A 63355-nucleotide genomic window follows, 5' to 3' on the forward strand; every position below is an offset into this window, starting at 1 on the left:
TTTCCCTACTTGTATTTGCTTGGATTATTAATCTATTAATGCAATATTTAATGTTTTATATTTTAATCAAGGGACAAGTGAGGAAACGTGGGGTCTCATTGAGTGGCGGGCAGAAAATGAGAGCCTTTTTACAGGAAAGAGAAATTCCTGCAAGACTGGATGGGAGTAAGTACTGACTGCTTTTGCTGCTCCCTGTCTTCTAGGGAAGGATTAGAGGAACACATCTTATGATAACTAGCTATTGAAGTGACAGTGCCACATTCTTTTCCCTCAGGGACTTTGTTAGCTCTTCAGGCCTGGCCATAACAGCCAAGCAAGCACAAAAGAAATGGAATAATCTGAAGGCCAAATACAAGGTAATGTACCTGTTCCTATCTGATTCCTTAGATTGGTCTAAAAAAAATACTTGTTTACCATTCCTGAAACGTAAGGCCCTGTTTTTTTTGTTTGTTTGTTTGTTTTTTGGTAATAAAATGTACTTTGCCATCTAATAATAGAGTAATTGTACCTGTGATAATATAGCAATTAATACATATTTTCAGGAGCTTAGAGACCCACCCACGGACAAGGGGGTAGAGGAAGGTAGCCCGACTGCCGCCACCTGGCAGTGGTACAAAATGATGGATGCTGTGCTCCAGGGGCAGCACTCAATAAGTCCACCCCTGGTAGTTGCAGCAAACCTCACATCCACTGCAGGTGGTGCAGTCAGCACTCCAGCCTCGTCCCCTTCGACCGAAGGGTCGAGGAAGAGCCAGAGGAAGAGGCCCAGGAGCAGCCAGACTGTACTTCAGTTTCTAAAAGACCAGGCGGAAAGAGAGGAAAAGAGAGAAACACAGGCTCTGACTAGGGAGGAAGAGAGGGAGAGGGCTGCTACTGAAAGGCCAGAGCAATATCTATCACTATTTGAAAAACTTGTCGAAAAATTTTAAATAAAACAATTAAAATATCAAAAATGAAGTGAGGTTTGTGCTGCATGTGTAACAGGGAAATCTCTTTAGTCAAAGTAAAACATCATTTAAACAAGTGTAACACTTACAATAACATTTAACATTGGATTCAACCTATACAACCGTGAGCACACTAGCAAATATACAAAAAAGAACACTAATGCACACTATTTACAAGCTTAACAAATAAAGATGTATTTTAACTATTTAACTTAAGTAATAACTAACACTAATTAGGAAAAATATGATTTGAATTTATATTTTTTTTAACCAACAGGAGGCTTTTTCTTTTGGCCTTAGCTGCCTACATATCTGTTTGAGCATGACTACATCTTACTAATGAAACCTTTACCCTAGATGTAGTCATGTTCAAACAGACACCCAGGCAGCTGTTCAGGAGCAGACAGTTGTGCAGCAAGCCTGGCTCGGATACAAGTTCCTGAAAGCTCCCTGTCTATGCCTGTGCCTTCTGTTTCGGCTTCTGGTCCTGCTTGTGCCGCCTCCTCCTCGTCTCCTTCTTCTTGGCAGACGTCATCTGTTGTCACACAGATATTGTGGAGGATGCAGCAGGCCCCCACAACTTTAGGAGCAAACAGAGGCCGGATCTCAAGGGCTCGCAAGAAGATGGATCTGGCCTTTGCGTGGTGCCGATTAAACCTTTCTTCAACTTGAGCTTTGAAAGAAATACAGTACATACTTTTATTCAGTGCTTAGTAAACTTTGCATTAGTGTAAAAGGTAGAATTATAATATTGCATTTGTTCTGTTAAAGCTCTGCATGCTTCACAGTAACAGATGTAGCACTACATGTGTTTGTAGGTGTAAAGAAAAGGGGAATTATTTTCTTACCGGTCACAGGCTTGCCACTGGGTGCTTAAGGCAAGGGTATCCTCCATCTCCCAAGAGGAAGTAGCCTGCTGGTGGATACAGGGCCTGTTTGTACATTGGGGATCTTCGCAGTACAAGTGCATCATGCACAGATCCGCAATTACCAATGTACACATCTACGAACGCACCTCTGAAGTCACAGATGCCCTGCATCACGATGGAGGGGAACAGTTTCCTGTTGATGTATGACCTCTTATGTGGTTCCCCAGGAGGCAGAATGCAGATGTGGCATCCATCAATTGCACCAGCTGAATGCCTGCAAAGCCTGTCCCAACCTCCTCCATCTCCTCTGCCTTTGGGAAATGAATCATGCGATGCAGAATGTTCATCATTTCCTCTATGACATTGTGGATAATCCTGCACACTGTTGCCACCGGCATGCCAAAGATGTCTGCTGTCACTCGGTATGAGGCTCCACAGGCCAGTCAGTAAATGGTCACTAGCACCTCAATTTCGTGGTTCCAGCCGTGTTGTTTTTCCCAGGGGAGCATTTGCACAAGCATGTTGATGCTTGGTCTTGACAGTCTGAAGGCTGGTTTGAGGTCAGCTCCAGCAAAAAATATTGAAAGGATGGGGATGCTGTAATTTATTTGTGTGTATATTTTTACTGGGCTTTTTTCCTGTTTAAAAAAAAAAGACACTTAAAGTATTTAAACAGATATGAATCAGGTTTTTTATATATTTATTGAACAGTTACTGAAATATTTATTGTTATTTTTAGTATATGTCATGTAATGTTCACTTAAATTTGTGATTAAAAGACAATATGAACTTTGATGGCTTTCTTAAGTGTGTATTTCTGACCATTTGCATGACATACAAATGTCCTGTTTGTATAATTAAGTTACTTGACAATACGCTTGTTTTTGGAGAGTAAAGCTTGTTTCAGTACTCCACAGTGATACTTTTGTTAAACTGTATAGGCTTTATATAGTATTGATCTACCACCGTATGATATTATATACAGCAAATGCGACCTTTTCTCTAGCTTTGGGAGTACATGCATGCATAGAAACACCAGGCTATTAATTTTTTTTTTTTAAATGTCCAGAGTCAAGAAGGCACTTCAGCCTGAAGGTACAAAATGCCGGCAGCAACTGCGACAACCACCCAATTCATTTTCCTTTTCTTCTCCTTTTCTTTCCTTATCTTTTTACTGAGCAGATCAACCACCGATTCCACAACTATTCCCGCAATTATTTCCCACCGGTGGCTCTTTATATAGGCGCACATCTTGCTATAGTGCAGGTAAAGTAATTAATAAAATATTTTTCATGTATTATTTTTACAATGAAAACACACAGGTTAACGTTTAGATATAATTTTATTGTATTCTTTATTGATAGTGGAGCGGCTGATCCAGCCTGGTCATGTAAGCCGGACCTGTGACATCATCAAGTACGCTGGTGTTACAATTGTACAAATCGCGAGTCCGTACTCGCGTTCTCGGCAAGTCCGTACTCCCGTGCGTTCTCGGCGAGTCCGGACTTGCCAAGAACGCAAGTACAGACTCGCGTACTTAAGAATTGAGAAAGGGCCTCTGTCTCTTGTGTCAAGCTTGCATGTCCCAGTTCATGTCTTTCCATGTTTCCTCCTTTATTTTGAAAGGTCTGCTGTTTCCATGCTATGTTTAGTTTTACTTTTCCCTGTGGTGTCATGATCATTTGTGTCAGCTGTGTCTCCCCAGGTGTTTCCACTTCCTTCATTACCCTCCTGTGTATTTAAGTCCTCCGTCTCCTTCTGTTTTTTGTTGGGTCATCTGTTTGTCTTCATGTTGCGTCACTTAAAGTCACAGAGTTTTTGCTACTGCTCAGGTTTGTGTCCATGCTCATGTTTAGACTTTTTTGAGTTTGTTTTGCATGTTCCTGGTCATTTTTATGTTCTTGTCTCTCGTCATTGTTTTCATAGTTTTTTAGTTCTTTCCCAGTTTAGGTTTTAGTTTAGTTTCGCCCTTGTTCTACCTTGCCTTGTTTTTTTGTTTTTGAACATCAGCCTGTGTCTACTGTGTATCCGTGTGTCTGCTTTTGGGCCCACTGAATAAACACACCGGCGTTCCCCACCGTGACAGGTTGTGCACATTTATCATTCACGCTGTTTATATATGAAATTATTATTCATTCAATTAAATTCAATTCAATTTTATTTATATAGCGCCAAATCACAACAACAGTCGCCTCAAGGCACTTTATATTGCATAGTAGATCATACAATAATAGATACAGAGAAAAAAAAAACAACAAAAAACCCAACAATCATATGAATAAAAACTATGTTGTGTTATTCAGAAAAAAAAAGAGGGCCACTTGAATCAAAATGAAACAGGATTTGTGGAGGTAAGAAATGATAATTGAAAGAGTGTTGGGGCATATACTGAGATTATGAACATAGTGCTGGCATGCCCTCTGAAAATGTGCACACTGAGTAAGTCATAGTCTTGTGGGCTTTGGTGAAATTTTGCACTCTTCCTATATAGAGACTTAGCATTTGTCTGCTGTGGTCTGCTCTGAGTGAGAGCTTCATCACATTTTTTTCTTTCTATTTTTTGCAAGTTAATATTCTCTGTGTTGACATTACATTAATTGTCTTATTTGTCATTATAGTTATTTAATTTGAACACTAAAACCAAAGGACTGAAATATCAAGCTTTGATGGGAAACATGTAGAAGGTGTAGGAGTTAAAAAAATGACACTTGGAAAGAGTTACAAACAATGAAAGAAAGAGCTTTATTGTAAAGTAGAATCTTTATAAAAATGTCTTATGAGGGGTTTTAAGCAGCGATAGATGGAATGAAAAATCAACAAAAAAGAGCATGCTCAAAAAAAAATTTGTCATGGATAACAAAGAATTTCATCAAGCTAACAGAAACTGAAATATCAGAAAATATAATATGAATATGAAATGATAAAATGGCTAATAGTCATGTAAGCAGTCTACATTAAAGGCATGGACAGTTATTATCAAAGAAAAGATTCCCTTCTTGCTCAGCTTGTACGGATTGACACCTGTGGGTTCATAACATTTCTGAGGATTGCATTGTTTTTTTGATCCACTTGAGTTGTTTCTCTGAGAGAAACGAGTAGACTCCAGGTTTTTTAATGATACCACAACCTCGTCCAAAAGAAGTGACTCCAACCAGCACTCCATTGCACACGAGTGGTCCTCCTGAATCCCCCTGACAAAAGAACAAATATATGAGTCTTTCTTTGACTAACTTACAGGTGTCACAATGTCAAAAGGGTGTTGAGTTGGATGGATATTTACTTCCAACAAGAAAAAAAAACATACTTTCTATATACTTACTTGACAGGTATCAGCCTTTTTTTCACCATTTGAACCAGCACATATCATGTCACTGGTGATAACGGGGTTGTGGTTGTAATAATCACGAGAGTTGCATGTCTGTCTACTGACCACAGTCACATTAACAGACAGGAGAACATCTGATGTGTTGTTGTTTTCAGTTTTTCCCCATCCAGCAACCAGACACTTGCTTCCAGCTGGAGGGTCCTTGACAGTTTTGGCTAACTGGAGACATTGTACTGTCTTGGTTAGCTTTACTGGTTTCTTCAACTGAAAAAAAATGTATATTAAAAGAAAGATTACATATTGATAATGACTACATTACTTATAGAGAGCTGGCCTTAAATTTTAGTATTTACTCTATATGCAGCACGTGCTAAAGTCTTGAAACACCACTCATTTATTTGTATTTTGCTTGGAAAATCCAAAATAGGCACAGTGATTTATTCAAATATGTCCATACATGCACAGAAATAAATCATATAAGATTACAAACAAACTTGTTCACATTAATGCATCTCTCTTTCACTTGCTTTTGGACAATGAATTATCACTTTACCTTGAGCAACATGAGGTCATTGCCCTTGATTGCCTTGTAATAGTCAGGATGAGGAAAACGTTTATCAACCGTTTGGACCTGCTTAGAATCTTTTTCTTTTTTCCTGATTGAGTGTGCTCCCAGGGTCACCTGAGTCATACTGTAGAAGAAAAAAATATTAGTGAAATTTCACTTATATAAAAGGTTAATAGGTCAGATTAACCTTTTTAAATAAAACAATTATCAAAATATAACTGCATAGTTACTTCAGTACATGTGTGTTATTATATATATTTGGGTTATGGCTATTATAGAGACTGCATGGAGTTTTCCTCCAGCTGAATTTTAACAATATAAATGTTGCAGTTATGAAAATTTCATAGTGCAATTTCTCTTTCAGTGACAGTGATTACCACACATTTCTTGTTTGTAACATGATTATTCTGGTTTAAATAAACATTTAATCTTTTCTCATTTCTTGAATTATGAGCAACATCAATATTTGCAGACAATGCACACAAATCTACTTGTGTCTTACAGGCTTACAGGCCTTTTTATAAAAACAACAGACAGTATGTTTGATGCCAATTTGATTTCTATAATTCTATCTATGGTAAGAAAATAAAGAATTTGTGATATGTATATATATAGAACCATATACTTCTTTGTGTGTGTGTGTGTAAGTCCTCATGTTCCTACTTGGTGCAGTGTGCAGCTGTCAGGACCCATTGTGGATGGATTAACGTCCCTCCACAGAAAGATTTTTTGCTTTCCACATGGGCCATGAAAGGCAATGAGTGTGGCTTGACTTCTTTCCCTTCAATAATTTCGGACCCATGACCTAGAAAAAAAGGAAATATCCATCACATAAAGTCAGCAGACGATGAAGCTGAAAACAGATTCATGTAACAAACATCCTTCACCAGCTGCTTTTCTAATGCTGAAAGATATCAATAATGTGACTATGCATTCTGCTTGTTTAAATGCATGAGAAAATGATCTACAAGTAAATTAAAGTTCATTAGAAATCATTAATCACCTGGCTGGATGATCAAGAGGAGCATGCATGGAATTAAAACACTGAAATTACTCAGGCAGAACATTTTGCATTTCGTCTCTCATAGATGTTGAATGCACTGAAACCCACTGTGACGCTCACCTTTATATAGAGAGCTGAAAGGATGTGGTCTGACAACTGAAATTAACAAGTCAGCAAAATGGACACCCAAACACTTGTGATTAAACATATCTTTAACAATCTTACCCCATTCACCACTAACAACAACAACAACAGCAGCACGCATGTACACTTAGACACTTTTTGATCGTGAGAAAGTTGACTAGGTGTATTTCTCATGGATGAATACTTCATTGTGCTTGTATGACGGTTAAACTAAACTTAGATTATTGTAATTTTCATTCTGTGCTTTAAAGACTTCCATATTTCATGACATATTGTCATTCAAACTTATGGGACAATCAAGAGGAATGTGTAGGCTGGTCAGCAGGATACAGCTGAGACAATGTCTCAGTTGTACTTGGAGTAGAATCCGATTGCTTTGCATAATGATTAGTTGAAATTTTTTTATGTTACTGGTCAAAAGCCATGTTTGGACAACGTGTAAAACAAACTAAAAAGTAATCTGTTTGTTATATTTGTACTGTTTACTAATAATTGATCTACACTATATTGCCAACAGTATTTCCTTGTCTAACTACACACTTATATGAACTTAAGTGACATCCTACAGCAAAAATATGATGTCAGCCATATTTTGCAGCTAGAACAGCTTCAATTCTCCGGGGAAGGCTTTCCATAAGGTTTAGTAGTGTGTTTACAGGAATTTTTGGCCATTCTTTCACAAGTGCATTTGTGAGGTCAGACAATGATGTTGGACTAGAAGGCCTGACTCGCAGTCTCTGCTCTAATTTATCCCAATGATGTTCTATTGTATTTAGGTCAGGACCTTATGCAAGTTCTTCCACACCAAACTTGCTCATGCAAGTCTTTACGGACCTTGCGTTGAGCACTGGTATGCAGTCATGTTGGAGCCATTCCCAAAACTGTTCTCACAAAGTTGGGAGCATGAAATTTCACAAATATCTTGGTATGCTGAAGCATTAAGCGTTCCTTTCACTGGAACAAAAGGGCTGAGCCCAACTCCTGAAAAACAACCCCCCACTATAATCCCCCCACTGCAAAACGTTACACTTGGCACAACTGAATCAGACATTATTCTCCTGGCAATCACCAAACCCAGACTCATCCATCGGACAGAAAAGGGTGATTTGGCACTCTAATGAACAGGTCTCCACTGCTCCAGTGATGACGTGCTTTACATCATTTTATCCGATGCTTTGCATTACACTTGATGATGTAAGGCCGCAGCTGCTCAGCCATAGAAAGCCACGTAATGAAGCTCATTATGCACTGATCTTGAGCTAATCTGAAAGCCACATGAAGTTTGGAGGTCTGTAGTGATTGAGGGTAGAACATTTGTGAAACTCTGTGCACTATGAGCCTCAGCATGTACTGACCCTGCTCTGGAGCCTACCACTTCCTGGTTGAATTGCTGCTGTTACCAATTTCTTCCACTTTGCTACAATACCACTAATAATTTACTTTGGAATATTTAGTTGACAGGAAATTGTATGAGTGGACTTGCACAAATGGTATCCAATTCATTGAGTTCCTGTGAATGAGCCATTGTTTAACAAAATGTGTGTAGAAGCAGTGTGAATGCGTAGGTGTTTGATTTTATACACCTGTTGTTACGTTTCTCGAATGGACTCAGGTGCAGACCAGGGATCCTTTGCAGAAACACAGTGGTTTATTTAACAGTAAAAACACCAGGTGCCATTAAATACAATGTTCGAAGAAGAGTCTGGGGTTCCAAGGTCCATGAAGGGGTTAGGGAAAGGTCCACACACATCTCTCTTCTCAGTATTCCACTCCTCTCTCCTCTGTGACTGCTCACGCTTCCTTACACTTCACCACTCCTCGCTCGTGGGACACTCAGGTTTATGGAGGCCAGTTCGGGGAAGACCTGTATACACAGAAAACTTAGTTAGTAATAGGTACAGAAACAGATGCTCAGATTCAGATTTCTAGTGACGGGTTGACTGACGTAGATTACTCAATGATCCAGTGACGAGTAGCAAAGGAACCATCATCTTGAATAAGGCTCAGGATTATGGAAGATCAGCGGCAGGTGCGATGATTGAAAACAGGTGCGTGGGCCAGAGGCGAGAGCCTGTGATGAGCACCGCACAGGGAGAGGAGAGAGAGAGAGCATACATAAAACAAAACACATTGCCTAGCAAGGGGCCAGCCGGCGAGACACGGGGACCATGACACTATCCACCCATTAACGGGAGCCTCCCGGCAACCCACCAGGCTTACCAGTGTGTTGGCAATGGAAATCCCACAGCATGCGTTTATCCAGAATGGCGGATCGCGGATGCCAAGCACCTTTTTCTGGGCCGTAGCCCTCCCAGTCCACCAGATATTGGTAACCACACCCCCGGCACCGGGAATCCATGATGGAGTACGCGGGCAGTCCATCCACGAGCCGAGCGGGAGTAGGGCGCCTGGAATGAGGGCACAGAGGATTAGACCGGACTGGTTTAATTTGAGAAACATGAAAAACATTGTGTATCCTCATATTGCGTGGTAATTTGAGCCTTACGGAGACCAGGTTCACCAGAGCCGAGATCTCTAACGGGCAATGAAGTTAGAGGTGAGCTTTTTGGACTCCGTCCTGATGGGAACAAAACTTATGGAGAGCCGTACCTTTTATCCTACAGCATATTTCGGAGTTGGGGTCCGGGGGCAGTCCATAATGCGCTTGTAGTGCTCCTTAGTGCGTAACAAGGCTGCCCAGGTGGCCCTCCACACCCGGCGGCACCTGCGCAGATGGGTAAGTATTGTAGTGTTACCTGCAGAAGGGGGTAAACCGGTCACAAAGTCCAAAGCCATGTGGCACCACGATCTGGAGGGCATGGGCAGAGGATGGCCTTGTCCCGCAGGAGGCTGATTCGAAGGCTTATTCCAGGAGCAGATGGTACAGGGAGAGACATACTTCCGGGTGTCAAAGAGGGCCACCAGAAGAAGCGCTGCAAAAACTTAATGGTTCGGTGCATTCCAGGGTGATAAGTGAAGCAGGCTGTGTGTGCCTGGATGGATTGGGGCACGAACAGCCCCTGGGCCAGTCCATTTCCTGGGTCTGGATTCGTCCTCTGAGCTTCTCGGATGGCTCTCACGATCTCCCAGGAAATGACTTTCACAGTGCACGTAGCTGGGAGAATAGCTGTGGGGTCCGCCTTATCCTCCTGCCAGGAGAGTGCGTCGGGCTTGACATTGCGAGACCCTGGCCTGTAAGTAAAAGAAAAGTGGAAACGGGTGAAAAACAGGGCACGGGAGAAGAAAGCACAGGGATGTAGCTTCCCATCTTTCTGCTGGGAAAGAACTGCTCCGACCCCGGAATCTGCAGCATCCACCTCAACCACGAACTGCAGCTCCCTAGAGCAGTTCAAAAGTGGAGGTGAGGAGAGGCAGAGGGTATTTATTTCTGACTGTAAGGTTATTTAACCCACAATAGTCAATGCACGGCCGGAGCGTCTTGTCTTTCTTCTCAACAAAGAAAAAACCTGCCGCTACAGGTGAAGTGGATGATGCCGGCTACAAGAGACTCAAAAATGTACTTTTCCATAGCCTCTCGTTCAGGCCGCGAAAGACTGTAGCGACGGCTTGTGGGCAATGGAGCTCCTGGGAGAAGATCAGTGGCGCAGTCATACGTCCAATGTGGGGGTAATGACTGCACCCGGTCCTTCTGAAACATCTCCGTGAGATCGTGATAAACAGGAGGCACATTAGACAAGTCGGGGGACACGGGCGGCTCAGCGGGAGAAACAGATGTGTTGGTGAGGCGGACTTAAGACAGGTCATATGACACTCCTCACCCCACCTGGAAATGCATCCCTTTTGCCAATCAATGTGCGGGTTATGCTGTTGTGTGTGTGGGGGGTGTGTGTGATGACCTCTGATGACCTGTAGAAACTTTTATTAGTATCTATAAAATGACAGCAGCACAAACTAAAATTTTTGCAGCACAAACGTAGTACAAATGTTTGATACCACTTATGTTGGATTTGAAAAAGGTGGGGGGGGGGGCAACTTCACTCACATTTGGCCCTGGGACCATAGATGGTGGGTCGTTTCCACACACTCCTTTGTGTACTGGGTGTATAGGCTGTGGTGATTTTTCCCATATGATTTTCGTTTGGTCCACGGCTGCTGGTAAGTCCCAGTTCCATGATTGTTTTGTTGTATTTCAGGACACTGTCAAAGACAACACCACATTAAGTGTTTCTATTGTTTGTTTTTTTCTTGTTTATTCTTCTGACTATAAATACAATTGTATTAATATTGATTAATAATCATAACACACAGAAATTTCAGTTAACTGTGACTTTAGTTCAACAATAACAGTTTTACAGCAAAACAACAACTAGGGCCCTTAAAATAAAAATAGAAATAAAATGCATTGTACTTAATCATTGAAATTGTCCCTTTGAAAGTATTTTTTTTAGGTTGCAACCTTATAGTTCAGTTTGTTCCTCAGAGTTTATAGAGTAGAGGGTCAGTCAAGTCAAAACACAGATCGAATGAGGGAATGATCTGCAATAATCTGTCAGTCAGCAAAAAAAGGGGTCCACTGAAGTTTCACACTTAGTGTTTTTATAGTCTAGAGTGCACTCTTTTTATCTGTTCACTGTTGCCAGTCGGGGTGACTGGTGGAATCCTACCAGAAATCAGATAAACCATTGGCCGTCGTACTTGTTGTGCAGATCTGGATCCTGGAAATCACACTGGGAGGCTCGCCATCAATTGGAATCACTGGTCTTTTCTCGTGGAGCTCAAAGCTCACTAAAAGACCTGACCTGTATTTAAAAACAGGTTTATAGTCTCTCATCTTTCACTTCTTCCAGCATTCAAATTAATCATAAATTCAACAACAATAACTGCAATTTGCAATTACTTACATCCTGAAAAAGTGTGGTACTCTTCAGTTAACAGATTAAATTGTAACTTGAGTTAGAACTTCTGTCTAACCAACATAGTTGCAATAGCCACACACGTAACACAATTATTAGACAAATAAAATACAAATGTTAAAGCTTAAATTTCTTCAAAGCATACGTTACACTAAATCCGGCACAAAAGCTATCAAATTGCATTTGTTCCCTCATAACACAAACGCTCATCATCAACATGACACATACAGTAGAAAAATATGCATTAACTACTATGATTAGCATCATCGTTACGATCATTGAACATAGAAGATAAATCAGTTAGCTTACCGAGACACGTGGAACACTTTTAACTTAGCCGCCACCTCTGCTGATTTCGGCAGCTCTGTCTAACATTCAACTCACTATTGAAATGTTAGCGGATAACTTCTGAACACTTTTTGACAACTTTTATGAAGCTTTGCTTCCGTAACCGCGGCAGTTTCTGCTGCTAATCAAGATAGCTTCGGATTTTTCTTCTCCTCGAATGGCTGGTATCAATACGCCATGTAAAAAACACAACTTCCTGTTAACCTTCAAAATAAAAGCTCCTGCTAGGCGCAGCAGGAAGTGTGGAAAAAAACACATTTTTTCCACATTATCACTTCTCATGACAATGAAATAAAACAAATAAAAGAATGATTCTGAAACTAAACAAATACCTTATAAAGCTCATCTTATTTTTACCCGTTTCTCCAGCTGGGTTACATATGTTTATATATAAATATATGCAGTGGCCCCTTGAGACAAAGCACGTACAAACTCCAAAAAGCACGTACAAATTCCAAAGCACGTACCAACTCCAAAGCACATTTCTAGCATTAACTGAACTTCCAAAACAGAGCTACCTAGATCACTTAAATTACACAATTGAAAGCATATGTGTATTGTTTGTGTATTTATACACAAGCACTCATATATATTCAAAAAATTAAAAAAAAAATGTTCATTTACCTGTTACTACCACACACCAAATCCGGTCGTTGGTACTTGCTGGCTTGTGTAGCCACTAGGTAACAAAAGCTCAACACTCCCCCTAGCATTCTGGAGCACTTCTGTTGTCTTTTGTATGTGTTTTGGAGTTTTTACGTGCTTCTGAGTTTTTACGTGTTTTGGAGTTTTTGCATGTTTTGGAGTTTTTACGTGTTTTGGAGTTTGTACGTGCTTCAGAGTTCGTCCGTGTTTTGAAGTTTGTACGTGCTTTGTCTCTAGGGGCCACCGTAAATATACTTTTATTTATTCACTCCACATAAAATGTAATAAATAAATCATATAATACAAAAACCAACTATTTACATTTCAACTTTTAACTATTTAAATTTTCAGCTTTTTCCTTTTAAACAAATTTAAAGTGAAACAACACAAAACACTGCAAACCACAACACAATTAAAATATGAAAACAAAAAGAAGATGCACATTCTCTGTCATATAGGCCTGCATGAATGAACTTTCTGAATCCTTTATCATCCGCAACTGAAAATAGTTGTGGATGATTACTATACCTTTCTAATGTGACGTTGTTGTCCCTGGCTCTCTTTCTCTCTCTCTCCCTCCCGCTCTGTTCCTGTGCTACTGCGAGTGTAAATACCGCCCCTCCCCTCTCTTCCCAGCGCAAAGCACAAGGCTTGCGTGCGGAGTGAAGCGGAAAAAAAGTGCGAGAGAGAGGGTGAGAGAAAGAAAAAAACCCCCACGGCTCGCGATAAGGAGCCGGCTCGCGTCGTTCACGTCAAAGATCCGGCTCTACGAGCTGTTTCGTTCGCGACTGACACATCACTAGTGGCTGCACACAACTTACACATGGCCCACATACCGCAAAGAATGACGGCCCTTTGGTGGCCCAGATCTGGTTTGCCAGAGGTAATCCACACATGGGCCAGCACAGGACCACCAGTGTGTCTGCAAATGGCCTGCCACGCCTCAGCCAGAGGTCTCCGCACCTGCTGGCCCTGCCACGCCTCAGCCAGAGGTCTCCGCATCTGCTGGCCCTGCCTCGCCTCAGCCAGAGGTCTCCGCACCTGCTGGCCCTGCCTCGCCTCAGCCAGAGGTCTCCGCACCTGCTGGCCCTGCCTCGCCTGGTCCTGTCGCACCAGCTGGAGGTTCAGCCGAGCCCGTCCAGCATCCTGCCACACCTGCTGCAGCGCCACCACCTGGTCCACCATCTGCGGCTTCCACGCCGTCGCCTGCAGCGCCACCACCAGTAGTTTCCATGCAGTCGCCTGCAGCGCCATTATCTGGTCCTGCCTCGCCTGGCCCTGCCACGACCCAGCCAGAGGTCGACGCCTCGCCTCTGCTCGTCTCGCCTGCCACGACCCAGCCAGAGGTCGACGCCACGCCTCTGCTCGTCTCGCCTGCCACGACCCAGCCAGAGGTCGACGCCACGCCTCTGCTCGTCTCACCTGCCAAGCCACGTCCAGCATGGCTGTTTCCGGAGCCTGTCAAAACAGCCTGTCCACGGAAACCCACCAAACCACCCGAGGGGTCACGTCCACATCCACACTACCGTCGACCACCTGCCAAGCCACCCGAGGGCCTTCGTGCAGGCCCACGCTGCCATCGACCGCCAGCCAAGCCGCCCGACAGGTCTTGTCCATGCCCACGTCACCGCCGGCCGCCAGCCAAGCCGCCTGACAGGTCTCATCCACATCGCCGCCGGCCGCCTGCCAAGCCACCCGACAGGTCTCGTCCACGTCGCCGCCGGCCACGAGCCAAGCCGCCCGAGTGTGGCCAGCCATACCTGCTTCGCCACTGCCACCTTCCACGTGGTCGGCCCCCTGAACCATTGAACTATGAACTGCTATGCTGTTGACCTCCAGGACGGCCCCCTGATCTGCCTGACTTTGGACTCTTGTGCCATCGGCCTCCAGGTCGGCCACCTGAACTACTTCACCATGAACTCCTTTTCTGCCGAGATCATGGTCGCCCTCCTGAAACAGGGTCTTGGACTCTTAAGCCCTTGTGTTTGGACTGAGTGATTCGGATTCTTTATTTTTTGTGGTTTTTATTTGCATGTTGTTTATGTTTAAGTTCATTAGATTAGCGAAGTTCATTTGGTTATTAGACTTCTTGTGTTTTCTTCCCCTGTATTTAAGTTTCCCTCACCCTTTGTGTTTCATGCTGCGTGTCTTATGTTATCAAGTTTGTATTATCATGTCTGTCTCATGTTCACTTCCCTTGTCCTGTCATTAGGCTCATGTCAGTCAGCTGTTCCTCCATGTGTTCCCACTTCCCCTAATCACCTCCTGTGTATTTAAGTCCTCTGTTTTCAGTGTGTCATTGTCAGGTCGTCTGTTGTCCACGCCATGTTTCCCATGCCATGCCATGCTTCCAAGTTTCTTGCCTAGGTTTTTCTTATTGTTTGTTTAGATTTCCCACTTTAGGTTTGTGTTAATTTTGCTTCAGTTTGCCTTGCCTTTTGTTTGTACCTTTTACCAGCCTCATTAAACGGCTCGCTTTTTGTTAACATTCAAGTTCTGTTCCCTGTTCCTTGGAGTCTGCGTTTTGGGTCCTTTTTTCAATTCATACAGTCTGCCCCCGCCAGACTGTGACATGGTCAGTGAGTCGTTTGGTACTGAGCCGTGCGAGTTGAGGCTCAAGTGTGAAATTGATGGTCTTCAGGGTTTTCATCAGTTTTTATCATTATTTTTTTTAATCGTTTTTATCGTTAGCTTGGTTTCCCTGGGTCTTTTCCCGTGTTATGAATAAATCTTTTTTATTTTTTTTATTTTGTTGTAATTATCTATCTTTATCACCCTAAAGACCGACCCATGAAAATATTGTTGGACCTAAACCGGTCCCTGGCGCAAAAAATGTTGGGGACCGCTGATCTACACCACACCAAGGCCTTTGCTGCTATTTGGACCCATCTGTATCACACCAGGGCAAGTGCTGCTAGATGAGGCAATCTGCACCACACCAAGGCGTGCGCCACTAGTTGGAACCACCTACTTTACTTTACTCCGTGTGCTGCTAGCAGAAGCTCATCTGCATCACATCGGGCCCTGTGCTGTTGACTCAAGCCCTCTACACCACATTGGTGCATGTGTTGCTAGCAGAAGCCATCTGCTTTGCACCAGCACTTGAGCTTCTGGCTGGAGCCTTACTTGCCATTCTAGGTTTGTACAGCCTTACATGGTCCACAGTCTACATGCATCATTGCTGCTGTACATCCTGTACAATCTCCAATGTATTTGGAACAGGACATGAATTTATTATTTGATCTACCCAAAGATTTAACTTGTCTACAAAACCTTCTTGCTTTGTATGATTACAAAGTTAGTTATGAAACATTCTGCTTAGTTTCAGTATTTCACAAGTCAAATTTAATAAGTAATGTTACAAAGCAGAGACTTCTGATTGTCTTACTACTGCTCTTATCTGGTAATGTGCAACCTAACCCGGGCCCTGAGCTGCAATGTACTCAGACACCATCTGAATCTAAATTCTCACCTCGGCTGAAGATTGTTCATCTTAATGTGCACAGTTTGTTACCCAACATGGATAGGTTCAAGATTTGGGTTCAATCAGGAGATGCACATATTGTTTTAATTTCTGAAACTTGTTTCTCTAAATATATATCTGATGAACATATTAGCATGGCTGGATACAATATCTATTGTACCGATAGGCTTAAGAAAGGTGGTGGTGTTGCCGCTTAAGTCAAAGTTTGGTGCCACAATAGTCCTATCAGAATCCATTTGCAAACAAATTGAATTTCGGGCTCTGAATGTGAATATTGCAAAGGGTCTTTGCAAAACAGTTGTTTTTTGTTATAGACCTCTTTCTGCCTCTACAGAAGTGCTGCATTCTTTAAAGCTTTTCCTGTCCAGACTAAATTATAGTGAGCTTGTTTTAGCTGGTGACTGGGATTAGCTCGAAACTGTTTCAGATGATTTTAAATATTTCTGTCATTCTGTCAGTCTTACCCAGCTGAATCTCAAAAGCCCTGAAAAGTCTGCCTTGTTTGACTTGATTCTGACAAATGTTCCTCATAAATTTTCATTTTTTGGTGTCTTTTGCGATGCTGATGACACAGTTATTTACAGCTGTGGTTCAGCTCTTGTCCAGGCTGTTCATTCCTTGCAGAAAGCCTTTTTTGCTGTCCAGCACTCATTACTTCAGCTTAAACTTGTTCTCAATTTAGGCAAAACACAGCTCATGTTGTTTTCTAAATCAAGGAAATGGGCCCAAACGATTCCTTCCCACTCTTGAGGGTAATAAAATAGAGTTGGTTCACATGTATAAATATCTGGGTATCTTGACTGATGACTCGCTCAACTTCAAACCACATATAGTGAATCTCATGAGAAAACTGAAGTTTAAACCGAGTTTTTATTTTCAAAAGTAAGTTGTGTTTTTCTTTTAATGCATGTTGCTGCAACATTTTTACCTGTGCTGGATTATGGAGATGTTCTATATATGAATGATTCTGCTCAATGTCTTCCAAAGATTGATACTGTGTATCATGCTTCTCTGAGGTTCATCACAAACCATAAATTTCAGATTCACCACTGTGAGTTATACTCTCAGGTAGGATGGCCTGCTTTGGCCAGTCGGAGGAACTCTCATTTATACAGTTTTATATATAAGGCAATACTTGGATTGCTGCCTTCCTGTATATGTTCCCTGCTTGCAATGAAACCTGCTGGTTGTTATTCTCTTCGTCCGCAAGGTTACTTGTTGCTTTCTGTTCCATTTGCCCGAACTGAACTTGGCAAAAGAGCTTTTGTCCATTTAGCACCCTTGGTTTGGAACGAACTGCGGAACTATTGGAAACTGACTGAATTCATTTCATTTAGTGCTTTTAAATCAAAACTAAGAATCCTTGAGGCCAAGTCCATAACATGCAACTGTTTTAATTAGTTTGTTTGTCATTTTTATTTTATTTGAATTTTATTTTTATTTTTTATTTATTTTTGCATGTGTGTTTAATTATGTAATTTTTGTAACAGTGAGACACTTGCTGCTGCCTATCTTGGCCAGATCTCCCTTGAAAAAGAGGCTTTTAATCTCAATGGGATCTTCCTGGTTAAATAAAGGTTAAATAGAAAAATAATAATAAAGTTTTACATTAATAATTATAATAAAGCGTTTTATATGATGTTTGAAAAGATTCTGGGCAAAATAAACTGACATAGTTTAGTATCTACTTTCTTGTTCCAGTTCTGAACCAAATGTAACATAAAATACCTTTAAAGAAGTTATTATTTTGTATAGAAGAATTATTTTTAGAGAAGAAATTATTTTGTGTTTGCTATTTTCATTTTTCACTAATCTGCCAAGCTGTCAGATCAAGTCATGTCTTACAGACTTTTTCCTTGTGATCTCTTGTTAAATCTCTTTATGTATTATCTTTCACACAGTCAGTTAAAGATAAATATTGCAATATTTTTGAAAATTTAAGAAACGTAAACATCCCTACTCTCTGCAGTGGGCAGCTGTCAGGACCCATTGTGGATGGATTAATATCCCGCCACACATAGATCGATCACTTCTCACACGAGCCATGAAAGGCAGTGAGTGTGGCTCGACTTCGTTCCCTCCAACAATCTCAGAACCATGACCTAAAGCAAGAAAAAAATATCCAGTCACATAACAAAATGATCACATGATGAAATCAAGAACAGATGACTGAAATGAACACCCTGTGACTGCTTCACATTACATGTGGAGTATGTGTTTTACACATCACATGCAATACATTTAATACATGTAATACAGTAGTATATGTTTTATACATTACTGATGTATCACATTCAAATTGGACAAAATATTTTTTTAATCAAATGTAAAATAAAATAGAAGAAATTACTTGCCTGGTTGAATGATGAAGAGAAGCATGCATGAGACGAAAACACTGAAATTCCTCAGGCAGAACATGTCTTCTTACCTCTTTGATCAGATGTTGAAATGTTGAAACTCACTGTGACGCTCAGTTTTATATTTGGAACTGAAAGGATGTGGTTTGACCCCAAAATTAATGACTCAGCAAAATGAACATATGCACACAAATGGTTAATAACGTGTGGTCAAGTATATTATTAATTTCTGTCCACACCACCACACGCGCGCGCACACACACACACACACACACACACACACACACACACACGAAATAACAATAATCAGTAATGATCAAAATAAAAATGACCATTTGCCCGTTTGTTAATGTGTTAGTCATATGTGCTGTTAGTGATAATTACTAATGCTCAGTTTTACCAGCATTGCTGTGAACTGTGTTAAAGCTACACATTGCTATAAAAAAACTGAACAGAGATGAACAACTACTGGCACAGCATGAAGGCTCAGTGTCACAGGGTCATAAAAGTAAAGATGTTTAAATATTTACTCCAAAATATCTTTCAGGCGGCCCTGCAACAGACTGGCGACCTGTCCAGGGTGTACAGTGACTATCACCCTAAGACAGGGATAGGTTCCAGCCCCCCCACAAGGAGATGAATAAAGGATGAGGTGGAGTGGATGGATGGATGGATGGATGGATGGATGGATGGATGGATGGATGGATGGATGGATGGATGGATGGATAGATAGATAGATAGATAGATAGATAGATAGATAGATAGATAGATAGATAGATAGATAGATAGATAGATATCTTTTAAGTCTGTACCTCAGTTACAGTGATGTCAAGATGGAATATGAGGACCAAGGCCACAACAAAACTTAAAGTTGGAAGCAAATACTACATAGAGACTAACAGTTTCATAGCAAACGAGAATCCCAGGGGTGATATCACAGGAACCCTACAGGAACCCTAGAGTCCAGATGCTGGGTGTCGTGGACAAGGAGGGTTATATGGGTTCTGAGTAACCAAGATGAAGCGTAAATGGGGAGGAAATGGGTTGTACAAATGAGCTATTTGTATTATTTTGTCATAAATACTGCTGTTCCTTCATTGTGTCAGCTGATGACAGCCAATTCGCCTCTCTGTAATATTTGACATTTACTTTAAATTTCAAATTTTGTTGTTGCACAGAGTAGTCATATTAGCCCTCACATTACATCTCAAGATCATTGTAAACGAGGGCCAGTCCTCAAAGATGTTTTGGAGTAAATTATTAAATGTCTTCACTTGTATGATCCTACACAGCAAATCCAGCATGTCCAAATTAACACTGTCAGATTTGATTTCAACTCTTTTAAAGTGTCTATATGGGTCCACACCAGAGAGAGTTAATTTAACTCTTATTGGAGAGTTGGTACGTTAACTCTGATTTAGTGTTAAGTACCAAATCTGTCTGGAGTTGATAATTTAACACTTATTAATCCTAACTAAGTGTTAAGAGTTTATATACTAACTCTCACAGAGTATTCTAGTTTAACTACATAAGAGTTATCTTCTAATTAATTCTAAAAAGTCTGAATTGTACTCTTCTGAACTTCTAGAAATTCCTTTGGAAATAAACATTTATTACAAAGAGGCAATGGTTTTTGAAAAACATTTATTTTGAACTGTGCACTACAATTTCAAAACATTTTCTGAAACATGTAACAATATGGAGCAATGTACATGTTCTCACTTTCATTAGAATATTGTTTATCAAACGGTCTGACATAGGTAAATGCAACAGCATGCTCATTGTTCTTTTCTTCAATACAATATGCATGTCCTCCATTCATCACTTCTGCTCTCCCCCATATTCCACCTTCACAAGCATATCCTGTGTGGAGATTCAATAAAAAATAGTTGTGCACAAATAATCTGGTAATCAATTGCAGCACAGTAAAAAAAAAGAAAAGAAAAAAAAAAGAATCATTTTTGAGCTATAATTTGTATTTCCCCAAAAGATTCCAGATATGAATCCAATGCCCATATTTAAAGGCAATATTCTACCCGAACATGTTTGTTAAAATGGTGCTCTCTCAAACAACTGAAGAACACAGACAACAGTTAATGTTGAACTAAATTTAAAAACTCAATCTTTTTCATTTTTACCTAAACCGTGTGTACAAAACTCTGGAGGGATCTAAACGTACAACCCAGTCAGGACATCTGCTACTGCTGTTTGCTCGTTCTTTTTGTGGGAGATCGTTTTCAGGCTTGAAGTAGCACCATTATACCAACATTTCACAATCTAGACATTGTTTTAGGTGCATTTAAGTTAACCAAAAGCTTGAATGAAAATTCATATGCAAGCTTTTTTTCAAGGCTGTACTATTTGCCCGCAGACAATACATTTCAGCTAGCTAAAACAGATTATTATGCTATCACAGAGCAACGTGGCTAATGCCTTTCACACAGCTTTGTCTCAACTCCAAAAAGCCACAGAAGTAAAAGCTAATAATAATAATTGAAACAATGTCACAAAAAATGACTTACCAAGCATGGCAAACAACTCAAATATGTAGAGCAAAATGTTCTGAAACGGCTTCACTTCAGCTTGGATCGGAATCTGTGGTGCTGGGGGTGGAGTCTGTGAATTTACTCTATTAGTGTCATAGCCCCTCTAGGAGTTCGGAGTTAAGAGGTCAAGAGTTAATGTTTCCATTGTAACACCTCCAGATTTGACATAGAAACACTAATTTTTAACACTCGATTTTAACTACTATCATTTTACACCTCAGAGTTACATTAAAAGAATGTGACTCTACTTAGAGTAAAATTAACTCTACTTTTGCAAGAAGTCTACTAACACCAAAACATTTGACACTTTTGAATTTGCTGTGTAGTTTCACTTTTCATGCTACACCATTAGATGGTGGTATTTACTATATTTTGTGGCCACGGTGTGGCTTAAACCCAGTTTACAGTTCGCAGTGATACATATTAATGAGTATTAAAAAACACACAAGATTAAGACCATTAAAACCAAAAACGTGCAAATCATGATTTTATTTTAGTGTCTATTGCTACAATATAATGTAGTCTCTCTGTGTTCCACAGGACTTAAATTTACACATAAAATCAGTTTGTAATTACTAATGACAAAAACGGAGTGTTAAATAATGCCTATAGTAATTTGCCATCTTCTGGTAAAAATACTGCATCTACAATTATTCTCAGTAACTATTAAGACATTGTGCTTTTTGCCATAATTTCTCTTCACAAATTCATTTTTTGTTCAAGCAGTCTTATAGTTTTACCCAATTCTAACAAAGCTTTTATAAACCTTAATAAAAAGGTGAAAAAAGCAGCTGGCTAAGTGAGAGCAGACAAAGCCCCAGGCCCAGAGACCCGAGACATGAGGGCCCACCACCCCAAGCAAACACCCCAAACTACACACCCGAGCACCCAGCCCCAGACACAGAGAACCACCAGTGCACCAACAGGTGCGGGCACCAGACACTCGCAGGGAGTGTGGTGGAGGGAATTTGCCCCTACACCTGGGGGAGCCTGAGATGTTCTAAGAGAGGCAGAATCTAACACCTGACCTGACACAGAGACATTGACAAACAGGCACACATAGACACAAGCACAAATGCATGCAATTCGAATTATGAGTTTCATTATACATTCAGTCATTATACATTCTCAATTGTTGCTCTTTTCTCCTGTTCTTGAAAATCAATAACAAACTCAATGGACACACGTCTTCTAAATTCCTTTGATACTCTTGCCCAACTAACCTCTGACCAATATGAAAACTGAACATGACACACACTGGATCAAATAGAGTGCCATTTTCTCTGTGTGAAAAGAAACCAGACCACAGAAAAAGCTACTTATCCACTGATTCCGATTAGAGTAAAAAAAAACTGTAGTTGCGATATTACCCTAACTTTCTCAGGCAAAACATTTCTCCTTATCTTGTATTTTTTATTTTTGTTGCCTGTATGCACAGAAACCGAATGTTGTACAGAGTTTTTTTTTAAATATTGACTTTAAATTATCTAACCACGAGTTAGCAAAACAGACTTATTGGAACTGATGCATGCTAATATAATTTCAAAGCCTGTGGTCAAATTTATCGTAAACAGTAACAATTTTATTTATCTGCTGTGTGATAGAGGTTTTCTTTACATGATAGTAGGCATATAGTAGGTATATGACAGACATGTTCAGATACACCTGTATGTGTTTCTGCTGTCACTGTATAATTTAAGAAAAATGTCTATTTTAGGATGAAACAACAAAGATCTGTGAGTACATCAGAAAGATGGCCACAATGGATCATGTGCTTAATGAAAACTTCAGGCAGCAGAAACTTAAAGAAGAAGAGAAGCAAGAACAGGAACCATCATGGAAGCACAACCACTGCACAATTTGTACAGACAGATCCCAGGCCAAGCAAACAGATAATGTGGGTGATATTGAGAAATCCCTCCAATGGTGGGACAAAGATAGATGCAAAAAACAACATAGTGGGACTAATCATGCCAGCACAGGAGCAGACTCTAAGTACACGATTGATAGAGGCTGGTGTCTACTACACTAGGCAAGAGCCCAGGTGCAGGCCATGCAAAAATGCCCCTGAGACAATCCAACACATAACAACTGGGTGCAAGATGCTAGCAGGCAGAGCATACAAGGAATGCCATAACTAAATTGTCATGATCTGGGTGAGTTGTTTGTGTTCTTCCAATACCTGCTTGTGTTTACCTGCATCTGCCTTCTGGGCGTGGAAATTAAACTACTCACCACCCTGCCCTGCTTGTCCTCTGTCACTCTTGGATTCCTGAAAACAAAAGGTTGAAACCTCACTCGATCTCACACCACTCAGACACTCCTCGTACTCCCCCCTGAGTCCCATGCTCTCGTCCTGCAAGTAAGCCTGCAAATTCAGTATTCACCTTTCCACAGTATTGGGGGGGGGGGGGGGGTGTCGTTTGGAGGGTAATTAAACCTCAATTCAGGGATTTCTTAGACACATGGATATATTGAATATTTAGAAAAATTGAAAAAAGAAACTCCTCTCAATGTGATCTCTTGCACCACACCTTCCCAGTTTATACCTTTGAAGAGTGCCTTCAAAGTTTTATAAAATCCCACTCTGAGTTTCCAAAATCCCTGTAGCCATGATGTCTGAGTAGCGGTGTGCATAATCTGAGAAATAATTTCTCTTTTCATTTATACAAATGCTGGCTCTTGCTGAAACATGCTTCTGCTTCATTCAAGTCTGTCCCGTGTTCAGCAAATGAAAATAAAATAAACAATAGAAGCAAAGGTGAACCAAATAGACCAATACGGCAAGGCTGGGATGGTCCATTTGGTAAAGTAAATCCGTTAGGCATCTTTCTTTGCCTTTAGACAACAATTCTGATGGCAAAAGAACCAAACGGGACAGGCAAAAAAAAAAAAAGAAAAAAAAAAAAAGAAAGTGTTCCAATTACTGTACGTTTCTTAAATCCTATGAAATTGAAGATAATAATCCCACATGGAAGAAACAATTATATTTTTAGCAATAGTACATAATATCTGCAAAAAAGAACCTGGAACCTGCATTGCCTTTCATTTTGAAAAGAACATCCATGTTGTCTGTCACTGTGGGAAGAAATCATCATAATAATAATTGCAGCATTTGTATTCCAGTATGTTTGTTGTCACGGTACTGGGTTGGCGACCCTTATGTGTAATTCTGGTTATATTCCTTTATTTGTTTTTCATGGTTTTGGTTGTCTTTGTTTTCTACTTATGTCATATTTATAGTTTATAGTTTCTCTCTCTCTATGCCTTCCCTGTGTTCCACATTTTGTTACTCTTGTCTCCGTGTCTCATGTTCCCCTAGTCCAGGGGTGGGACAATCTCAGTCCACGAGGGCCGGTGTCCCTGCAGGTTTTAGATGTGTCCTCGAACCAACACAGCTGATTTAAATGGCTAAATTAGCTCCTCAACATGTCCTGAAGTTCTCCAGAGGCCTGGTAACGAACTAATCATGTGATTCAGGTGTGTTGACCCAAGGTGAGATGTAAAACCTGCAGGGACACCGGCCCTCGTGGACTGAGATTGCCCAACCCTGCCCTAGTCAGTCATGCCTCCATGTCACTGTGTCAAGTCTGCGCCTTTGTAAATGTCTCATGTTTCCTGTTTTATTTTGATAGTTTTTTGTATGTTCACTGTATTCAGTTTTGCTTCCTCCTGTCTCGTTATGTTTTGATGACTCCCAGCTGTGCTCTCCTGCTGTGTCTCATTCCCTCATTACTCCCATGCGTATTTAAGCCCTGTGTTTTCCTCTGCCCGTTGTCACGTCATCCCATGTGCTGTACCTTTTTTTTCCTCATGTTTCTGGTTTTCATCGTTCCTAGTTCCATGCTCCTTGTTTCCTAATGTTTAGTTCTTAGTTTCCATGTTCTGGGTTTTGGTTTGTTTTGGGGTTTTTTGTGAGTTTGTTTTATGAAGTTTTTTTTCCAGCAAATAAAGCTGTTGCTTGAATTTAACAACTCCCGCTCTGTGCTCGTGATTTGTGACAGGTAAGCGGATCCAACACACAATTCCACAACTGCTCTGCTCCAAAACCTGGATAATCTACAAAACAGGCAGATCAGTGGGATACTCATGAGAAAACAGCATAACTGCTTAGAGCTGGCGCTTCACTAACTTGATTTGACAACTCAACAATCCAGTGTCGACTGCAGCTCAGCTACTCTGTTAAGTAGTCCTCCAGACGAGGCTGATCAGTGACAGGTGCGTGTAATTACTCCTCTTGTGACATCACAAGAAACCCCGGACACTGCCACACACACACATACACACACACACACACAAACTGTCACGGAGAAACAGGGAGAGAATACACACAAAATAATCCAGATCACCTGGGGAGGACCATCCGACCGTGACAGTACCCCCCCCTCTAACAGGAGCCTCCGGGCGACCCAGCGAACTTTTCCGGGTGCCGGCGGCGGAACTCTCTCACCATGCCATGATCGAGAATCGCGGACCGTGGCACCCACGAACGCTCTTCCGGACCGTACCCTTCCCAGTCCACCAAAAACTGAAAGCCCCTACCGCCACCTGCCCGGGTTATCGACGGCGCCCCGGCGTATTCCATTACCCGGATAATGGATGCCCGGCGCCGTCGATAACCCGGGCGGGTGGCGGCGACCCAGAAGGCGGGCACAACGAGCTGGTCCAGACGGGCCTAACTTGAGAGACATGAAAGACATTATGTACCTTCATGCTGCGAGGAAGGGCCAGCCGGACCGTCACAGGATTCAGGACGTCTTGAATGGAAAAGAGTCCCAGGAACCGGGGGGCCAGTTTCTTTGACTCCGTTCAGAGAGGGATGTTTTTGCTAGAAAGCCACACCTGCTGGCCGACCTCATAGTTTGGGGCCAGGATGCGTCGGTGGTCCGCCAACCTCTGGTTCTGTTCTGATATCCTCAAGAGCATTGCCCGGGTGGCCCGCCAAACCCGGCGACAGCGCCTCATATGGTGTTGGACGGAGGGTACCGCCAACTCCCCCCTCAGTGACCAAAAGAAGGGGTGGCTGGTACCCCAGCGACGCCTCGAAGGGCGAAACTCCCGTGGCCGAAAGGGTGCTCGAGTTATGGGCATACTCAACCCATGCCAGTTGGTCACTCCAAGATGACTGATTGGAGGAGGCGACACACCGCAGCATGGCTTCCATCTCCTGGTTCACCCGCTCAGTTTGCCCGTTCGTTTGTGGGTGAAGAACGTAGCGGTATGGGCCCAGTGGATCACTTTACTCCGTGCGGCCGAGGGGACATACAACTTCCCCTCCGGGCCCGTTCCCGGGTCGGGTTCTTGTCGTTGGGCATCCCTGACCTCCCTTTCAATGTCCCAGGTAAGTGCCCCCAAAACGCACTTGGGCGGTACAATGGGTTTCTCCTTTTCCTCCTTGTCCATGTCCAGTGCAAACTGGCGTGACAGGGCATCTGGCTTGGTGTTCCGGGATCCGGGCCTATAGGTTATTGTGAAATTGAAACGAGTAAAAAACAGAGCCCACCTGGCTTGTTGCGTGTTGAGGCGTTTGGCAGTTTGGAGGTACGCCAGGTTCTTGTGGTCAGTCCACACCACTATGGGCTGCTCGCTTAAAGCCAGTATCGCCACTCCTCTAGTGCCAGCTTGATGGCGAAGAGTCCCCGGTGCCCCCTTGCCCACCAGTCAGCTCTACAGCCTCTCTAAGCCAGAGCGCGAGGCGGTGGAACGCTATATCTCTGACTCGCTGGCTGCAGGCACCATTCGCCCGCTTGTCCGATGAGTGATAGAGGCGAGGTGGCTGCCATTAAGGGCAGAAACCTAGAGAGTCTCGGGGAGAGAAACCAGAGATAGACCTAGCTTTTGGGCTAACGTTTCATCTAAGAAATTCTGTTCGGCCCCAGAGTCAATGAGAGCTTTGCAGGTATAAGACACCGTCTGAAAAATGAGTTTTGCTGGACAACTTAAGTGGGGGAAAACGTTGGCCGTAGCACCTGTCAGGATCCCCACTCTCACTGACGGGCTAATTCTTTTGGCCGGTCAGGGCAGGAATCAACAAAATGCCCTCTCTTGCCACACAAAAAGCTCTCACCGGTTCGTTGTCTTTGCCTCGGATTTGTGGAAGAGAACCTGGCCCGGCCCAGCTGCATCGGCTGCTCCTCATCCCTGGGCAGCTCATCCTCCCCTGCACCTGCCCAGCTCCCCGTTAAATTTTTCGGGCACCAGGAGCGTATGTTCCCGCTGCGGTGGTGGAGGTGAAGGAGGAAGAGGACAGGCTGCTGCCTCATCTAATAGAGAGACAGGCTGCGGCGGAGAGAGGAGTCAACATACCTTTTAGGTCGACTACAGCCTGCAAGAGTGCAGCTTGTTCCTTAGCGACATGTCTAAGCATCTTTTCATGACGTTCCAGAACCTCCGCCTGGAGGGAGAGCTCATGTTGAACCGGAGTTGAGCCTGCAGGGTCCATGGTTTTGGTCGGATTATTCTGTCACGGTTGCAGGAGAAAAAGGACCCAAAATGCGGAGCTCTGGTTAACATGGAGAACAGTGCGTTTATTTACAGTGTCCAAAGAAGGTGTCACAAATAGTTAAAGGTGCAATCCAAAGGTGTTCCTCTTAAATCCCCAAGTGCTGCTTTGTCCGTGCTATCCCATGTGTGAGTGATGCTTCCTGATCCTCCTCTCCGAGCCAAACTCCTAGGTGAGAAGAAAGCAAACACAGAGTTAGCGGAGCTCTTAAACCAACTATCAACTTCCCCTTCAGTAACGAATGCTACCGGCATGGAATAATAATCCGACATCGACTGTTGCCGTGCATTTTCCTTAAATACCACAGCTCTAAGATGGAGGCTGATTAGAAGCAGCTGGCAGAGCGATCAAGCGCGGGTGAGTCCACAGTCGTGCGGAGGAGCTTCCGGGTGGAAGGCCGTCCAAGCTACGCCCTCCCCGGAAGCGCAAACTTCCGTAAACAAACCCCGCGGCTGGGAGGGAGGAGAAACAGGGAGAGAATACACACAAAAAAATCCAGATCACCCAGGGAGGACTGTCCGACCGTGACACATACAGACGAAAACAAGGAACCAGGAGAGAACAACAACAACATATGACAGCAAGGCATGTAAACAGACACACGGGCAGGGTGACCAGCAAGGGCTGCCAGCCCAAGACAATCCCAGAGATATAAACCAGTCTAGAAGAAACGCACGGACCCTGAGTCGCCAGACTTAGGCCCATGAAAAGATGACTCGTTCAACCTTGATATACCGCAACCTATAAAAGTTGATGTACCCTAAACCTACGTATATGGACCAGTATTTAAGGTTTGAGTCTCATCATCCACTGGAGTACAAACTGGGTTTCATCAAGAGACTACAACACAGCAAACACCATCCCTACAGACACATTGGCCAGGGAAGCAGAAGAACATCATATCAAGAAGGCCCTGAGTAAATGTGGTTATCCCAGCTGGACATTTGTCAAAGCTGGGAAGGCACCTTAAGAAATATCCAGGCGAACTGCTGCCTAAGTGAAAACCCATAGTGATCCTTTATGTGTGAGGAGTATTGCTTTTTTACTTGTCCACAGTGTTGTTGCTTGTCTGTTTGTGCAGAAATGTTCTGCTTTTTCAAGCAGAATATTTCTTCAGATCCCCCTTTAATCAGAGAAGTGCGGCCCTGAGTGCACTGAAAACCACCATAATGCACAAGCAATGCTTCTTTTTTTTTAAGTTTAAAGAATGCAGTTTAACCATGAAAATGAATGTGCAAGCTAAACAGAGAAATGGAAAATGATGCATCATTATTTCAAAGCCAAATGCTGCAATTTATCATAAATAATAACCATTTATAGCACAGTGGATGCAAATGTGTATGTATGTAACTGACACTTTTAGCTACACTTGTAACAAAAAATTGCAAAATAGATAAGAATTTGTAGAGGTAAACGGGTCAGTAGTGTTTGTCATGACTGCCAGGAGAGGAGAGAGTGTGGACCTAAGTGTAGACGATGGAGACGGAGTGAGGATACTAACAAAAAGTGAGACTTTATTTAGGGCTGCACAAAACATTACAAACCAAAGGCAGGAAGGAAACTAACAAAACCTAAACTGGGAAAGCTAAATACAAAACACTTTATGAAACATGAAACCTGGAAATGGGGAAAGAGAAGCAGACGAACTGACAAAAGACAGAGGAAAATACACAGAGTGGTAACAAGGTAATGAGGACCAGGAGGGAAACATAGCTGGGCTTAATCACAGAGCTACCATAGAGAGTCAGACAACCATTCACACTCATATTCACAAGAGAACATGTGCATAATAACATGACTTGCAACTGGTGTAAATTTTTTAAAATAGCAGTGTCAGATGTTTTAGAAAGGAGAGAAATAAAATATGCATATTACCTTACTATGAACTGTGTTTTCATCTTGATTTTTATTATCTGTATTACTTCAGATAGTCATCTGTATATTGTGAAATCATGCATGGATGCGCTGCACATGCAAAAAAAGTGTCTACATGGGCCACAGTCACTGACTGGAAGGGGAAAGCCTTCAACATGTGCAACTAAATGTTTTAAGATTTGTATCAATTAGTTGTGCAAGTAAGTGTTGTTTGATTGTTTTATTTTGTGTTTTTTCAGTGAATATTCTCTCTATATAGACATTACTGTAAATGTGTTTTGAAGAAAACTTTTAAAGTTGATACAAAGAGCAGGAAGAAAATATGTGAAAATAAGTGAAAAGTATCGTTTTTCTTAGGCCTCAAAGTCACACTGTAGTCATCACTTTCCTGCTATTATAACTATGAACTTTTGTTTTTATCCTAGCTCAGTAACCTATTTTGATAAGATCAGAGAATAATCACATCATGCTTCTGCTGGTTTGTTTTCTGAAAATACAATTACAAAAATGTTTCTTATCCATTAAAAGTTATTAAATTTGAATACTAAAAATAAAAGACTAAACAATCAGTTTTGGATCACAAACATTTTTAAAGGTTTAGGAGTTAGAGTAAAAAGACAAAATGTTGAAAGAATTGCAGTACAAACAATGAAAGAGAGAAAGAAAGAAATTTTTTTTTATTCATGCTGTTAGCTTTATTAGAAAGTAGAAAATGTAAAAGGTATATAAAAATGTTGCTGGGGGATTTTCATAAACAAGTTTTTTTATGTCAGTTTTCTAGTTAACAGTACTAAGTATTATCTTTTCACAAGTAAGACAATAAAAGATGGGTAAAGGTCAATTTCCTCTGCAAGAAGAAATTATTTTAGGAACCGTTCTTGTAGAAATTCTTTTAGAAATAATCACATTTATGTAGACTCTACAGCAACAGCAGCCAAAATGCAATTCTGGAAAATGAAATAATCCACAAACCTTTACAATGATTGTCCAAGAGAAAGGCTACAAAGAAGATTTGGTTTTATGTTTCTGCAGTGGACAGTACTAACCATGAGATGGCTGATATCATATAGGTGTAGTCTATGGTGAAAGCAGGGACAGATTTAAGCGTACAAGCGTCAAAGATTTTTATCTTGCTTAGCTCATATGTATTGATGCCTGTGGATTCATGGCATTTCATATGACTTCATTGTTTCGTTGATCCAGCTGAGTTGTTTGTTTGAGACAAATGCGTAGACTCCCGGTACGTTCTCTTTACTCTCACAATTCTTTCCAAAAGAAGTAGCTCCAACCAGCACCCCATTGCACAACAGTGGCCCTCCTGAATCCCCCTGCAGCAAGAACAAATACATGGTAGTCATTCTTTGACTACTTGTGGATGTGAAAAAGCCAAAAGAGTGTTGAGCTGAATGCCCGTTTAATTCAGAGAACTAATAAAAATACACACACACTCTATATACTTACTCGACAGGCATCAACCTTTTTTTTACCAGTTGAACCAGCACATATCATGTCACTGGTGATAACAGTATTATAATAAGAGTTGCATTTCTGTCTGTCGATCACAGTCACATCGGCAGACATGAGGACATCAGATGGTCGGTTGCTTTCAGTTCGTCCCCATCCAGCCACCATACATTTGCTGCCAGCTGGAGGCTCCTTGACGGTGTTGCCCAACCGGAGACATTTCACTGTCTTGGTTAGAATCACTGGTTTTTTAAGCTGAACAATAATTAAATGAACATGTAACATACTGATATTGACTGTTTATATTTGACCTTTACAGAGCAGGTCATAATGTAAGTATTCATGCAGCACTGTGCTAAAGTCTTGAACCCCCCACTCATTTATTTATATATTTTGTTTTGTAGATGGAAAATAGGTGTTGTAACTTACTGGAAAGTCTAATTATATATATATATATATATATATATATATATATATACATATATATACAAATACCCAGCAATTAATTTTTGTCCTCTGTAAGGGACATGAGTCTGAGACTACACTGTCAACCACCATTTATGCAATCTATAATTTATGCCAAAGGGGAGGTTAAGTGATACTTTTTTTTTTTTAACAGATATTATAATTCTGCTAGTTAAACTTAATCTTTTTTCTTCAATTTGAGAGCCTCAACTTTGATTTAGTAGGATTTCAGCAATGCACAGTAATTTTACCCCTTCCAAAACAAAACTTATTCATTGTCCTTTGTAGTGGACAGCAGGATTTACCTCACATTTTCAACCAATGTCCATACTTCAGGAAATCAGAGATTAGGGAGAAAAGGAGAAAGAAACTACAATAGGGGAGTCAGTCTTCCTACTGTCAGGGGTTGAGGTGAAGGGAGACCAGACATCAGAGCAGGGAGGTGAAAGCTCAGAGGACATATCAGCTTTTGAGGAGCCTCTTCTCTTCACAGGCTTGTCTCCTGTATGGTGGTTGATAAACCAAATTCCAGAACCTCAAAGCCCTAGCTCATACAATTTTTATCCACAATGGACACTGTCTGTCCTCATGTTGCCCCTTCTCAGGGTCCTCAAAAGCTGGTATGTCCTCCTTCTGAACTTTCACCTTGTTGCTCTAATGCAGGGGTGTCCAACTCCAGTCCTTAAGAGCTACTGTCCTGTGGCTTTTAGATGCAACTCTACTCCAACAAAGCTGAATCAAATGATTGGATTACCTCTTCAGCATGCCATCAAGTTTGGCAAAGGCCTGAACACAAACCATTCATTTGATCCAGGTGTGTCGGAACAAGGATGCATCTAAAGCTGCAGGACAGTAGCTCTAGAGGACTGGACTTGGACACCCCTGCTCTAATGTCAGGCCCTGACAGCTCTTAATATCACTCTGCTTCATCATATGATTTTGTGATCTAACAAGACTTTATGTCCACTTCAAGGGACAGAAGATAAATAAATAACAATAAAAAAGATACAACATGTTTCTTTGAAACAAAATATTTAAATTACCAGAAAATAAAATTTAATAATCAAAGTATTTTTATTCTGGATTTCAGGAGGGTATCTTTTGCTTCACTTGGTATTGAGCAGTGAATTATTAACTTACCTTGAGTAACATGAGGTCATTGACCTTGGTTACTCTGTGATAGCCAGGATGAGGAAATCGTTTCTCAACCTCTCTCCAAGAATCAGCTTCCACTTCCCTGAGGGAGTGCGCTCCCAGTAACACTAGAGTCATACTGTCAACAAAAACAGTTCATGTATATAAAATGGTAATAGGTCAGGAGTGTGTAAAACAATCATAAAATAATCATAGTTACGTCATTATATGCAGTAAATTTCACCCGCACTGTTATTGAGTCTTAAATGAATTTCAACATATTTTCTCACAGCTGAATGAAAATGTCAACATTATAAAATGTTTTAGATTATAAAATCTATTACATATTTCATGTGTATGTGGCTGCGATGTCTGTTATTCTTTAACTGAGTGCAATTTTGTCTCTCGGACAATGACTAGTGCAAACAAAATACTCTGTGAAGATACAACATACAATAAAATGGACAAACTATAAATAAAAAATGAACAATAACTTATTTCCCAGTGTTTTAAATGTTGTATATTCATCCTCTCCATTTATTAGGCAGTTTTACATTAATAATTATAATAAAGTGTTTTATATGACGCTTGAAAAGATTCTGGACAAAATAAACTGACACATGTTAGTGTCTCCTTTCTTGTTCCAGTTCTGAAGCAAATGTAACATAAAATACCTTTAATGACAATTTGTATGTTTGTTATTTAAAAGGCACCTTTTATACATATTTATGAATATTTTGAAGGCTGGATTAGAAATATTTTTTGTCATTTCTTGGAGTGTAATCAACCTCTGTTTTCATTAATCTGCCAAGCTGTCAGATCAAGTAATTTCTTACAGACCTTTTCCTTGTGTTCTCTTGTTAAATCTCTTTATGTATTATCTTTCACACAGTCAGTTAAACATAAATATTGCAATATTTTGATTTAAAAGTTTAAGAAAAGTAAGTGTTCCTACTTATTGCAGTGGGCAGCTGTCAGGACCCATTTTGGATGGATTAATGTCCCGCCACACGAAGATCGATCACTTTTCACACGAGCCATGAAAGGCAGTGAGTGTGGCTCGACTTCTTTCCCCCCAATAATCTCAGAACCATGACCTAAAGCAAGAAAAAAAATATCCAGTCACATAACAAAATCAGCAGATGATACAGTCAAAAACAGATCACTGAAACAAACACCCTTCACCAACTGCTTTTGTAATGCTGAAACATATCAATAATGTGACTATGCATTCTGCTTATTTAAATGAATGAGAAAATTGTCTACAAGTAAATTAAAGTATAATATAAAATATGAATCACCTGGCTGGATGATCATGAGGAGCATGCATGGAATTAAAACACTGAAATAACTCTTGCAGAACATTTTGCCTTTTGTCTCTCATAGATGTTGAATGCACTGAAACTGTGACGCTCAGCTTTATATAGAGAGCTGAAAGGATGCGGTCTGACAACTGAAATGAACAAGTCAGCGAAATGGGCTCCTAAACGCTTCTAAGGTTGTTATCAAATATATCATTAACAACCTTACCCCATTCACCACCACCACCACCGCCAACAACAATAACAACAGCAACACACACATACACTTACATTTTTTGATTGTGAGAAATTTGACTAAGTGTATTTCTCATGGATGAATACTTCATTGTACTTGTATGACTGTTAAACTAAACTTAGATTATTGTAATTTTCATTCTGTGCTTTAAAGACTTCCATATTTCATGACACATTGTCATTCAAACTTATGGGACAACTGAGAAGAATGTGTAATCAAATCAAGAACAGATGAGTGAAACGAACACCCTGTGACAACTGCTTTATAATAGATATGTAGTGTGTGTTTTACACGTCATATGGTGTATGACACTGTAATACATTAATATATGTTTCACACATTACTGATGTAGAAAAAATGTTTTATTTTAAAATTAAAATTAAATTGAAGACATTACTTGCCTGGCTGGGTGATGAAGAGAAACATGCATGAGATGACGAGTAAAGTAAGGGATTACTATTGCAAAAAAAGGTAATTAGATTACTGTTACTTTCCCGTAAGCACGCTGCGTTACTGTGTTACTAAAACGGTGATTTTTTTTTGCGAGAGTGTCTCATGACAATGACATAAGCGAGTGCTACGTTCATGGCAACAGCTGTGTGCAGGTCAACAATGGATAATATAACGAGTGCGGGAGAGCATATGACCGTGCAGCGTTTAAAGTGTGGAAGTACTGACCTTACTTTGAGTTTGATTCCATAAAAAGTGACAAAAACATTAGCATCCGCTGTACACTGCGTGGGAAGAAAAAAAAAAATTTTAAGTGAAAAACCCCTTATCTTCCGAGCAAGCACCGAGCACGCTGCCACAGGAATGTGACATTCACAGAGAAACTCCCGGATCCTTCCACTGACATGACCACTGCGACACACCTGCACCAGGACGCTTACATTAGATCCTCTTCTTGCGTGTTTTTTTTTTTTTTTTGGGGGGGGGGGGGGGGGGGGGGGCAATCAGAGCAATCAGAATCAGAGAAACTGTATTAATCCCAGATGGAAATTGAGTAAAAAAAATTTTTTTAAAGAATGGCAGCAGGTCATACTTGAACCCAGGCCTGCCACTCTACAACCATGCAATATACGACTACATGTTCATGGAACTGAGCTAAACCTGCGCCCAAGAGCGTTTAATCTCTCTTGAACCCAACTCATTATAGATATATGCTATATGGTGAATCTCTGATGGAAATACAACACCTCAGAGAAATCATCAATGCATCCACATTTCTCAGACAGAACATTTCTTTGTATCTCTCGTTTATCAGGCGTTGAATGCACTGACAACCAATATCGTGCAAAGCTTTTTATGTTGAGCTCAAAAATGTGGTCTAACCATTAGTCAGCAAAATACAGAAATGGAAACTAATGCATTCTGAAAAGATTGTGGTCAAATGTAATATGATTGTGGTAGAACATGACCTAAGCAGCTAAAGAAGGGCAGGAGACAGATGTTGTCCAGTTTAGCGAGTGATTTATTCACCATTTTTGTGACCAAACAGTATGTACAAAAATAAATAAGGAACTCAACTCCATAGTTAACTCAGTATAAATAAACACCATTTTGGTCACACTCTAGAGCCCTGCTCTGAGTGCCATACATACTATGGAATACAGGAAACATTAGTGACATATAACTTTTCATTCACCAGCTTTTGTGTGTTAACAGAAAAGGTCAAAAGTGTACTTTATGTGCACCATAAAAAGTAAATATATTCATTTTACTATTATGGTGTCATCTCATACCGTGGGATGCAGTTAGGAAGTCGAGTAACATCAAGTTAGGAGTTCGTGAGTCTTGATTGAATGATTAAACTCATTAAACTCAGTGATCATAAACAAGTAGCATTTTACATTTATTCGCTTGTTAATATTTTTTTTATTATAATTATTTTCCCAGTTTGAACAGTATTACTGTGTCCTGAGTTGCTTACAAGACACTGCAAAGAACTCTAACTAATGGTATAGTAAGAAACTGAGCGTCAGTGTCACATAAAGCTCACGGTCTTACAAGTAAAGATATTATTTAAAATATTTTCGGACTGTTCATGTTTCAGTAATGCTGAGATGTATTTAGAGGGCTAAGTAGATTGGCTACTTTCCCTTTAGGATTAATAAAGTTATTCTTAATCTTTAACTTGCAGTGTAGCTAATTCATTGTCATCAGCAGACAGCAATGAAAGAACAGCAGCATTTAGGGTAAAACATCTAACTAACAAATTGAGACTGCCCCTTGTCATGGATGACACTTGTGGTCTGTCGTGACATTTTGCACTCTTCCTGTGCAGGGTCTTAGCATTATTTTTTGTGGTTTGCTCTTAGTCAGAGGCTCATTATGCTTGTTCTTCTAGAAGTGAATGTTTCTTGTGTTGACATTACTACAACTCTCTTTTGCAGGAAATATTTTTACAACCTAACCTACCTCAGGGGGGGGGAAAGAAGAAAGAAGAAAAGAAATTACAAGATATCATCTTTACTGTGTAAGTGATTTAATTCCACAGCCATTCACTGGTATCTGGTTACAGTGACTCCAGATATGCTTGCAAAAGTACGGGACCAGTTTGCCAATCATAATGTCACATGTCTGGAGAGAGACATATTAAGAGACATATTAAGTTCAAGTAGCTTTTATTAACTATGTATCTTAAAATGTAAGGTAGGCTCTATGTCCATTACTTTGAAGAATGTAGCATTCTAAAATCAGATTTTATATGTTTTTTTTATGACATATATTATGTTTGAGAAATTGGAAATTTGAAAGAGCTATAGTAAAAACAATGAAATAAACAGTGATTCTTTTTAAAATTTTGCTTTATTAGAAAGTAGAAAAAGAAAAAGAAGTTTTTTGTAGTCAAAAAACAATACAGAAAGTAAAGTAGAAACAATGCAGATTTAAGGCACTTTTACATTTGCTTATCTTTTCAGGTGTGAAAGCTATGTACCCATGTTTATGTATGGTGTGCAATGACAATTGCTAAAATACTAGACAGTCAATCTTTTCCTACACAATACTAAAAAGACTGGTTATAGATGTCCCACCCAAGTTCCTGCAAGGGAAAGGGTGATGAACCCACTTCCAGTTATATGATGTTTAAACAAACGCCTGTTCATGTAATAGATGTGCTGATGCTTTTAATAGTCTGTAAAGATTATAGCAAGCAAGGAACCTACCCTATAAAAGATGTAACAGAAGCAATTAAATGAAAAAATAATAGATCAAGTGGACCCAGCAGTGGCATGTTTAACAGCATCAAAGATTCATATCTGGCTGTTAGCTCATATCTGCACTGATGTCGGCATCACATTTCAGGGGCACCCATTGTGTTCTTGATCCACTTGAGTTGTTTTTCTGAGAGAAAAGAATAGACTCCAGGTTTTTTTATGTTACCACACTCCTTAGGTCCAAAAGAAGTGACTCCAACTAGCACTCCATTGCACAACAGTGGCCCTCCTGAATCCCCCTGAGGAGAGAACAATCGCTTTTGAATTATTTACAACTTTCAAGGTGGCAGCGGTTCTGCAAGAACAAAAAATATGCATGATCCTTACCTTACAGGTATCAGTCTTTTTTTTACCCTTTGAACCAGCACATATCATGTCACTGGTGATAACAGGATTGTGGTTGTAATAGTCAGGAGAGTTGCACTTCACTCTATCGATCACAGTCACTTTAACAGACATAAGGACATCTGATGGTTGGTTTTTTTTAGTTCGTCCCCATCCAGCCACCAGACACTTGCTGCCAGCTGCAGGGTCTTTGACATTTTTATGTAGCTGGAGACATTTCACAGTTTTGGTTTCCTGCACTGGTTCATTAAGCTGAAATAAGATTAAAATTCAATTAAATTCAATTTCAATTCAATTTTATTTAAAATAGGCAGAACATAACATAGGATATAAATTGTGTATACATATCTTTACAAAGATTTTTCATAATAAAAGAACTATAGGCAGTAATGGAAAAACTGAAGCCTTATTTTCTGTACAATTTGCTTCAAGGAGTCAAAGTGATCTTTTAAGCTTTATCACAAAGGAAAGCTTTAAGACTAACCTTAAAAGTAAAGAGGGGGTTAATTGTGAATTTAGTGACATGAATTTAACCAGCCAGAGTCAGTGAAAAATGTTAAGTGTTTCCATTTTTTGATCTTAAGGGGCTTGAGTATGACTGGATACTTTCAGGTAACCACTTGAAAAGCATGCAGTCTATGCAATGGCCAGATTAGGAATTCAATACCTTGTTTACTTTTCTGAGTAGCATCAAAGTGTCTACAATAGCATGAGGGCTTTGAAGGCTGAAGATCAACAAAACTGCTATTTTTTAGTCACAGCAGAAAGGAAGGATGTTTTAATGGATATGGGCTTTTTATAAAATTTGTGTGATACTCAGAATCAGTCACAGAACAGATTAGAATAAATTACAGTGTTTGCAATGAACCTTAATTACAGCTACTAAAAGTGTTGATATTGTTAAAACAACATAGGGACATGCGAGAGCCTTGGAAGAGTATAACAGGCACACAAAGTGTTTGATTAGCAGCAGTTTGAACAAACAGCAACTGAAAAAAAGAGGAAAAGAGACTTGATCTTGATTTAGTTTGATTTAGACCATATGTTATCTGAACCTTCAGATATGTTATTTTGAATTCCTTTTTAATTCACATTGCTGCGTCTTTGCTTTGCTCAATGTTGGACATTTAATTATCACCTTACCTTCAGCAACATGAGGTCATTGACTCTTTTTTCTTCAGAAAAGCTGGGATGACGAACACATTTTTGAACCTTTCGGACCTGCCTTGAATGTGTCTCTTTCTTTTTCTTTTTCTCGATGGAATGCACTCCCAGGATCACCGTACTTATACTGGAAGAGAAAAAAAACAGCAACAACACTTTGTGGTGATGATAGTTTGTTTATAGAACAGGTTAATAAAGATTTATAGATCATTGTTTGGTTGTTGTTGTTGCTTTATAAATAAAATTCCTTACACGATCTCTGTGAAAGATCTATCTTTGAAAAATGTGTAAAATGAGATTGTTTAATACTATGCTGTTGATAAAAATAAACCTCAAAGTATGGACATTAGCTCTACAGTTTCTATATCTTTCATCTATAATACTGTAGACACACTGGTCACATAAGCCAAACAGAGTAAATATGATGTCATCAGAAAATCTGTCATAATTCTGTAACTCAGTGTGTGTTTGCATGTGTATGTGTGTGTGTCTTTTATAGTTCAGTAAGAGAGGATCAACTGTTTATTTAAAAGGTAGATATACTGTGTGTTTCTATAATGAAAGCCAGAATCGGCAAAAATTTTATCTTTTGTAAATAAAGTCCATAAGCACCAGAATAATAAATATACTGTTGACTGGTATATACACAAAACAATTGTATTAAATTGCATTTTAACATTTTAAAGCTTGAAAATTGTAATAAAAGTACGATTTAGTTTCCTACTTCGGACAGTGAGCAGCAGTCAGGACCCATGTTGGATCAATTAATATTCCTCCACACGTTGGTCCATCACGCTCCAGCAGAGCCATAAAAGGTAGCGAGTGTGGCTTGACTTCTTTCCCTCCAATAATCTCAGAACCATGACCTAAAACAAAATAAAAATGTCCAGTCAGTGGATGTTGAAGTCAAGAACAGATGAGCAAAAGAAAGAAGCACACTGCACCTGAACAAACTGCTTTGTAATATTGAAAGACCTCAGTAATGTGAGTTTGCATTGTGCATGTTTACATAAAGGAGCAAAAAGCAAATTCAAGAGAAAACACTGCTCACCAGACTGGATGATGAAGAGAATCACACATGTGATGAAAAGACTGAAATCTCTTGGGCAGAACATTTCTTCTTACCTCTCCTTATCAGATGCTGAATGCACTGAAACCTTGATCATAGCTGTAATGCACAACTTATGTTGAGCTGAAAGGATGTGGTCTGGCTGCAAAAGACATTTACTGGTTCAAGCTTACATCATTTCAAGAACTCTGGTTGAATTTACCACAAATAATGACCATTTTGTTCATTTACTGTGCGATGGTGGGTTTCTTTACGTGATTCAGAGAATGTTGTCACTGGGTGCAGATATGTCAGTAAGTCACTGACACTTTCACATTTGCTTTCTAAAATGTCATCTTATAAACCAGAGGAAAAAATGATTTGCAGAATAAACAATGAAAAAAGACACACTGTTCACAGACATGTTGAAATCATAAAACCATGAATGGACTCAAACATAGTGAATAATTGCAAACAATGCTCTGGAACTGTGTAAAACAAAAACTCAGTAAAACATTTGAGGTTGTCTTTTCATGAAGTTTACGTTACGTCTTTTAAAAAATTCATTATCACAGAAAAAAGAATCATATCATTGTTAATATTTGTATTTTAATATTATTTTAAAAAACAAGACAGGGACAGAATAGGATAGAAAATAATGGATGATTCAACTCTCTTCTGTGGTAAAGCTGGTATTTAAAAAAGAGGGAGAACAGGAGGAGAAAATAAATAAATAATTATTGTCAGTCGGGGAAGTGGGGAATGAGGACCCAAATGCTGGACTCCTTATGCTGAACAGTGCGTTTATTTATAGTGCAGTAAATAATCCACACAATAAATCCCAGTGTCTTCTCCCAAAACATCCGTGTTCTGTGCTCTCCGCTCCTGTGTCTCTGCACTCCCCGTGCTTGCTGCTATCTGGCGTTCCGTGCTCCTCCTGAGACACAATAGAAGCAGCCATCAAGACACCACATAACTAGTCTTCAACACTGACTTGAAGACTGACTTGGAGTCTCATGCAATAATCCCACGTCGGAGGGAGCTCCATCATACTCTTAAATAGCTCCCCCTACAAGCCTCATCAGCAGCAGGTGCATGGCATGGTCTTCAGGTGTGGCCAGCCCCCTACCAGGGCCGCACCCACCAGGCCTGCAGGTGCCTGTCACCCAGCCTACAGGAAACAGCCCCAACCGCAGACAAACAAACATCCCAACACACACCTGCCTATTCCTACAACTTGGGACACAGACGGCAGCTCAGTGCAGCTAAAACACACAATAATAATAATAATAATAATGATAATGAGTCCACACTGCTCAAGGACCCTGGGTCCCTCAGACCCAGATCCATGACAATTATAAAGAGTGCATATACACATACAAGCAATTGTAGTAAAGAGCCTTCAATATCAATATTAATATCTTGTGGATTTTGAGGGGTCCAGAAGAGAGATTTTGGATGTCTCAGTCTGCATTCTAGACCCTTCCATGGTCAGAGAATACCACCACAGCTGCTCAAACAAGCCCGGGAGGCTCTTGTTAAGGGACTCACCTTCACTAGAGTCCTTCAGGTGCTTTAGACCATCGAACTATCAAAAAAGACCACATCTGGTCTAATGAAACAAAGACTGGGCTGAAACTGGGCTGAATGCCAAGCATCATGTTTGGAAGAAAACAGGTACTGCTCATCACCTGGCCAATACCATTCCTACAGCGAAGCACGGTAGTGTCAGCACCATCTAGTTGGGATATTTTTCTGTAAAAGGAAAACTAGTGGGAGACTAGTTAGGATCAAGGCAAAGATAAAATCAGCAATATACAAAGACATCCTTGATGATAACCTGCTCCACAGCACTGTACCTCGGACTTTGGGGAGGGTTCATATTCCAACAGGACAACGAACCAAAGCACACAGCCAGGATAACAGAGGATTGGCATAGGGACCACTCTGTGAATGTCTTTAGTGGCCCAGCCAGAGCCCAGACTTGAGCCTGATTTAATATCTCTGAAGAAAACAGAAAATGGCTATGGACCAACACTCCTCATCCAGCCTGATGGAGTTTGACAGGTTCTGCATACAAAAATGTGAGAAACTGTCCAATAACAAGTATGCCAAGCTTGCAGCATTTTACTCAAAATTACTTCAGGATATATTTCCTGCCAAAGGTGCTTCAACAAAGTATCGAGTAACGGCTGTGAATACTTACATGCATGATATATTTTTGTTTTTTATTTTAATACATTTGCAAGAATTTCAAGCAAAGTTTGTCCCCTTTTTCATGATGGAGTACTGTGTGTAGAATTCTGGGAAAAAATGAATTTGATCCATTTTGGAATAAGGCTCTAACATGACAAAGGCTACATTCACACTGCAGGCGAAAGCGCATCAAATCTGACTTTTTTGGTATGACAGTTTGAACAGCACAAATCCGATATTTTCAAATCCGACCTAGGTCACTTCGGTATGTGGTACTGAATCCGATAAATATCTGATGTTTTAGAAAGCGACTGCTGTTTGAATGGTCATGTCGCATTAAATCTGTCTTTTACATCACTGACACAAGACAGACGCCAATTATCAGCGCTGGAGAAGACAAACAAGAAAGCATGGCGGCCATTGTTAAAGCACAGGCTCTCTTTTTTTCTCAGTGTCCTTCTTTCTCTAATTAATTTGTCAAAATTCTGCCGGTTACGACTGTGCAGAAATTGATAGACTGCTGCAACAACACCTACTAGCTCTGTAGCTGCCATTTTTACTTTCGTAAACAGAGCGCGTTGTGTGTGACGTCTTCTTTTGCGCATGTGGGCCGCTTTGAGGGCCGTGAACCGTTCACACTAGAGAGCGTTTGCTGTCACATTTTATTTGTAGTGTGAACAACCAGACAAAAAAATCGGATTTGATCAAAAAATCGGAATTGAGCATTAAGACCCGCAGTGTGAACGTAGCCAAATGTGGAACAAGTGAAGCACTGTGAATGCTTTTCGGATACACTGTAGCTGGTTACTACTGTTTTGTGGAGCATGATGTACCAAGTCCTTCTTCTTCTACATGACGTTATCACACTCACTGTCCAGCAAATAATCCCTGTGGATGAATTACAATAGAGCTCAAATAAAAGGCATGATGGAATTTCGTAGATATGGTTGCCTCTTCCCTTCAACATTACAAGGTCCATCCATCCATCCATTCTCTTGCGTTTATCCGTGTCAGGGTTGCAGGGTGGCTGGAGCCTATCCCAGCTACTTTACAAGGTTATTCAATTTTTTAGTTTTGTTTTAGCTTATCAAGCAGTTTTATATAACCATATAACCACAGCTCTGTAACAGGAGAAGTGGCCCAGGACTGAATTATCTAAAAGTAAAATAAAAAAGTAAAGTGTGGAAAAAGATTGATCAGTGGTTTCTGAGCACAATTAATCAGAATGAAAAATGAACAAATAAGAAAGCATGCTCAGGAATTTATCTACATCAAAAAAAAATCTGTTCACAAGCCTCAGTTTCAGTTTCAGTATATAAAACAGGAGCTGGTGAATCTTTCTCACTGACAGGCTGAATAATTTCACTTTGTTGTTTTACTTTCATGAGTTTTGTATGTACATTAAAAAAAACAAAACAAAAAAAATGTTTGTATTCTTTTATTGCAGCGGTAGCCTTCATCTGCAGCAAACAGGAGTACTCATATTCTTGGGGTTACTTGGAAAATGACAAATTAAGTTTGATTGAAAAACAAAGAAAAGGAAAAGTTTGTGCAGTGATAAGGACTAACAATAATAAGGATCTGTCATATATGTGCAGAGATCAAGAATAAAAATGTAAAAGAATGAAATGATAACATTAATAATGCTCAAGTCAGTGGTCTACAGGAACAGCAGATTTAACAATGAAGATTACAAAGATGCTCGTGTTCATTAAATTGTGTGGACTGATTCCTGTGGATTCCTTAAAATTCAGAAGACTTCGTTGTTTTTTTGATCCACTTGAGTTGTTTTTTGGAGAGAAATGAGAAGACTGCAGGTTTATTTATCTCGCCACACACTACAGGTCCAAAAGAAGTGACTCCAACCAGTTCTTTATTGCACAGCAGTGGCCCTCCTGAATCCCCCTGCAGCAAGAACAAATGTTTGATATTTTTGGGGGGTGTTTTAACTAATCTGGAGATTTAAAAAAGCCAAAAAGGTCTTGCGCTTTATTGCAATTTATAATTTCATATTACAACGCAGCATACTAATATATACTTACATTACATGTACCAGCCTTAGCGTTTCCATTTGAACCAGCACATATCATGTCACTGGTAATAACAGGGTTGCGGCTGTAATAACCACGAGAGTTGCACTTCTTTCTGTCAATCACACTCACATTGACAGACAACAAGACATCTGACCTATTCTTCTTTTCAGTCTTTCCCCATCCAGCTACCAGACAGTTGCTGCCAGCTGCAGGGTCTTTGAGAGTTTTGCCCAGCTTGAGAAATGTCACTGTTTTGGTTTCCATCACTGGATTGTTAAGCTGAAAAAAAGAAGCTTTACATATTAATAATGATTATCTATGTATTATGTTTATATAGTTTGCTATAAAGTAAGTAAATAAGACAGAACATAACAGCAGGGTGCATACATGGAACGCCTTAACTAAGCCGCTGGCTTAATATACAGGAATATTTGTGCTGAGTATGGCCTGGAAGTCCCAAGGTCAAAATGGAATACACCCCCTAGGGTGGTTAAGAATGACCAAGCTAAGATCCTGTGGGACTAAGTAAAGAAAGAAGGCTGTAGTGATAGATGTAGCTATATCAAGTGATAGTAACATCAGGAAGAAGGAACATGGGAAGCTTGGGAAATACCAAGGGCCGAGAGAGGGACTACAGAAGATGTGGAGGTTGATTCAAAAGTTGTCCATGAGGTAATTGGAGCACTTGGAGCAGCTCACCCCCAAACTAGGTTACACTTCCTACAAGTGTCATTATTACTAAAACTAGTAGTGTGGCACACTAAGCAGGAAAGTGCAAGAGGAACAGAGGATAAAGCATGATGCTAGCAACATGGCTGAGAGCTAAGATAGAAAATCCCTAAAGATAAAATTAATCAATACTTTGAATATAATTAGCTGGTAATTTCAACAGTGAGTGTAGTTTCGTGATACTGGACTGCAGCGAGCCAACACCAAATGAGAGTCAGTTAATAAACAGATTGCTAATTTTTAACAGTCAGTTATTACTCATTGGTCAGTACTAGTTTACAATGTTTTGACTTTAAAAAACATGTTTCAACTATGTAAGAAAAGTAAGTAAAGAAAAGAAGAAAAGTAAATGTTAGGTCCTGAGCTGCCTAACATTTCAAATTATTCATATTGTTACATATTCCAGTTGTCTTTTCACAAATAGAAATGTTTTATGTAACATAAAAATATGTAAAACTACATCAAATCTCATGTGATTAAAAGCTCTAAAAAAAAATGTGTATTTTAATTTACTCCCCCATTTTAAACAAATTCCTCTAAGTGGGTTTTCTTGAAAAAGCGTTTAAATTACAGGGTTGCGTCTTTGCTTCATTTAGTATTGTGAATTGTACAGTGAATATTGACCTTACCTTGAGCAACATGAGGTCATTGCCCTTTAATATATTACAAAAGTCAGGATGAGGAAATCGTTTCTTAACCTCTCGGAATTGTTTCGAATCTTTTTCCTCTTTCTTGATGGAGTGTGCTCCCAGGATCACCTCACTAATACTGTAAAAGAAAAAAATACAGAGTAAAGATGAAAGTTCACATATATAAAAGCTTCATAGTGGAGGACTACGTAAAACAAAGATAAATTAACTCTAAAAGTTCCCTTGTTATATGCATATTATTAGAGGTGGTTGGGTTATAGGTTTTACTGACCATTCAATAAATCAGCATGAAAAATAAAAATTATTTTCATGGGTGTAGTGTGATGATGGCTAGAATATGAACAGATTTTGTCTATTGTCATTTTTTGGGAGCGTTATCAACCTCTATTTTCATTAATGTGCAAAGCAGTCAAACATACTCATGTCTTACAGGCTTTTTTCCTGAGCTGAGGCTTTTCCTTAAAAACGGCAGAAAAATCTGAGGGATTTTTAAAAGCAATGCTGTAGTGGGGCGTGGTCAGTGGCGCAACTGCAGCGAGGTGGACGCACTTGAGCGTCATCAGCGATCATGCTGCGCCTGCTTTAAAAGGGTGAACTAGGTCCTTTCTTAGTTGTTGTAGGGGAAGTGTGCAACTGCGAGGTGAAAAACTGAAGCAGGGTGTGAAAGTGACAGCAACCGAGAGTAATAAAAGAATGCTGAGCAACACTGAAATGTGGTTGCCTCCGCCATGAGTTTATTCAAATACATTTTCAAGGAGACGCTGATTTGATTGTGCCTACTATTAACATGATAATTATGTAAATTATTGACACTGAAGACGTGAAGTTTTAGCATGTTTGTACTCACAGTATCAGTGAAAGGATTACTGACAATATTTTATATATATATATATATATGTATATATTATTTTATATTATATATATATATATTATAAAAAATGTATAAAAACACACAATGTTATTTTTCACAGTCTGTTAAAAATATTAATATATTTTGATTTGATGTCAGAAGAGTAATTCTGTACTTAGTGCAGTGGGCAGCAGTCAGGACCCATTGTGGATGGATTAATATCCCCCCACAGAAAGATTTTTCACTTTTCAAGTAAGCCATGAAGCTCAGGGAGTGTGGCCTGACTTCCTTCCCTCCAATAATCTCAGAACCATGACCTAAAATTAAAAGAAAATATTAACTTAAATAACAAAATCACAAGATAATCAAGTCAAGAACTTAAAAATGAAAGAAGGAACTGATGAGTAAAACACAAGAAATGCCAGCGGCTTTGTAATACTGAAAGTAATGCCCTTGCATTCTGTGTAATGAATGAATGTGCAATAGAAAATATTACTCACTTGACTGGATGATGAAGAAAATCAAACATGAGGTTAAAAGACTGAAATTCTTCATGCAGAACATTTTGTCTTACCCCTCTTTGATTAGATGTCGAATGCCATGAAATGTACTTTGATGCATAGCTTTATACGCTGAGTTCGAAGGATGTGGTTTGATCATGGAAAATAATGAGTCAGCAAAACTGACACATGCCAGCTGATGAACTGATGATATTGTTTCAAAGCAAGTGGTCAGATTTGTCATAAATAATAACAATTTTCTGTAGTTTCTATATGAGAGAGGGGATTAAATTGAACTTCCATTGTAGTTTTAAGGTTTTTATTAAAAGTCAAGAGTGGATTAACTGAATTCAATTTAGTTTTATTCATATAGCTCCAAGTTAAAAAGGCACTTATATTGGTGCCAAAGTATAATTCAGTTTAATGCAGTAACCTGAATTGTCAATCAAAGCGACAAATCACATTAGGACCCCATTTTGTTTATGCTCTGCCCCCCAAACAGTCAATAGTCAGTTGATTTCAGTTTTGAGAGCACGAAGGAGAGAGGAAATCTTCTGCAGCGCTTCCAAAGCACAAACTCTGGTGTGCGCAATGGCTTCTTTGTGGCCGTGGCTGCTGAACTCTTCACATATGGATTTTTGAATTTCTGCACAAGGAATTGTGTAAAGTATCAATGAATTGTAGTGTTTGTAAAAACGAAATAATTTGCTTATTATTTTGATTTTTTTCATACAGAACTTTTAACATAAATATAATTCCAAATCCTTACCTCCAGAAAAAGTGAGCACCGACAAACACTTGCTCCTGTGTCTTCACTCCTGTCACTTGACTGCTTTGGATGTCACTCACCTGGACTCTACTGTTCCACAGACTTTGCCTGCCTGCCTACAGTAACCTCTCCCCGTGCTCATTCCAACAGCATGACAAGAAGTCCCACTTTCACTCCATTCAGTACTTGTTGCCTTCTTATAACATTTACTCTTCAATGGAGTCTTACATGGTGAGCGTGTACATAGGTCATGGCAGTTGAGTGCATTACTTATTGTTTTTCTTTCAAACAATTCTAACTACAGATTCCAGGTCTTTCTGTAGCTGTCCACAATTGGTTCTTGGCTCTTGGCTCAGTCCTATGTCTGAACTCTTGTGGGGAGCATCTGGTTGTGGTTTATGTGAAATGATGTTCTTTCATTTCCACTTCCAGATTATGGCCCCTCAGCGCTCACTGAAACGTTCAGTAGTTCAAACGTTCTACTGTAACCAGTGTCATCAGTATGTTTTGCAACAATAAGTTTGCAAAGGCCACTGATTTTGTCCATCATGACATGTTTCTTCTGTGACACCTTGGTAATGAGCCTCCTTTTTTACAGGCCATCAGTTCGGACTTACCCAGCTGATATTAATTTGCCCTTTCTTTACGTGCTCAATACTTTTTTTTCCCTGTGTCCATTCTCATTATTACATACAACATATGGACTTCTATGGTTTGATTTATTTGCATGTGTGGACTGGATGGATTTTTACCGATATTTGGCGAGAATTTCATATTCATATGCGCCTTTTTTTTAGGAAATTGGGGAGATATTCAGTACTTATTTTACTCACTGTATATTCGTACATTTGACAGTTGAAATGAGCAGTAAATCTGTTCACAATGCACAGGTTTATTAAAATTTACTGTTGAAATGCTACATCTCTTCAATCCGTGCACATTCTACACTCGATAATCTGTTTATATTAACCCTATAAAGCCCTTTGTATCATATTTGATACATGAGTTTCTGAGACTTCTATCTCATCAACATGATCAATACTTGTCATAATTTCAAAATGTTTTGGACAAAACTCTTTTTTTTTGTCTAACATTAACATTGTTGTTAACAAAAAAAAAAAACGCCCAATGTATCAAATACGACACAAAAAACATATTATAAATATATAATAAAAATGTGTCATGAACAACATGATATAGCAAAAAAAAGTGTATTTTGTTAAAAGGGTTAATAAATATCTAAGTTCCCAAAAAAATGGGTTGGGGTTGAATGGGATGAGTCTTACAGGGTTAATGGTCAACACAAAACTTTCATCTTCCTGGTAAAGCTGAACAAATGCTGATTTTGGATCGTGTTATCAGAATTACTCAAGTAATACAACGAATTATAGTAAAGACAGGTACTTGGTAAGGGTCACAATTTTAACAAAATATTTGTGTCTATCATAAACTCTATGGTGGCTCCAGTGGTCAAGGTTTTTCAGGCAGCAGTATTTTCATTGTTTACTAAAGTTTAATTTTATATGTTATTATATACCCAGACTGACAATCATATTTGACATATCTCTTGCAAATTTGGCAACAATATGACAAATATTGCCTGTCACCGGCAGGGCTGGACTGGGACAAAAAATCGGCCCGGGCATTTTGACTAGAGACCGGCCCACCAGGATAGAGATTGAAAATGTGACGTCATTCAGGGGTAAAACCGCAAAGGATTCTGGGAACTTGAGGCAAGAGGTACTAGCGCACGCAGGCTTTCAATTGAACTCAGTTACACAGCGATAAAAAGAAACCCAAAAAATGGCAAGAAGCTGTTGTATTATTAACTGCAATAGCCGGTCGCATGACAGCCACGGGAAGCCGACGGGTAAAGAGATCGTTTTTTATCGGATTACGTCGTTGAAGAGAAATTTTTTAAGCCATGTTTCCGAAGTAAGAGCCGACGGATGGTCTGGATATACCAAATATAACGTCCCAGAACACTCCAGCTCACATGTTAGTCTGCTCCAAGCATTCCCACAAAGGTCAGAGTTTTGTAGTAGTTAATATGTCATTGTTCATAACATAATTGGTGATATAGGTTACAAGCAAGTCTGGCGCTGAACAGAAATTGTCGCGCTATGCTCCTTTATTTATTGTGCATAAATAGTGAATTGTCCTGACACAATATTGCGTTTCGCTTCTGTTATTACCATGGTACATTGACAAAAACATATACTTTTATTCACAGGATAAAACAGTTGTTTTGTATCACTAATTGTCCAGTGCGATTACAGCGTACAATATTATTGTCACTGCTACATTTCTGTAATGCGTACCAGAAATTATTTCCACTACTAATTAATTACCGTTGAGCTCAAAGGTTATATTAATAAACGGTTAACGAATGTGTATTTATGAAGACGATTTGTGAGACTGGTAAACTTACCTTTGTTTGTACGATGGTCTTTCGTTCTACACAGTGCATTTCAAGGTCCTGTACCCATCCGTCGGTAAACTGTACCTGGGCTTGTTGCAGTGACCTGAAGTTACTAAAAACTTCATGAGTGTATGCACTCACTCCAAGAACCATATAATTATAAATCTGAGCGTGGTGAAAGTTGGGCAGCACGCTGACGTCTTTTGTCCACTCTGTGTGCTCGTAAGGGTCTGACCCTTTCACTCCTTTGATTTTTTCCTCTTATCTTTTCTTTGCCTTTTCGTCGAGTCTGTCTTTGTACGGTCCGGCATTGTTCTCCTTAGTTTTGTACATTCCTTTTTTGTGCGGCAAAGAAAAACCAAGAAGGTATTGGAACCGGAGAATGAACGTTTTACGGTGCTGAAAATGCTTGCATTTGATGCGGTACTTGGATTGTTTTGCCTCGAGTTTCCGGCATGCAATGCGCGAAAGTCACGTGATCTGTCAATCGCTATAGGAAAAACCTTAAATTAAGACCAAGAACACTAGAGGTGAGACATAATCATTAATTAATATTAAAATTAATAAATGACAGATTTAGTGATATTTTCATAAACACCTCCTTTCCTTTTTTTGTTCTCCATTTTCTTTAGTTCGTCTATAAGATTGCTAAACAAGGGGGAGGGTGCATCCGGCCTCCTCGGCTGTAATTGGTCCAGCCCAGAGTCGATCATGACCAATTGGCCAATCCAACACCTTTCATTATATATACCCTTCCTAAAAAAAAAAAAATCCATCGGCCCATAAAAACAAAAAATCGCCAGCGGCCCACCGGGCAAATGCCCGGTATGCCCGATGGCCAGTCCAGCTATGGTCACCGGTCATATACATGCTTGACTTATGCACATTTCGTTTACTCCTGTTTTCTAAACAGGCAAGTGCACATAGACTATTTGAATTTGTGTTTGATGTTTGATGTGTTTAATTAACCACTTAGTATTAAAAATTAACTCCAGTTACACTTGCTCGCCTAGATGGCTAAATGGTGAAGAGGACGAGACTGTAATTCTATTGACACTTTACAAGATGACAGTGAATAAAGTGCGGGACCATGTGGTGACATATCACCATTCATATAAATGAGTGCAAACGTCACTTTTTTGAAGCTGAGGTGCAGTCACTGCACAAACCGTCATCGTGGATGATCCTGACCACCATCATTAGACCCCCACTTATTGGACAGGCACACAAGGATAGAAAGAGGAAATCTTTCATACCACATGATATACCTTTGTCTTCAAAACACGCACATCTAGCAAAGAATCATGCACTTCTCATTTTCAACAGCTTTATTTCAGTTCATTTCAATCCCATTTCTTTCTTTTACTATTTTTTAAAAACGTTTAGACCACTAGTTTTTGGCAGATATTCAAAAAATGCTAAATCTTATAGCAAAAATACAGCTTTCCAGTCATATTGATTCAACTTAATTTCACCCGATATTTTCCCGCTGTGCCCCATCAGTGGGGCTTGCTCAACTGTTTGAGAACACTCATGTCCAGTAAGACTCTTAGAGAAATCTTATCTGCTTTAACAAAATCCTTTAAACCTCAAAATATAGACACATATAAATGCAGACCATTGGTGACAAAAAAAAAAATTAAATTTATGCAACAAAAACAAATGTTTAACAGATAGTAGAAGTTTAAGAAGGAAAAAGACTCAGAGAGAGAACTAATTTTGAGTCATAGTTTTTTTGATCCACTGGAGTTGTTTATCTGAGAGAAAAGCATACACTCCAGGGTGTGCTTTGTTACCACACTCCTTAGGTCCAAAGGAAGTGATTCCTGTTAGCACACCATTGCAAAACAGCGGTCCTCCTGAATCTCCCTGTAGAGAAAATTATAATATGATGTGTCACTGAGTGTTTCTTCATTCACTGTGTGTTTGTATACCACTCTGCATTTAATTATAAGTCATTAATAATCTCTGCCTCTCGTCAACAACATGTCTTTTTCCTGTCTTCCTCCCTCTGCCTCCCACTGGTCGAGGCAAATGGCTGCCCCTCCTGAACCTGGCTGTGCTGGAGGTTTCTTCCTGTTAAAAGCGAGTTTTTCCTTCCTACTATCTCCAAAGTGCTTGTTCATAGGGGGTCTTCTGATTGTTGGTGTTTTCCTGTATTATTGTAATGTCTTTACCTTACAATGCTTTAAGACAACTGTTGTTGTGATATAAATAGAATGGAATAGACTTGAATTTATTTAGTAGTTTATTTTTTCTGATCATTAACAGTTAAAGTGGTAAAAATGATTGTTAGGCATACATACCTGACAGGTATCTGCTGTCTCTGAGCCAGCACATATCATGCTGCTGGTGATAACAGGTTTGAGGTTGTAATAGGCACGTGAGTTGCACTTCACTCTGTCAATCACTGTTACATTGACAGACCTCAGGACATCTGACATTTGCTTGGCATTGCTTTTAGTTGCTCCCCATCCAGCCACCACACAGATGCTTCTATCTGCAGGATCTTTGACAGCGTTGACCAACTTGAGCCAATTAACTGTCTCGGTTTTCTTCACATTCTTGTTAAGCTAAAATTTAAGATATAATTACTTAAGCATAGTGAATTCATCATTGCCTTAATATAATTTGTACAATAAATAAATAAGATAAAATTAAACAAATTTTAAAAAAACACAATTTTATTTTAAATGAAATCACTTAAGTCGACTCAACATGAAGTCCGTCTTTAATCACAATCAAAATTGCAAGACTAAAGTTGTAATTCTATTTTGAACAAAAAATTAAAAATACCATAAATTTTCAGGATTGTGCAGCTTACACTTACTGTTATATCCTATACAAAATCCACTCTTCCAAGAGGGCATGACAAATGTGGCAATGTGCCTTGGCTCAACAACTGTAATCTCCACTTTCCCACCCTTTTCTTGAAAAACAGTTTCAAGATTTAAAGATTATTTTGAAATTTCAACTTTATTCTCAAAATGATTAGTAATGCTTTTGTGCGGCCCTGATGCTCTGTCGTACAAACATTAAATGAAAAAAGAAAAATTATGTAAATTTTGCAGAAAAGCATCTTTCTCTTTCTGGTCTCAGGTGGAATTTGAGCTGTTGAATTTTGAACAGATGCGAAGATGAGAAAGACCTTATTTTATATCGGAAGTTAAATAATCATAAGTGACAGCCTGGCTTTGCAGTTGTATTTATCTTGATTAAACATTTGCTCTTCTTTCTTAATATGTATTATGTAATGTCAGCAAACATAAATTTTATAGAAATCGCTAAGGATCGTTTTTCCATTCTGTTATCGTCACCTTACCTTGAGTAACATGAGGTCATTGACCTTGTCTTTTGCATCAAAACAGGGATGAGGAAAACTTTTTTTCACCTTTTGGATCTGCTTTTTTTTATCTCTACTGATGGAGTGCACTCCCAGCAACACGTTCTTAATTCTAAAAGAGCCAAAACAGTGCAGTGTTAAATTAAAGTTCAATTATGGCATAGGTTTACTAGCCAAGAAAGTGTCAAATAGAGAAGCAATGAAGATTTGCTTTCTCTCTGATTACTGAGTGGTTACATGATAAAAATACTAAGGTCAGAATGTGGCATGTAGCTGATTGGAGTATCATGAAGCTTAAACATGTTGACTAGCATGATATTTTAAATACCCATGATGAAATGAATTTTTTTGTGATCCAGTAAAAACATAAACAAATGCTTTAGATTCCTACTTATCACAGTGAGCAGCAGTCAGGACCCATGCTTGATCAATTAGTATCCCTCCACAATTGCCCTTGTTACCCTCAAGCAGAGCCATGAAAGGCAGTGAGTGTGGCTGGACTTCATTCCCTCCAATAATCTCAGAACCGTCACCTAAAATGACAAATATTCAAAGAGATCACTAAGATAAATGAGTCGACAAGCGCTTAAACCAAAGACAGAAAACTCTCTGCACACCTTGCTTTGTAAGCCTATAAGACATCTATGTGACACAGATCACAGAATCTATACACAAAATACCTGAAGCACATCCAAATACAAATTCTAACATTTATTAAACCTTTAAAATTCATGTAGGAGTGATCAGGAAAAGTGAAATTAGACTCCAACTAACCATAGTTGGTTTAGTATTAAATAAATCAAAAGCAGAAGAAATTACTCACTTGACTGAACAATGAGAAGAACGACACATGAGATGAAGACACAGAAACATCCGAGGCAGTACATTTCTTCTTATTTGGCTTTGACTAAAACACACTCTGGTGCGCACACTCGTCTTTATGTATTAAGCCCAAAGGAAGTGGTCTGAAAATTCAGCATAATGGGCTCAAGCAAGGCGTGGGAATGCATTCATTTCAAAGATAGTGGTAGCATTTACAATTATTCATAACCATGTCTTTTTTCTATGTCGTTGCTGAGGTTTGTTCTGTCTGGTGTACTATGAGTCATCCTTGAGTGTACGTGTCCATAAATCTACTTGTATGAAAAAGCTAAAAGAGTGTATTGATGTTAAAAGAAAAAGCACTTTACAATAACTTTACAGTTGGTGTAGAGATTATTTCCTTATCAGACATGTAGCTTTGAAGCAGCTTCACCTGTCAACTAGTGCCAGTAAGAGACAATGAGGCATGTCTGTCAGCAGACAGTCCACAGATACATCCTGAAGGAAACATCTCAAAGGTAGTGCCCAAAAGAAGAAGGGACTGATTATTTTCAAATTATTAACAGTTAATTACTTAATTAAATGTATAGTCATTAAGTGGATGTTTTCTATGTTGACATTACTGTAATTAACTACTACTCAGAATGAGAAGTCAACAACCAAGACAGTATGTGCAAGAAAAAATTGTTCACAGCCCTCTCTTTTTTAAGGTTTGTAATACGGGAAGTGGTGAATCTTTCTGGCTGACAGGTTGAATAATCTCACTTTGTTGTTTTACTTTCATGGGGTTTGTGTGTCCACAAAAAATGTGTTTTATCTCATGTGTTTCCAGCAAATGTAATTGACCGAAACAAACAGGAGCACTTGTATTTCTCTTGGTATTTTATGTCATTTGCAAAAAGAGAAAATATCATTTTTTTAATTAACAAACATCTTTGTTCACAAAAAAGAAAAAAAGAGCAGAAAAGGGGTAAATATGTCATTTGCCACTGCAGGAACTAGGTGATTGTTTGTTTTTTCCAAAGGAGTAAATCTGTGTTGGCCAAGAGAAAGAATATAGTACTGGCTTTTTATGTCTCAAAGCTAACATGTCAACCTATATGTGCAATCTGCAGTGACAGTATCTAAAATATTAAATTGTAATCCATCACCTATCACAGTGACTGTGTCCATTTTTGGTAAACAGAACGGCCACAAAGGCAGTTATCTTGCAAATATTTGACTCATCTGACTTCAGTTCCTGCAGTGGAAATGGCTAAGCACAGCTGAACTACGATCACATGTGTGTATAAGAAGGAACACGAGAAGCTTGAGAAGTATCAAGGGCTCAGAGGAGAGCTGCAGAAGATGTGGAGGGAGAAGGTAACAGTGGTCCCAGTATTAATCAGAGCACTAGGTGCGGTGACTCTTAAGCTAGGTGAGTGGCTACAGCAGATCCCAGGAACAACATCGGAGATCTCTGTCCAGAAGAGCACAGTCCTAGGAACAGCTATGATACAGCGTAGGACCCTCAAGCTCCCAGGCCTCTGGTAGAGGACCCGACAGAGACAGCAATGACAACAAGACGTCAAAGATTTCCATCTTGTTTAGCATGTTGATGCCTCTAGAGTCATGAAATTTCAGTTTGCTTAATTTATTCATGATTCAGTTGAGTCGTTTTTCTGACAAAAAAGAGTAGACTCTAACTGAACGTGTTGTTCCGGGTCTTGTTAAATTAATATATATATTTAACCGCTGACAGACAAGAAGTATAGTTATAATAAAACAAGTTAACATATATTTACTGTTAACTTTTTCAATTCGTGATTGTGGTTAAGGAATATTAAGCATTTTCAGCTTCATTTCAACTTTCTATTTTGTGGTTTTTTTGCTGTGTATTAAGTTGTAGTAGCTCCAAATGGCTGCAAACTGAGGTCAGGTCACTAAACAAATTATAATGCATCATGGATAATCCTAACCACCATCATTCAATTCAATTCAATTCAATTTATTTATATAGCACTCTTCACAGGGTAAAAACCACATAGTGTTTCACAGTAATAAAAAAACAGAAATAGATTTAAAAAAAAAAAACATTTAATCATAAAATACATAAACAGGACATCTTTCATACTGAATGCAATAACTTTGTCTTTACAAGACATTTATCTAGACACTCTTATCTCAATATGGCATCTGATTCTTGGTGTGCTTGCTTTTTCTACATTTAGTAACCCAGACCATTGGTTACTAAAGTACAAAACAAAACAAAAGTACATTACAGAAAAGCACACTTCTATCAGTCAACTGAATTTCACACCATATTTCTACAGGCTGACAACCACTGATTTACAACAAACGTTCAGTAACACTCTGCTTTAACATCATCCCTAAAATCATAAATATAGACAGATATAAATGTAGACTTGTGGTGGCAAAATAACACAACTGAACTTAGTATCCCTCTTTAATTTAAAGATGGAAGCAGGAATGATTCAGAGAACTCATTCTATTTTAGATCCCTTCATTGTATTTTTGATCCACTTGAGTTGTTTTTCTGACAGAAAAGAGTAAACTCCGGGTTTCTTAATGAGACCACACATCCGTCCAAAGGAAGTGATTCCAGCTAGCACACCATTGCACATGAGAGGTCCTCCTGAATCCCCCTGCAAAGAGAGCAATAATATGAGGTTCATTTTTTCATTTATTTTTTGACTCATTTACGGATCAAGTAGCGAAGTGGACGGTGAGGCGTACATACCTGACAGGTATCAGCTGTGTTTCTACCATTCGAACCAGCACATATCATGCTGCTGGTGATAACAGGATTGAGGTTGTAATAATCAGCTGAGTTGCACTTCACTCTGTCAATCACTGTTACATTGACAGACCTCAGGACATCTGACATTTGATTGACATTGTTTTTAGTTGTTCCCCATCCAGCCACCACACAGACGCTGCCAGCTTTCGGCTCCTTACTGGTTTTGGCCAGCGTGAGCCAGTTTACAGCTTTGGTTTTTTTCACTTTCTTGTCCAGCTGAAATTTAAATAATACTTATTTAACCATAATGGGTTCATCATTGCTTTTATAGAATTAGTAAAAACAAACAATAAATAACACATTTATCATATTTGAGCGAGTGCATGTATATATTTGAGCTTATATGTATAATTTTGACTTAGAGAAAATTCAACAAAAACACATTTTCTATAAATTCCTCTACATATAATTATCAGCAATCTTGGATCGCTTTTCCATTCTTTTGTAGTCACATTACCTTGAGTAACATGAGGTCATTGACCTTGTCCGTCCCATCATAGCAGGGATGAGTCAAACTTTTTTTCACCTTTCGGACCTGTCGGAAATCTTTTTCATCTGCTTTGATGGAGTGCACCCCCAGCAACACCTTCTTAATGCTGTAAGAGCAAAAATGGTGCAGAGTTAAATTACAGTTCAGTTATGGAATAGGTTTACTGACTAAGAAAGTGTCAAATATGGTAACAGTGAAGCAGAGCAGCACTTGTTTCTTGTAAAGAAGTGTTCAAGCCCCTGAGCTGTTGTGGTTTCTTGAGTCAAATAACTATCTGCCAAATTATAGCTGCTATAATGAATGCTGAGTGGAGCATCATAAAGAGGAAATGTTACTGACTAGCATGACATTTTGAAGAATCATAGTGCAACATCTTTGCAAGATCCAACAAAAATTAAGATTGCAATTTTCAAATGTTAATGTGAAAGATTCCTACCCAGAACAGTGTGCAGCAGTCAGGACCCATGCTTGATCAATTAGTACCCCTCCACATATCGGTTTGTCACTCTCCAGCAGAGCCATGTAAGGCAGAGAGTGTGGCTGCACTTCATTACCTCCAATGATCTCAGAGCCACGACCTAAAGTGACAAATATTCAAAGAGGTCATTGAGATGAACAGATAAATTCTCTTCACGCCTTCCTTTGTAAAACTAAAAGACATTTAGATCACACAATCTACATGCACAACACTAAACAAAGCATAAGAAACAAGCAGAAAAACATTACCATGACTTAGGCACATTTACATCAATTAATTCATTAGTATTAAATAAACAAATGCACAACAGATGAAATAACTCACTTGACTGAATAATGAGAAGGACAATACATGAGAGGAAAACACTGAAACTCCTGAGGCAGAGCATTTCTTCTTGTTTCGCTTTGATCTAAATAGACTGAAACACACTATGGTGCACAAAGTCGCCTTTATGTAAGCTCAGAGGAAGTGGTCTGACAAATGGAAATTCATGTGTCATGAAAAGCGGTCGCAAGCATGAGGTGAGGATGCATTCATTTCAAAGCCACTGATCCGATTTACAAGTATTTGTAAATCTCATGATCTGTGTGGCACAGTGCAAGTCATCAGTGGGTGCAGGTGTCAATACATGGACTAGTGTGAAACAGTTGGAGGAGGACATTATTCATGTTGAAAGAACAAGTCCTTTACAAGAACTACACTATCAGTCAAAAGTTTGGACACACCATCTCATTTAATAGTTTTTCTTTCTTTTCATAGCTATTTACATTGTAGACTCATATGGCATTATGTAGTAAACAAATAACTCAAAACATGTATTTATATTTTAGATTCTTCAAATTAGCTACTCTTTTCTTTGATTACTGCTTTGCACACTATTGGCATTCTCTCGATGAGTTTCAATGAGGTAGTCAGCTGAAATGGTTTTCCAACAGTTTTGTAGGAGTTCCCAGAGATGCTGAATATTTGTTGGCCCTTTTGCCTTCATGGCAAAAAGGGCTCATCAGATCCCAAACCATCTCGATTGGGTTTAGGTCAGGTAACTGTGGAGGCCAAGTGATCTGGTGCAGATCTCCATCACTCTCCTTCTTGGTCAAATACCCCTTAGACAGCCTGGAGGTGTGTTTGGGGTCATTGCCTGTTGAAAAATAAATGATGGTCGAACTGAAGGCAAACCAGATGGGATGTGGTGTCGCTGAAGGATGCTGTGGTAGCCATGCTGGTTCAGTGTGCCTTCAATTTTTAATAAATCCCCAACAGTGTCACCACCAAAGCACCCCATCACACCTCCTCCTCCATGCTTCATGGTGGGAACCATGCATGTTTCTGCGTCGTACAAAAACACGGTGGCTGGAACCAAAGATTTCAAATTTAGACTAATCAGACCAAAGCACAGATTTTCTCCACTCTAATGTCCAATCCTCATGTTTCTTGGCCCAAACAAATCTCTTCTGCTTGTTGCTTTTCCTTAGTAGTGGCTTCCTAGTATCTATTTGAGCAAATCCACAAAGGTACCCTGACAAAGCCCATCTGTCATGGTCCGTGTGAGCAGCTGGGTGTGGCTGGTGTGGATCCCGGCCTCCTGTAACACTAGCGTTCCCCCACCAAGCACTATATTGTATATCACGAAACACTAAGTTCCTAGGTTTAGTCTTTCTTTGTTTTTCCTGTGCCATTGTAAATAAAAACTACTTCAGTTCAACTATTTTGCCTCCACACTTCATCCCGCACTTGGGTCCAGTTCTTGTACAGGCCTCTGGCCCCCTTGACATAATCTGTGAAAACCATTTCAGGTGACTACATCATGAAGCTCACTGAGAGAAGGCCAAGGGTTTGCAGCACTGTCAACAAAGGAATCTAAAATATAAAATATATTTAGTTACATATGTACCCTTAGGCCCCCTCCTCGATTCAGAGATGGTCGTTTCCTTTTCCCTTTACAGAGGGTACATCTTTCGCCATCTTACAATGCTGTGATTGCAGCCATTCCCCAACTCTCTGTGAATGGTACTCATGGCCATTGATCAGTGGGCTTTGGTCAGTGGTTGTTGATCAATGGTCATGAGAATTAGCATAATTAAGATTAAGGAACTGACCTCCCAGCCCAGTGTTTATAAGGTTGGGGAAACCTGCAGTCAGCTGAGACTGAAGAAGTCACTTGGATGAGTGACGAAACGTTTCTCCCACAAAACGCTACGTCCAGATGAACAGAATCAACTTTTGGAGATTTACTTACCTGGATGATTGAGCATGCATCAAGATATTTAGTTACATACATGTGCTTCATAATTCCGTATATTTTGATTCATATATTTGATGGCTTCAGTGAGAATCTACAATGCAAATTGTCATGAAAATAAAGAAAACCATCAAATGAGAAGGTGCGTCCAAACCTTTGACTGGTAGTGGTCACTATGGTCACTTTTTTTTTCTCTGTAGAGGTTCTTTTCTGTTTTTCTTATCAGACATGTGACTTTGAAGCAGCTTCATCTGGCAGCTAGTGCCACTGAGAGTCAGTGAAGCATGTATGTTAGCTGGGACTCCACAGATATACCCTGAAGGAATAATAATCTTCTCTAAAATATGGAGCTTAGTATTTAGTCTGTAGCCTTTTCAGTTATTTGGAGTCTGAAGTTAGATCGACAATGATGATGTTTCCAACCTGCAAACATCGTCCTCTAGTCAGGTATCCTTTGTGTTCTGGGATGTGGCAAAATACCATTCATGTTTAGAGCACCCAGATGGTTAGTGTGGGATAGCAACTAGCTATACAAGTAATTTAAATTTTCAATGCTATTGACTAGGCTAGAAGAGAGCACATTCTTTCTGTATTTGCATCTGTTGCTCCAGCCCCAGACACATCTGACCAATAAGCAGACTAAATGTTCTCATGTGGTTTGTAGTGACACGTTTTGGTTCACTTGGAGTTTTTTTCTATGTGAAAAGAGACAAAACCACAGGAAAACCTACCCCCCACCCCCCTCAGTCTAGTCCAGTCATAGACTGGAAGTTGAGCAAAATTAATGACTGAGTCGGTAAGTTGGTGGAACATAGTCATAGCACTGCGTAGCATTTGTTCCACTGAACACTATGCAGTGGTTTGAAAAAGTAAGTATAGGTCTTGATTTAACACCTTGTGGAACCACCTTGGGCAGCAATAAGTTAAAGCTCTCATATTCTGTATTACTTTAACACTTTTTGTGGCAGAATGTTGGTCAACTCTTCTTCTCTAGACTTTGACTAGATGACCGTAACAGCGTGATTCCTTTCTTTTTCAGCCATTCTGCTGTTGTTGGTATGCCTGACATCTTTGTCTTGTTGCATGGCCCAGTTTCAGCCAAGCTTTAGCTGTCAGACAGATGGCCTCACATTAACTTTGCATTAATTTTGTATACAGATGAGCTCGTGGTCGAAACAATGACTGCAAGGTCCCCAGATCCTGTGACTGCAAAACAAACTCAGGTCAACAAAGCTCCACCTCTATTTAATGTTTGACAGTCAGTATGAGGTGTTTGTGCTGATATACTGAGTTTGGTTTTCTCCAAATCTGGCACTGTGCGTTAGAGTCATTGTTCCAAAGAACACTGTTCCAGAAATCTAGCTGTTTGCTCAGATTCTACTTTCATAATCGTACAATTATGAACTTTAACATTTGATATGCTAACTGAGGCCTGTAGAGTCTGAGATGTAGCTCTTGGGTTTTTTGCAATGTCTCTCAGCACTTCATGGTTTGACCTTAGGGTGAATTTGCTTTGACACACACTCCAGGGAAGATTATGCCTTTCTATAACACTGACACCTGACTCCTCCAGACCAGCAAACTGCCAAAACCTGTGCTTTTATAAAGGTGGTCATACATGCTGATGATCAGTTAATCAAGTGCATTAGCAGCACATGGCTGCTATGTACCTTTTTACTTTTCTATAGAAACAGGAATAGAAAAGAACAGAATGGAATAGAATAGAATAGTCCTTTATTGTCATTGTACATGTACAACGAAATTACAGGTGCTCCATACCAACTGTGCCGGGATAAAATATAAATAGTAGACAACAGGAATAAAAAACACACAAGATTAATATATAAAATCAACAGCGCTATATCTAAATAAGAGAAAAGCACACATTATAGAAAGAACAAGTTGGTACAATCCCAAAGTCTTTTTTCTTTGTTTTTCATTAAATGTGCACAAATAATCAATAAACCAACAACTTTATTGAATATCTGTATTTATGCCCCTTCTTTGTAAATAAGCTTGTGAGCAGAGTATAAACTGTTTATACCAGAGGTGTGGACTCGAGTCACATGACTTGGACTCGAGTCAGACTCCAGTCCTTAATTTTATGACTTTAGACTTGACTTGAAAAAATGTTCTAAGACTTGTGACTTGACTTGGACTTTTACACCAATGATCTGGGACTTGAATTGGACTTGAACCGGTTTACTTGAAAAGACTTGATATTTCACCCCAAATCTAAAATTTAACACGCATATTATATAGAAAGTGTGCACCATTAATTCAACTCATTCATTCATTTATTCAAACCACACTCCGTACGTATGTGTGCGTGAGCTGTAGCACAGCCAATCAAATTAACCAGATTTTTTTTAAGAAGAAAAAAAAAACGCTCAAAGATGCTGCAAGGAGTTATTTTTTTCAGGTACATAAACTATGAAGTAGTCAACAAAAAAACAAAATGCAATATGCAAAACATGCAAGAAGAGAATCACAGACAGAGATGGAACAACTTCCAACTTTGTCCGACAGTTGAAGTTGCATAAAGAACGGTAGGTGGTGCTTCTCTTTTGCTACGATGAGATAGCTGACTTCATCTAACTTTGTGATGTCAACTAACTTTAATGTGTATGATATTTTTGTCATGCTATTTTAAAGCCGGTCCTACTAGCACATCCAAGAATAACATGCAGCTTATTCTTGGAGCTAAGTTTAATTGAGCTGCATTTTATAGAGGTGCAATTTCACAATTTGTGTATACTTTCTAAGTTCACTATTTCATCGTGTGTTGAGAAAAACAGATTTAAATATCACATGGTCTAATATTTACATTTAGCATATAACTGCAACATTCTTTTTTTTTTCGTTTTTTTTTTTTTTTTAAAGACTCGAAAGGACTTGAAATTCAAAGTTTCAGACTTGTGACTTTACTTGGACATTTTCACCAGTGACTTGAGACTTGACTCTGACTTGCCTGACATTACTTGAGACTTGACTTGTGACTTGAGGATAAAGACTTGAGACTTACTTGAGACTTGCAAAACAATGACTTGGTCCCACCTCTGGTTTATACTACTATTCAATTACTGTTAACTTGTTGCCTGATACGCTACATAAATCCTAAAGGCAGCTTAAAAACTACACCTAAAGGCCTG

General features: G+C 39.5%; 6 protein-coding genes across 6 annotated transcripts; all 6 read right to left on the reverse strand.

Moving 5' to 3' along the window:
* Positions 1-4845: 4845 nt before the first annotated feature.
* Positions 4846-6776, reverse strand: LOC134638329 (granzyme K-like). The gene is made up of 5 exons (XM_065471843.1): positions 6713-6776; positions 6373-6514; positions 5695-5833; positions 5136-5405; positions 4846-5007 (listed from the first exon to the last, which is right to left on the reverse strand). Exons 1-5 carry the CDS (start codon positions 6774-6776, stop codon positions 4846-4848), a joined length of 777 nt encoding a protein of 258 aa, XP_065327915.1.
* Positions 6777-30650: 23874 nt separating this feature from the next.
* Positions 30651-33915, reverse strand: LOC134638330 (granzyme A-like). Its single transcript, XM_063488838.2, has 5 exons — positions 33852-33915; positions 33506-33647; positions 32557-32689; positions 30949-31206; positions 30651-30815 (listed from the first exon to the last, which is right to left on the reverse strand). The coding sequence occupies exons 1-5, from the start codon at positions 33913-33915 to the stop codon at positions 30651-30653; spliced, it is 762 nt and encodes a 253-aa protein (XP_063344908.2).
* Positions 33916-37402: 3487 nt separating this feature from the next.
* Positions 37403-39949, reverse strand: LOC134638957 (granzyme A-like). Its single transcript, XM_063489935.1, has 5 exons — positions 39886-39949; positions 39559-39700; positions 38814-38961; positions 37653-37922; positions 37403-37564 (listed from the first exon to the last, which is right to left on the reverse strand). Exons 1-5 carry the CDS (start codon positions 39947-39949, stop codon positions 37403-37405), a joined length of 786 nt encoding a protein of 261 aa, XP_063346005.1.
* Positions 39950-43821: 3872 nt separating this feature from the next.
* On the reverse strand, positions 43822-46904 carry LOC134638331 (granzyme A-like). Its single transcript, XM_063488839.1, has 5 exons — positions 46841-46904; positions 46516-46657; positions 45470-45608; positions 44121-44390; positions 43822-43983 (listed from the first exon to the last, which is right to left on the reverse strand). The coding sequence occupies exons 1-5, from the start codon at positions 46902-46904 to the stop codon at positions 43822-43824; spliced, it is 777 nt and encodes a 258-aa protein (XP_063344909.1).
* A 4840-nt stretch (positions 46905-51744) lies between these two features.
* On the reverse strand, positions 51745-54261 carry LOC134639216 (granzyme A-like). The gene is made up of 5 exons (XM_063490327.1): positions 54198-54261; positions 53766-53907; positions 53354-53486; positions 52338-52604; positions 51745-51900 (listed from the first exon to the last, which is right to left on the reverse strand). The coding sequence occupies exons 1-5, from the start codon at positions 54259-54261 to the stop codon at positions 51745-51747; spliced, it is 762 nt and encodes a 253-aa protein (XP_063346397.1).
* Positions 54262-56679: 2418 nt separating this feature from the next.
* Positions 56680-58352, reverse strand: LOC134638332 (granzyme A-like). The gene is made up of 5 exons (XM_063488840.1): positions 58289-58352; positions 57923-58064; positions 57454-57592; positions 56937-57212; positions 56680-56841 (listed from the first exon to the last, which is right to left on the reverse strand). Exons 1-5 carry the CDS (start codon positions 58350-58352, stop codon positions 56680-56682), a joined length of 783 nt encoding a protein of 260 aa, XP_063344910.1.
* Between the last annotated feature and the right edge of the window lie 5003 nt (positions 58353-63355).

This window comes from Pelmatolapia mariae, linkage group LG12, assembly GCF_036321145.2.
Source record: "Pelmatolapia mariae isolate MD_Pm_ZW linkage group LG12, Pm_UMD_F_2, whole genome shotgun sequence".
In the NCBI taxonomy this organism is placed as follows: Eukaryota; Metazoa; Chordata; class Actinopteri; order Cichliformes; family Cichlidae; genus Pelmatolapia; species Pelmatolapia mariae.

Excerpts from the sequence above, each read along its gene's own strand:
- LOC134638330 (XM_063488838.2), bottom strand. The coding sequence starts at position 33,915 with ATGTTCTGCAAGAGTTATTTCAGTGTTTTAATTCCATGCATGCTCCTC. Across the intron at positions 33,648-33,851 it reads CCTCATGATCATCCAGCCAG|GTCATGGTTCTGAGATTATT; the intron begins GTGATTCATATT and ends TTCTTGCTTTAG. Across the intron at positions 30,816-30,948 it reads AAAAGGTTGATGCCTGTCGA|GGGGATTCAGGAGGGCCACT; the intron begins GTAAGTATATAG and ends TTCTTGCTGCAG.
- LOC134638329 (XM_065471843.1), bottom strand. The coding sequence starts at position 6,776 with ATGTTCTGCCTGAGTAATTTCAGTGTTTTAATTCCATGCATGCTCCTC. Across the intron at positions 5,834-6,372 it reads ACAGCTGCACACTGCACCAA|TATGACTCAGGTGACCCTGG; the intron begins GTAGGAACATGA and ends TTTCTTCTACAG. Across the intron at positions 5,008-5,135 it reads AAAAGGCTGATACCTGTCAA|GGGGATTCAGGAGGACCACT; the intron begins GTAAGTATATAG and ends TTCTTTTGTCAG.
- LOC134638331 (XM_063488839.1), bottom strand. The coding sequence starts at position 46,904 with ATGTTCTGCATGAAGAATTTCAGTCTTTTAACCTCATGTTTGATTTTC. Across the intron at positions 46,658-46,840 it reads TTTCTTCATCATCCAGTCAA|GTCATGGTTCTGAGATTATT; the intron begins GTGAGTAATATT and ends TTTTAATTTTAG. Across the intron at positions 44,391-45,469 it reads ATGACCTCATGTTGCTCAAG|CTTAACAATCCAGTGATGGA; the intron begins GTAAGGTCAATA and ends TCTTTTTTTCAG.
- LOC134638332 (XM_063488840.1), bottom strand. The coding sequence starts at position 58,352 with ATGCTCTGCCTCAGGAGTTTCAGTGTTTTCCTCTCATGTATTGTCCTT. Across the intron at positions 58,065-58,288 it reads CCTTCTCATTATTCAGTCAA|GTCGTGGCTCTGAGATCATT; the intron begins GTGAGTTATTTC and ends TTGTCACTTTAG. Across the intron at positions 57,213-57,453 it reads ATGACCTCATGTTACTCAAG|CTGGACAAGAAAGTGAAAAA; the intron begins GTAATGTGACTA and ends TTTAAATTTCAG.
- LOC134639216 (XM_063490327.1), bottom strand. The coding sequence starts at position 54,261 with ATGTACTGCCTCGGATGTTTCTGTGTCTTCATCTCATGTGTCGTTCTT. Across the intron at positions 52,605-53,353 it reads ATGACCTCATGTTACTCAAG|CTTAACAAGAATGTGAAGAA; the intron begins GTAAGGTGACGA and ends CTTAAATTTTAG. Across the intron at positions 51,901-52,337 it reads AGACAGCAGATACCTGTCAG|GGAGATTCAGGAGGACCGCT; the intron begins GTATGTATGCCT and ends TTTTCTCTACAG.
- LOC134638957 (XM_063489935.1), bottom strand. The coding sequence starts at position 39,949 with ATGTTCTGCCCAAGAGATTTCAGTCTTTTCATCACATGTGTGATTCTC. Across the intron at positions 38,962-39,558 it reads ACTGCTGCTCACTGTCCGAA|TATAAGTACGGTGATCCTGG; the intron begins GTAGGAAACTAA and ends TTTCTCTTCCAG. Across the intron at positions 37,923-38,813 it reads ATGACCTCATGTTGCTGAAG|CTTAATGAACCAGTGCAGGA; the intron begins GTAAGGTGATAA and ends ATCTTATTTCAG.